General features: G+C 41.0%; 2 protein-coding genes and 1 long non-coding RNA gene across 3 annotated transcripts; 2 read left to right on the forward strand and 1 right to left on the reverse strand.

Annotated features, from left to right (window-relative positions):
- Positions 1-25,607: 25,607 nt before the first annotated feature.
- On the reverse strand, positions 25,608-45,668 carry LOC136991606 (uncharacterized). The gene is made up of 3 exons (XR_010883842.1): positions 45,603-45,668; positions 36,660-36,795; positions 25,608-25,754 (listed from the first exon to the last, which is right to left on the reverse strand). It is a non-coding gene; the product is annotated as an uncharacterized lncRNA (long non-coding RNA).
- C3H2orf50 (chromosome 3 C2orf50 homolog) lies at positions 30,397-33,534 on the forward strand. Its single transcript, XM_013955050.2, has 3 exons — positions 30,397-30,641; positions 32,535-32,574; positions 33,229-33,534. Exons 1-3 carry the CDS (start codon positions 30,397-30,399, stop codon positions 33,418-33,420), a joined length of 477 nt encoding a protein of 158 aa, XP_013810504.1. The 3' UTR covers positions 33,421-33,534.
- Positions 45,565-60,449, forward strand: SLC66A3 (solute carrier family 66 member 3). Its single transcript, XM_067294293.1, has 7 exons — positions 45,565-45,707; positions 48,307-48,389; positions 48,907-48,976; positions 49,565-49,622; positions 50,897-51,017; positions 53,954-53,995; positions 56,031-60,449. Exons 1-7 carry the CDS (start codon positions 45,565-45,567, stop codon positions 56,117-56,119), a joined length of 606 nt encoding a protein of 201 aa, XP_067150394.1. The 3' UTR covers positions 56,120-60,449.
- The last annotated feature ends 499 nt before the right edge of the window (positions 60,450-60,948 follow it).

Raw genomic sequence — 60,948 nt, forward strand, 5'->3', positions numbered from 1 at the left:
AACACGTGCAAGGATGGGCCATTTTCACAGCCTGTTTCTTTCAGAACAATTCCAATTTTTTTGCATCTGAAGAACATGTTTCTCCCACCTAGGCTTGCTGGTGTTAAAACCCTTTCACCCCGGCACAGGGTTTACGGAGGGAACCGGACGCAACAGGGAGCAGCACTGTGGATGGCATCCGAGCCCGCGGAGCTGGAGCCGCTGCCACCGCTGCAGGGCGGCAGGGTCAAGCTGGCAGGGTCAGAATGACATCTTGGTGTTGTACGAGACATTTTTACATTTTGCAGTTGTTTGCGGAATGCTTCCAGGAAACAAACCTGGTTTGGGGGCTTGGGCAGGGGGGAGAGTAATGGGAGGGGTATTTTTAAGGAGATCCCACATACAGTCTGAGTGTGATAAAATTGCATTATTAATTCCTAAAGGGAATATTTTACTGAATATATAAAAAAAAGTTTCCCAGGACTACGTAAAAGGATTACTAATATCATACATCTGAATAAATACTAATTTCCGTGAAATGTTTTTGTTAGAGTGAGTATGTTGTTCTCCCTTCTGCAGGTTATAAAAGTAAATATCCCTGCCCACATGAACATTATTACTGTAGCTGAACAAATGACTGCAATGCATAATTTATGTTGTATATTTATTTATTTCCATTTGTGAATCATCCAGCTATAATTTTTGCTGTTTGCTATTTGCAATTGTTTTAGCATTTTTAAGTTATTACATTTCACCTTATGGATGAGTAATCAGCTGGTCCTAGTAAGACTGGAAAATTTAACTTTTAAAAGGCCCTGGATCCTGAATAAGTTGTGGTTTTGGTACTCTCAAGGTGGCTTAGTTTGAAACAACCATGTGTGACAGGTTTGGAATATTTTAAAATCTTTCTCTTTGCCATTTACTTGATGTATTTTTGAGCATGATACAGACAGCAGGCTGTGTGCCCTAAAGAGCTTGTAGCTAAACTGAAAAAACAACCAAATCCAGGAAGAGAGTCAGAGGCACAGTGGGATGAAGGGTTTTAGCCACAGACACATGATGAGCTCGTAGCAGAGGTAAATAGAGAATCCAGGTCTCCTGAGTCCTCATGGTCCCTTGTGGACCTTGCCATGCTGCCTCTAAGCAACTGTGAGCAGCCACTTGTGCCACAGCAAGTTCAGTTTTCAGCTGGAAAGAATTAAGTCTGGAATTATTGATACGGGCAGGAGAGAAATATAGGTCAGCACTGCCTCCATCTATAGAAATATGTACATCTCAGGAGAATCATCTCAGGATTATCACATCTATACCATTTCTGTATATACCTTCAAACACCTTTTATCAGTTCCTTTCTCACTGTCTCTGGCTGGTTTGGATGATGAAATAGACCCTGGATCATATCTGCTACTTGAGATAAACTTAACCAAAAGAAGCATTTGGGATGGCTGTCAAGACAGAGTTTCTTAAAAAACCCTGTCTAGAAATCCTGTCTTTTCTATTTCGTCTTTCCATGCACGTTGCCCACCGCTTGCGTGCACTAAGCCCACTCAGGGCAAGAGCAGGCCCATTTGCAGCCCTCTTCCCTCTGAAACAATTTCCCCTGACAAAAGCAGAAGGGAGCCCAGGTTTTAAACAATGCTTCCAAACCTCCAGCTAGCTGCAGACAGATCTAATGTTCCAGTGTTGCAACTGTTCACACGTGCCAGTGCCACGGGATAAGGTGTCGGAAGAGCTTTGCATTGCTGAGCGCCGAGCACTGGGAGACGTATAGGCCCAGAGGATGCGACTCCGCTTCTGCAAGGGATCTTACTGCAACAAACATCAGGGTTTTTTCCCCTTTGCTTTCCTCTTGCGATTTTTTTCTCAACCAGCGCTTGTTGCATGTCGTCAATCTTTTCTGGGGGTCAAAGACCACATGCTGAACAATTTGTCGATGTTCCCCTGAGACCCTCTCTCCATAATCTCCCTTAAGCTATTTCAAACACTGGGAACCATTCCAAACCAAAGCGACCATCAACCCAATACTGAGGATTCTCCCTCTAATCACATCTTCAGAAAACAAGCCCTTTCTAATACTCTCCTGCACAGAAATGATAAATTCTAGTAAATCCTTTGCCAGTCTTACAAACCCATCAGCAGTGCCCATACTGTTTTTCTCCAAACTCTGCTGAGTCTTTTCCTTCTGTACTCACCACTGCCTCGAGTGCTCTTCTTCCCTGAAGGCAAAGACTGTAACCCCAGGGCTCCTCGTCCCCAGGGGCAATGGCTGTATTTGAAGAAGGACTCTTCTGCCCAATCTCGCCATGACCCCAGTAAGGATGCCATGAGAAGGCTCTTTCAGCTCTGCTGCCCCTGGAAATGTTCAAAGAGAAATGGAAAGCCTGCCGCAACCTCCAGCCAGCAACCTCTACTGGTAGCTTATTGGGAACTTTACTGGGAGCTTAGAAACCTTAGTGTGTCTGTAGATGCTTGCATGGAAAGGCCAATATCAAAAGGAATCTCAGGCCTAATATCTATAACTTCATCTAAAGACACAACTGGCCTGCTCTGCCACCATGGCTGTTGACTGTACTGCATCCAGTAACATATGGGAAGCACGTGGAGACCCTCTGAAGGAAGGCAGAGTACCTCGGTCACCGTAACCTTACAGCAGCGGAAGCAGCAAGCAGCCACCGGCATTTTTCCATCCATGAAGACCATGCCAGGAGGGCAGTTATATGAAACACTGTGCATGCAGGAAGGTCTCTGGGATTCGAGGTCTTCCAGAGTATGTTGCAGGTTTAAAGCAATACCTTCAGATTTTAACAGCCTCCAGATTATTTGAAACATAATAAGTAATATTGCAACTGTTTGTTCTGTTCAGTAAATTATGATGGGCAATGCAAGGCAAGCCTGATTTCACAGGACCTTGGTGAACATACATTGGTGAAATCCCAAACTACTGTTAACTAGTTCAACCAGCCTGACTTTCTGCAGTCTCTCTATATCATGCCTCTTTAGGCTTTCGTACAGTAACATTGAATCTAAAAGACCAAGGAAAAGATCACCCGCTGTCCTGTGTTTAAACATAAACTTTCAGAAGATGCTGGCAAACAGTCTCGTACATATGAATTATTGTTTTTAAAAACATCTATTCAGCCTCAGCAGTCTTAGCAGAAGAACAGATGCTTATTACTAAGAAAATTAAACATGAATGTATTCTCTGGTGTTGATCATAATTGTACTAGTAGTAGGACTGGACTCCTATGAGTCTGTATTTGTCGCAAACTCTATTAATTATCACAGTGGAAGCAAGGAATGATTTTTCTTTGTCACAAAGGAAAGCCTCAATACTTGTTAACTCAGCAAAAGTACTGAGATGTGTTAATTTGTTAGATTGGAATGTATCTGGAAGGCCTGAAGGATGCTTTGATATTTAGGAAATGAGTAAGATTAGATATCTGTGAGATTAGATTGATTTGACACTGAGGACTTTTATATTATGAGTCACTGTAATGCTAATGAAAAGTATTAGAAACCATCCTGAATGATCTAGATCTTTAGAGAATCATTCATTATTGCTATTTGATTGTTATGGATACATAGAAACTTTTTAAAAGGCTTCTGCATTTCTTTAATATGTCACATTTAGATTTGGTCTTCTGTGGGGTCACAAAACAGAAAATAATGGGAGTCAGGAAGATTTTTGGGGCGTCTCTGAGTGGCCAAATTTGTTTCAGCATGTCCCTTGTAGGCTGTGAACTGTTCCCACCCCACCACCCGGGTCTAGGTAGTGTGATATAAGGCAGGTAGTGTCAAAATAGCAGGAGAAACACTTACAATCAGCCTGATCCTCCACTCAGATTGCTCTCTTGATTACAGTATTTAAGGACTTCCCTGGGCAGAAAATTGCAGACACTAAAGGCCTCATTAGTCTAGCAGGGAAAGACCTGAGTGAAAGCAAAGGCTAGAGGGTGAAGTTTAAAGGACACGGGTGTCCCAGGTTCGCCCTGCATGTGCAGGATGACTGCAACGAGCCCAGTGTTTCCAGGATCATCCCGGATGCAGCAGGTACTCGGTACAGGCATTCGTGCAAGAGCAGGCGCGTTACTAGAGGGGCTAACTTACAGTGCTGAGGCACCAGAGCCAGGTTGTTCCCGAGCTGTCCCTGTGAACAAGCCATCGGCCACAGACTGAGCACACCTCAGTAACCTGACTGACACCAACACCGGTCAGGACATAGCAAGTTTTGTTTGGAAACTACTCTTCCTCACTGAATTACCCACGAAAAATAAACCCAGGAAAAAAAAAGAAAATGGAAAAGCAAATTACCAGCTGACAGCAGAAATTAAAAATCTGAACAGAACCTTCCTTCTCTCCAACTATCCTTTCAAATTACTCTCGACACTGTAAAATAAACAAGCTAAGCAACAAAAACTGGATTGTACCTCTCTACCTGCTGAACTTAAGGAAGGAAGATCTCTGTCCATCCTGCTATGGGGTGATAGGATTTGCTCCTGTGATCTTCCTTTGGTTTTACATTTCCTCTGGTTTTATATTTTCTCATGATTGGCAAAAAAGTGAGGATTTAAAGGCTGAAATTTTATTTAACACTCCTTGGAAACTCAAGTGATCAAGGTGGTTTGGCAAGATCTCGAATCATCCAGGGCTGAATCAGGATGCACACAGGAGATAGCACTTGGGACTTTCATCTAACTGTTGCTGTTGTCAGTGGAAAAGCTCCCACTGTGAGTTGTCTGGTTAGGAGCCAATTGCTTTTAGCAAGCTTTCCTCTATTTCTGCAGATTTTGAGGGATTCCCATGAAGCAGAATTTACAATGAAGAGAGACTATTTCAGGAGATTTCGGTGCAGGACAGTGACTAACGGCATGAGTCTGGAAATGTCCAATCACCACAAAATGAGTCCATCTACCCTCTTCCCAATGTGTATAACACATTAGTAAAGATATTTTCTGGGTTTATGTATAGGGACTTAGTTAAAAACTAGCCTAATTCATCTATTGCTCAGCAAATTCCTTAAAAGTCTAGACAGGGAGACTGTCAGGGCTTGAAACTTATGTGGGAGAAACACCAAGGGCTGAAGCAGAGTAGAGATGAAAAACTTGGTGAAACACACTGTGTCCAAAATGAAAAATGTTACTTTGATATGATGCAAGCAGAATCACTATGCTACTAAAGGTAATCAAGCCACCCATGCAGCCAAAGAATTCACATTCATTTGATCTCTGTTTTCCTGTTAGTTCCAAAATGTGTTCAGAGCCCTGTTTTTTTCAATCAAGCACAACTAAATTTGCTTAACTCGCAATAGTTTTTGGAGAGGTAACTCAGTAAAATACACACAAGAGAAAATGTAAGTCATGTAAAATGGAGCTAGTCACTTTGCAGAATGGAAAGCTTGGATGTCCACTGGATATTAAGAATACAGCAAGCTGAATCAAAATTGTGTTGGTTTGTTAACTTTAACTGCACCTACATGCCTAATAATATTTTCCTGCTTCTTTAATTTGGAGAAATGCTCTGAGCTCTTCATCTCATTAATTTGTACTTACTATAAATTGCATGACTTACTTTCCATAATGAAATGACTGTTACAAGGTGGAAATCTGTAAATATTTGAACCCCCAGCATATAGTCTTTTAACTTGATATTGATATTCTGGGAAGCATAACTCATTCTTGTATAACTGATCCGGAGTGACGGAACTGGAAGAATTTCAAACATTCTTACACTAATGAGTCATCCCAGATGCTACAATAACATCTGAGATTGTTGCTAGAAAGGCTGGCAGCAGAGATGTGGCTGAACTGTCAGTGATATTCCTCAGAGAGTTTAATACAGGTACAATACAAAAAAGCCACGTTAAGATGTGCAGAGAATGAGAAAGAAGACCAGTTCATAAAAGACTGACACTAGAGATGATACAGTTTTACAGTAGTAGCACTTAGTTAGGAAGGAGCATTTGAGAGTAACCTCAGTACACCTTTCTAAAGCAGTAGGTAAATACCACCGGAGTCCAAGGCCAAGGCAGAAATTGCTGGACAGAACAGCATTCATCCTCAGTAATAGCCAGGCTCCGCTTCTGCTGTCGATAATAAATATGCCAATGAAATTCAAAGAATGGATGTAGAGACAGGGAATGCTGATAGATTTTAAAAAGTGTTCGTGGCTACTTTTGTTTGGGTGGCTGTGCATCTGCAACAACAAAAATCCTCAATCACTGGTGCTGTCGTGAGTTGGATGATAAAACACAGCTGAGCAATATAGCTGCGCAATGACTCGTTCTGCATCTCTGTGCAAGCCTGGCTCTCACACTAAGCCAGTGAGAGCTCACGAGAACAGCCCCTTTCCACTTTTGAAGGGTCTTTGTTTTACACAGAATCCAATTTATGGTGTTTTCTGCTTCTATAATGGCACAGTCTCTTGGTCACTGCTCAGCCACCCAGCCTGCCCTGCTGATAGGGAGAGCATGCTTGGGAAACCCCTCTGAGCAGTGAAAAGCAGGCCACAGAAGGCGTAGAAATGCATCCAAGGAAGGGCTCATTCCCAGATATGTCTATAAAACCAGGCAGAAGATCTTAAGATTGTTTTTTCAGTATTTCCTGGCTAATTTGAGCCAAAAATGCACAGGGTAGATGAACCCATCTTGCCAAATTTTAATAACCCTCAGAGATCAGGGTTCAAAAGTCAAAATTTGACTTGATACTCACTCAGCCACTATTTCACTTAGCAGAAAACACAGGAAAAGGAAGCAGAAAGAAAAGTACATTTCTAATATGAAAAACTGTATGCATATTGCATCCAGATTTAACCACTCATAACAGCTAAACACTCAAGTGTAACTTCTTTATTCAGTTATGAATTTTCTTTTGGATCAAGTGGAGGGAGACATGGGGGCAAACCACACCATTTTGGCTCATAACTGCCTTTAATCTCATTTTCTCTAGACAACAGCCAGATGATTATTCTTTAGTACCTCATTCAATTGTGGCCCACCAAAGGCACTTAAAAGGCTTAGTCAGCCCTCAGAGCAAGGCTTTTTAACCTGCCTTGAACAAATGATATTTGCCCTTTAAAAATCATCTGCAGTGGATGTAGAGAAGAGCTAAAATTCCTTCCCAGAAGGAATGATGGGTATGAGCACAGTTATTTTTTCTGTGTGTGTGTGTGTGCGTGTGCGCGCGCACATGCATCTGTCTGGTACCTGGACACCCTGAAACAGAGCTAGGTTTAAGGAGAAAGTAATTTAATAAAGAATGGCAGAAACTAAATATTGGTATCTTCCTTCTTCACCATTCAGCATATGCACTTTGCCTTTCCAGAATACATTTCCCCTGAACAAATCAAGAGTTAGAAATGTTTGCTTGCACCAAGAAAGCCTCTCCAGCAATGAACCCTCACTGACAGGGGCAATATGTGCAGCAATTTGGACTCCCAAAAGTGGGATAGCCAACCCTTTGGATCTGGCACTCAAGGCGTGATGCTGCTGGGCCGGGATCCAGTGGACGCTGCCCCAGGCTGCAGGCTCTCGCTGGCTCCTGGCAGCAGGCAGCGGGTGCACGGTAGCAGGCCGTAACAGTGCGTTCCCTCTTCGTCTTCCCTCCAGCTGCTGAGTAAATGAGTAGGCCTGCAAAGGAGTGTTTTACTCCTTATCTGAATCTGTGGCTACTTGGGGAGAGAAGTTCTGCCAACTGCCCCACGGGGCCAGAGGGGGAAAGGGGAACCACTGGGCAGTTGTCCCTGCTCTCCCTCCAGCTGAGATGATAATCGAGGTTTCAATTTACTCTCAATACTGATTTCACTGGTATTTTAAGACGAAGCACACTATATTCCCTCTGAAATATTCCCCCCCCCTCCAGAAAACCGCCTTTTCCATCTGCCTTCGAGGCACAGCCAATTTCTTGGAGGCCCATCAATCCTGCTGCCTACAACAGGGCAATATGTTTTTTAAAGCAGGTAATTGGGGTGTTTAGAAGAACAAGTATCCCATCAAATCTTAGAAAGAAAATGCAAGTCAGGAAATAATAATGATAATAATGAGAATAATAATACAAAACACAATGAGAACACAGCCTTGCTGAAGCTGAAGGGTAATTTAGTTCAGTTGACTGCTTGCTCCAGTGAAGCAAGTGCTACATTCTGGGTCTGAATGGAGGCTGCACATGAATGTTCTTGTGAAGCACTTTCATGCCATAAGATATGTGTATAGTAATTCACCTCTTGTTTGCATTTTACCTGTGAGGAAGTTTGTACAGAGAGGAAAGCTTCAAGGATGTGCTACAGAAGTTTGCTGGTATAGCAGGAATTTAGGCAACAAAAACATGGATGCAATCATATTAAAGTCAGAAGAAATGTTATACTTTCCCTTTGCTTGTTTTCTCCTTTATTTTCTCTTGTGTAGGTGCTAAGACCTGGTGCATCTGCAAACCTGAGGCGCGCTGGGTAACATTTTTCTGTTATTTGTAATATAGCAGTTCTAATCATACCTACACAAAAGCATCATGGTAACACTATACACAAGAGACAGAAAAGCCTTAATCAGACAAGGCAGAGAGAGGGAAGGGAAGATGATGTCAGAGACCCCATGACCTCCTGAGGTCCCTTGCAACCTGAATTATACTGTGATCCTATAAAGTCAAGCTACCTTCATTTTATAAAAGTTGAGCTGATGAAGAGAGAGCTGAAAAAACTTGCTGTCCTCAGGCATCGTGGCAGCACCAGGAACCAGCTTTCTGCTAGCACAGTCCTGTGTCACAAGCCCATTCGACTGGATCTGAAGAGCAGGGCTTGTGAGGACGACATGACATAGACACCCACATTTTTTGTTCCTGTCTTTCTCTTGTTCCACAGCCATTATTCACACTTCTCCCTCTTGCTTTTGATCTGTCTCCTTTAAGCCTTCTACTCTTAACCCCACTTTTCTATGATGTTCTCTGCATGCTCTTCTCCACCTTCAGCTGCTATCTGCTCCAAATACCTCCCCACCAATATTTCTAAGTATTACTCCCTTCTGCCACATCACCCCTCTCTGACCTCAGCAAGCACTTTTGTGCACGTGCCCATCCTCTGACGCTGCACGGATACCACGGAGCCTGCACCCTTTTTGTTCCTAATCAGTGCTCTTCCTTCCACCAGCCCCAGTTGTATTGCTGGAGCTGTTCTCCACTGCTGCCCTACTGCTTTCTGCTCGCGTTGGGAGAAGGAGAGTGCGTTGTGATCAAAGCAATGCCCTTCTACTGTCCCTTAAGTATAACGGGTGATTGCAGTTTCGTGCAAGTTAAATCTTCCAGCAAAACAATTCCAGAAACTTGCCCAGCTGAAGAGTAGTCATAAGAGCTGGGGACATAAACAGCCTGCTAAATGATCTTTTCCAGTCCATTTGTATCTGGCCATTTATGGCATGTGAATGAAAAGTGACACTTGGAATATTCCAGCAGAATAAAATTAGCAGGGATGTGATTATCAGATGTGCATCTTTTGCTCAAGATCTTGTCTGTAATGTCGGTCCATTAAGCTGCTGTTTTATTAAACACTCATCTAAAGGCTCAGAAACAGACTTCTTGCTAACTCAGATAACAACACTATAGCTGGCCCAAGTTTTCCTGCTTACTTCAACCTGGCAATGTCTGAAGCACTTTTCAGCTAATCCTAGGCTTCCAGCATCCAAAGGGAAACAGACATAAGCATGACTAAAGCGACAAATTAATAAGCATGCTTAAATGCAAACAGGGAGCATTTCCAAGTTGGGAAGCACCATAAGCTACTGATTTATCACAGGGCATCTTCCTACAAATTTCCCTTTCTCATTATTCTTTTCTTTCTTTTTACCATTGAGCACAGCCTACAGATGACTGCTAATCCTGCAGCCCCTTTCCATGAACACTGCCCCTTCTGAAGTCCTCAAATGAAAGGGGAAAGGGCTAAGAGAGACACCTCACGCCTGCAAGGAGCTCCGTGCACCTCCCCTCCCTGAGGAAGTCAAGCAGACTCTGCCAGAGCAAAGCACCTCCCAGCCTTCGTTTGCCCAGTACCTAAGCAAGAAACTGCGATCTTCTTTACATTCGCTGCCTTTCCAAGCACACCACTGACCTTCAACAAAGTCATGACATTTGTTGCTGCAAATACTTTTCCCAGTACTTTAAGACTATTTGCTGCTCCATTTTCATATCTCATTTATTTTCTTGGTTGTTCGGGGTTCTCAAAGTTGTGAACAACAGCAGAGCTATGTCCTTTGGCTTCATGTCATGTGTTTCCTAGCAGAAAATCTTTGGGGTATAAAATGTGTACTGTTCAGTATTTTGGGGAATTAGTGTATATTTATGGAGTTAATAAATAACTTTCAAATTTTCTAATTTGCTAGAAAGCCCACTTCCAACACCTCCACAAGACAGTATGAAACTAAAAATCAGAGCAGCTGGAAATGCTAAAGAAGACATTATTCTATAGCTTGTGCATTCCTGCACTAGGTTTCAACGGATGTGCAGCTTGAGGGCACCCTCTGCTGACTGGCAACTGAACACCAAAGAAAAGGGTGGCACAAACCTTAACCAGAGAGACTTTCCAAAAGGCCCATTATTTGTGAACTGAAAACTAATGAGGATCTAAACTGCTTTCATTAAAATACATAAAGGGATCCCAAGCACATCAATAGGAAGAAGTCTGGTGAGGAGAGGGCTGATTTTAAATATATTAGTAGTTAGCTTCAATGACAAACTCTCAAGTCTCTGGAAATTTTCAAAACACATTCAGATTTTTGAAAGTCTATGGGGAAAAGCTGCACACACAGATCAGAAGCTGGAGAAATGCCGACTTGCATCCACACGCACCACAGGAGGCTCTGCCTGCCCAAACTGGGTGGAAGCAATTCAAGCACCATTTGTTGCACCCAAGTGTATATTCACAAAAAGATGAGAATTTACACATATAGAACTGATTTTTCCATGCAGGTGATTATAAATTGCACAATTCTGTGCAAAGGGTAGAACCTCCTTCTCCTTCACATTTTTTGTTCGTTGGTTTGTTTTTTTCTACAGTGCATTGCAGTAGAAACTTGAAATTTGGCAGCAGGAATTGCCTTAGTGTCAGGGAACTGCGCTATACCACCAACTGGAAAGGATGTGGCTAAGTTAAAAAACTCAGAATCAAAAAATGACTATCCACCCATGAGGAAAAAGAGACTTCGGGACTTGGCAACAAACCCCTACAAAGAGCCTGTCTGTGCCGAGAACGCCCTGCTGTTTTTAGCTGGACTGTGCTGGTGAGACTGTACATCCGCCATCCTGTCAAAACACTGCCCAAAATGATCTAGCAAAACCTTTCTTACCAACGACAGCAACTCAACAGAACGGCTGCAAGAATAAATTACAGTGACCCTTCTATCCGGAGGAGCTCCATGTGTTTTAGCACATGTTCTTTATCCAAGAAGCCCAGGAATGTTCTCACATTGCGTACTGGAAACAGGGCAGCACGTTCAAAGCGTGATTATATCCTTAAGCGACAACTACAAATCAAGCACGCTTTCTTTTTGCATTACCTGGTTAGGGATTTGATTTTTTCTTGTATGCAGGGTATTTGTTTCTAAGTACAAGAGGTCTGGTTTGAATCAGTCCTGATACTATAAAATTAAAGAAGTCTCATTTACCTGGCTCAATGCCAAGAAAGGAAGCTGCTTACCATTATTCATATTATTACTATTATTCATATTAAATTATGTATATCCTGAATAAACGACTCTTAAAACTTTTAAACACCAGGGACAACTGTGTCTACCAGAGACACATAGATGTAGAATCTCTTATGCAAATATGTAAACTCAAAAAAATGCTTACACAAAATAAATCTAGCAAAGCATTTTCTTTTATGGGATTTTTTCTCAAAGGATGTGGAATTTTGTCACTAAAGACAAAAAGTGTTCTGCAAAGACATATAAAGTTGTGCCTTTTCAGCCTACAGCCCTGAGCTCAGAGTATGCCTACTCAGTGTGGCGCAGCACCTCCCAGGATACCTGCGCGGGAGCCGAAGAGCTGTCCCACGTCCTGGGAGCAGTGTATCCCAGCGCTACCCTCTGTCCGAGCTCATATAGTCTGCTCCTTCGCAGAGCTTCGTAGTCCAGCTAAAAAGCTTTTTAGCTTTTTAGAGTTTTTATAGCTATTCTAACAGCTCTTCTGCTTCTTGCGCCTGAACTGGCTTGTGGGGTCTGTCTGCAAGGTATTTCAGTGTTGCTAAATGTCCTCCTAATAGGAGCCCAAATCTGCAAACGCTCTCTACTACAGAAACTGGACATTGTCACAAAACTCAGGGCTTCATACCCCCAAAGGGAGATGGAAATAAGGGTTGTCTTGATTCTGGAATCACCTTCGCTTTTATAGTCAGAAACTGATTTGTTTCAACATTTTTGTGCAATACAGGAGGATTCATGCATAATGCGTATGTCCAGATGTAATCAGAGAGCATGTATGCGTTCAACTACATACAATGAGTAAATACGACGTTAAAAAAAAATCCTTAACATTTTGTCAAGCAAAGAGAGATTTATTGTACTGAAATTGGATGGATTTTAATTTCACCATTCATCTAAACACAAAATAGGGCCAGCATTACTTACAGATTGCCAAACAAAGTAAAAAAAACAAAAATGGTACAAAATGCTGGGGAGCAGGAGGAGGGGGGCTGTTTGAATAAAGTTTTCATTTGAAAAAGTCATGTTTATGTAAATTCATAACTAAGCTACAAATCAAGCATCAGCATAAAAGCACAAGGAAATGCAATGATAACTGACTAACAATTTACTTTTTGTGTTATTCCCACAATTATGATGCTGTTACCAATTACAGGCAAAATACACAACACTACCATTACAAACAGCACTGTTGATTGATAAGATGGTACATTTCAATCAAGAAATGCTTTGCATACCAAACATAAAAGAATAGAAAAATGGTATAGAAAATATTTTATATACCCTAATAACTGCCTTTAATGATTAATCTTACAATTTAACATCCAATTTCACCCACCACTGACCTCAGTTTCACGGCTGATGATTTGCTTGATACGTTACATTATGTGCAAGTCGGTTTGCAGGAAGTCTGTAATTCCATGCTCCTTGCATGCTCGGTGGAAGAGTAGGGACTGCCCTTTTAAGAGACTTAAAACAGCATGGGAAAAAGGGAGGCTGGGAACATTTGAAAATCATTTGCACCACCCTATGTGGCTCTCAGACCTAGCAGCCGGTGCTGAGATTTGAAAGCCACCTGGCTATTTTTAGGCTTTCCTTCAATTTTGGAAGACTTCTCAAGATGTTCTTTAAGATCCCATTAAATTTTATCCATTTTTACAGCAGGGAGATTGGCCAATGTTGGCTACCACATTTCCTCTGCTTATTATAAGATGACAAAATCAGAAATGTTTTTTGTTCTTCTAAAAACCTACTTAAAAAAGGTTCTGGTTTCATCAAATCTCCATCAGTAAAAGAGGCCCAAGAAACCTCTCCTGGAAGCAAACCTGGGTTATTCAGGTAACCGTTACCCAGATGACTATTTACCCAGCTCGGGGAGGACAGTTACTCTCACACTTTCAGAGGGCTGTCAGACATCATTTCCAAACACCAGAGTCACTTGACACCCCAACTGCTGCTCTGCACAGGGACATTTAAAAATAGGGCTGTAATACTTAACTTATAGCTTGTACACCCCCTCAGCTGGAAGGAGAATAATGGAAACGTTATTAAGAAAAACTCATTACAAGTTAGCTGCAGGCTGCCAATCAGGCAGCGGTTGTTATCATTTCTTCTTCATGTATTATTAAACCTACTGGGAAAATTCTTTCAAAAAATGAGGGAAAAAAACCCTGCATTTTTCATTAGCTTTATAAAAGGGTAGACAAACACATGCACTCAAACCCAACTTTCATATTTCTGTTTGCGTTGTTGCTTCCCAGTTTTCACCAGAGGCTGCTAAGCACTGGGACTTGCTTTGAACTCACTACCCTGAATAAATTTCAATTGCCGTTTTCTCTTGCAGTTCCCAACCAAGCTGAGGGTATGCTAAGGTTTCCAAAGCCATCTGTAGGCCAGTTCTCATTACCCATGAGATCTGCCTTCACAGTGACAGCCTCCCGGGACAGCTACAGCCTGGCAAACGCCCCGGCTTGTCATTTAAGAGGAACAGGGCAAGCAGAGACAGCAAGGGGGACGCCAGGAAACAACCCGCGCCTTGCATGCTGTAAAAGATCAAAAAACTGCTCTAATCCCACAGCTAAAGCCAAAACCTGATATTTTGCTCAGGTTTCCCCTACAAAATAAATGCCTTCTCTGTGGCCTTCCTATGCTTTTATTTTTACAGTAATAATAAAATGCAGAAAGAAGCCTGTTTTCTCTGTGCTTACAGCTTGGGGGAGGTTCTCAGGTGTGAGGCCGCAGGTCACCGATACAAGCGGTCACAGAAATAGCATGAGACAGATTTGCAGCCCCTCTAGGTTTATTTTAGTCACTGCTCCCCATTTACCTGCACCAAGTTCTCTGGATGAAAGCAAACGATTGCACTGATCAGGGAGGTACAGCTGCCTCAGGCCTACAGCACCACTTCTCAAAGCACAGATATAAACAACAAAAATTGTACAAAAATTGAAACTCCAGGATCTGCCAGATGGACAATCTCCATGCGGTCCCATCACCCTGCTCCTCTGCAGAGCCCTGAAGACCCCACACCCTATGGGACTCGGGAGGAGGGAGCTTTTTTTCCCCTCATTTCTATCTGCATAAATAAGACTTTTAAAGTAAAGAAAGAGCAAATAATTCATACCTGATTGATTTTATTTAATGTGCTTATTTAATGAGCTCCCCCTCCCATGGTTTTAGGTCTAGATTCCCACACTGGTGAACCACCTGATTTTGACAGTGGTATGTGCGACATCAGTTCAGTGAAGAGCAAATAATTATAACATCTGATGCTGTTTGTGAGAGTTTAAGAAGATCAGTAAGGACAGGAGCACTCTGACTTTTCTCTGTATGGTTTCTCTGGCAATCAGAGCAAATAATAAAATATAGTCTTCCTAAAATATAGTCCCATCACGCTCCATGTGCTGACAGTACATAATATATAATTGCATGCTTCCCACCAGAAAGCTTACTTAGTATAATCCTATACAATCTTTCCTCTCACACTGTTTTAGGTGTTTCATCATTTCCACAGCTTGCAAAGCCCTGAAAAATTAAAAAAAAAATAAAACTCCTTGAGTTGGTTTTGCTACTGCCTGGCTTTGAGAGCATACGACAGGACTAATTTAGTTTGTCTGGCAGCAATAATCCCAGATTATTCAAAACTAAGAAAAAGTGGGTGTGTAAATCATGCAGTGTTTCTAGAGAGATTTCATTTTGTCATTTGCCAGAATCCTCATCCTACTAGAGGATGACTGAACTTCAGTATTTCTAGAGCATCTTTCACTTTACTTCCTAAGCACCAGACACAGACCACTTTGAGTGAATTCAAGGAAAAGGTGGTGGGCCAGCACCTTTTTCTTAGCTTTGCACTGTGAATAGCCTGTGTATGGCAACTTGACAATCCCATGCGTGTGGATGTTTGCTTCTCTGTGCTTTGAGTTGTACTGGTCACACAATTCAAGAAAAAAAGGCTTGCAGAAAACATTCAATAGTACCTTGGGAAGCGCAGGCCTTTTGCTGTGACATTTCTTTCCCTGAACACAGTGCCCATCTTCCTGACAGTTCCTCCGGGCTTCCCAGCTTCCCTAAAGGCAGGCTGCCTCACGAGGGACTCAGAGGGACTACTGTCAAAAGAACAGAGTCTGCCCTTTAAAAACAGCTTAGTTTTCTTTCGCTACACTGTTTGTTGCCTTTAAAAAAGCATAGCAGTATCTCCTTCTGGAAACTGCAGTGTCTGAGAGCCCAGCCAAGCGCCAGCCAAAATCGGGAAGCGAGAGCTTTCCCCTCCTGGCAGCGCTGCAGTTGCTTGGGATCAGATGTAACCACATTCACGCAGGGCACTTCACCTAAGCCTTAATGCTAGGTGTCCTGCCCTGTCTCCTGCAGCTTGAAGGGTCACCGAGCCATTTCTGTCAAGGCAGATGAGTGAGGTCCTCAGTGACACTTGTCAGAGCACAGGAGTGAACGAACAGCATGACTAATTTAAGACCAAGCTGAGCATGCCTTCAGGAGTAGGCAGCTTTGGATGAAGCCCATCTACCCAACTCCCAGAGGATAAAAGAATGATCCAGTCTCACCTCTTGCATGAATTCTCTACCAAACACACAGATAGGGTTACACTCATCCTTTGCAATGCCTGCCCCTGTATATTAACCTGACTGCTCTTGTCCATCAAACCAGATCAGACCATGCAAAGGGACGTTTACCATTGATGGAAGTGATGCAAGTTAAATTGAAGAAAAGAACATGTCATTCTGGGAATGAAACAATTAGAAGGAACCCTCCTGTGATGAGAAACCCTCCTGTGATGAGGAGAATACCAATCCCCATATGAAAAAAATACTTGGTACTTTTGCTTACTGTTTTTGCTTCTGTTCACAGCAAGAGATAGTGAATTACCACAAGGGAAATCCCTGCCTGGAGCAACGTCACTCTGTAGGGTTTCTGCTAAGGGCAGCAGAGACCTTTGGCATTCATAACTTGCAGCATTATAGGTCAGGGTTCAAAAATCTGGGCCCTAATTTCCACTACTACCTCACCACCAGCACCACCTCCACAGTAGATAACAAGACACAATCCCTGCTTTGCCTCAGCATCATTCAGTACGTTTCCAGTAGGACAACTGGGTTCCTCAGGGAGAACTTATTTAGAACCCCAAATCAGTTCAGCTCCTAAACCTATAAAAAGTATCTGCTCAAAGAAGTAGCATAATTTTTTTTAAGTTCTTTTACAGGATTCTGTGTGAGTCAAAGAATACATCAAACTTATGAAACTGCTATTGCTTGGGGCTATAAAAGTCAATCGCAAAATCTTGCTGTGTCTAATGGCACTTTAGCTACCTATCTCAGAATACTAGTTTAGGATGTCTGAAGCAGAAAGGAGTAGATAACAGCAAAATGAAGATTAAGTGGAAAATTATCTGTATAGAAGGTAAAAATCCTTCTGGAAGTGAGCATGTCTCTGTGGAATGGGAAATGATGGGAAGAGCAGCAATTAACAGCTTGGACTACTGCAACTGACTTGTCAAAAACTTCAGGGCTTTTTCCAGTCCAGTGCCAAAACCAGTTCAACCCATGACCGAACACTGGGAGTCACAGGAATTGTGCGACTGCTTTGCAACATGCTTTTCTCAGTATTTCTGTGGAGGAAGCTGGCAGTTTTCTTCTGCAGGGACTCTGCAGCCCAGCAGCAGCAGGGGATTGATGGGGTTAATATATCCCACTAGGTCACAGCCTTGCTAAGCTAAGCAGGTGGGACCTGCTGTGACTGGCTGTAAAATACCTTGCCAACACTGCCTGCTTACAGCTTCCCTGCCCATACTCTGAAAACCTATTTGCATGAGTTACAAACAGTTCAGCAGTTGAAAGAACAACTTATAGAAAAAAGATTCGGCCCCGACTTTGCTTCACCTGCTCTGCAGGACGGGAGGATGAACACAAATAGGCTGCAGTACTGGTGGTGGAAGCAACCAACCATTTTTATTCCCTGTCCTTGCTGCCAGTTGTCATCCCCATCTCCTCTGCAGAGAGGCCCTGTCCAAATTGCCTGGACATCTATTTTCAATGAGGAAATGTTCGACACACACAGCACAACTGTGTCTTGGACAAGCTAATTCTAGCCATTGAAGAGCTGCAGGAAAGAGGGTCTTATTTTGTACTACATCTTTCATAAACTTTTTGTTCTCATCAGAGTATTCAATTGCAAATGAATATGAATCAGTTCCTCAAGTAAATATTTCTGAGATACTGTGCTAGATGTAATATCCAGAATTCAGATTTTAATAAAGTAGCTCCCTTTTTCTTTGTCTAGAAATCTTGTAATCACTAAAGAAGAAATTGGCTATTGGTTTCGTATACTTTATGAATCAAACCTGCTTTTTACTTTTGGCAGAGAGCACTTCAAATGTCTTCAGGGTGTTCTATTTGTTTTTTGTTTTTTTTCTTTCTTCTGTTTGTTTTCTAGTGACAGAAATTAGAATTATAAGCATTAGCAGGATTCCTCTGTTGATTCTGAGGATTGAAATTAGATTGCTTTTCTCTATGCATAGCTGACAGCTGCATTCTCCTATGACTTCGGAAATATTCAGAGTTACAGTGGTTTTACAGTCATCTTATCTTAACACGATCAGGCATGGCTTAGTAGACGTGATGTTTTTCATATATCTCCTTTAATGCTGGCTTTTTTTCCTGTTGGTGAGAAACAGAGATGGCTGATAGTGACTTTCTGGGGAAAGTTACAGCTATAACTTAGACTAGCAGGGGCCTAATGTGGTCTGCAAGTCATAACAGACTCAAATAGTGGGCAAATCTGTATACTACAATGCAATGGATTTCTTTTTTAGTGTAAACAACTCTTTGCTGAGCCTGAGGCTTTGTGCATCTTTATTTCTGATGTTAAAAAATTTTATGTAGTAAAAGCGAAAGATGCAGGACTGTTTGGAACAAAGGTAGCTTTGGGCCTAAAATAACGAAGACTAACTGAAAGCTTGGTTACAGCAACTTCTAGCACGGAGCTGCTGTGGCTGCGCCTTGGTAACAGGGCACGTTGTTGCAGAGTTAGCAGTTTCTATAGCAGCAACCACTATAAAAAAGCATGACTTTTCCCTCACCTCGGTGATCTTTACATGATGTAAGGAAGCTGGGAGAGAAGAGGCACAACTCTGGATGCGTGTGTGCTGTAGACAGGCTTTCAGCAAGCATTACACCAGAGGCTCTGTATGAACCAGACACCCCTAGATTTCAAGACTCATTTTTGCGGGAGATCAGCAATATCCTACATTTGGTGGCCCCTGCCCAGCACGGGGCTCCCCCAGCCACTGCCGCAGCCCTATCCCAGGACAGAAGAGCTAAAATAATATTCTCCAATGTACATTTCAGCTGACTCATTTCAGGACCAGAGATGTCACATTTGTTACTTTGCTGTTATTTTTAAAATCCAAGTATGTAATGCCACATCGCTACATTTAGCACATTGCTTAAGAATACTGAACAGCATTGAAAAATAACTTCTTGTGCTAAAACAATCATTTTTTGAATAGCGAACCCAGCTCACAATCAAGAGGGCCTGGTGGCAGCGGAATTACGCACACTTCATTTGTCCAGTGACATAATTAGAAGCTATGACACAAGCCAGCCAGATACCACGCATGTATTTAAATGAAAACATTAATTATCCCACAGTATACACAAACATGAGCAGAAACAAAATCAGAAGTACATCATGATATACCTAACACTGTGCTGTCTTCTAATCAGCTTCTCCAGCCATTCGCTATGCCAAAAACACTGAGGCCCTCATCAGATATAAAATCTTTCAAAATGGTGACTCTATCTCAGACTTATTTCTTCCCTTCCACTGACCGTATTTTATGCACCACTGGCCCAGTATAAAGAAAAGCCAGCTGAAGGACCAACACGTATGAGTCAAACCTCCAAGGAGTGATTCCTTTTAGGAATAAAAAGCTTTCCCATTTGCATATTAAAAAAAACAAAAACACTGTTAGCAACAGTGTCTTAGCATCCATTTCAGAAAAGAAAAAAAGGCCCTTTTCTGGCATATCCTTTAAAGGCATAAAATCCCTTTGCAGCTAGGATTTTCAGAGGCACATAACTTATTCCACTAGTTTTTCTCAAGCAAAATTTCCTGCTCAGTCAATAGGAGTTTTTCCAGAGTCAGAGCTACATTTTAGACCAAAAGGTGAGGAAATTATAAACCACTAGGCTAGAGTTTTCAAAATACACACAGAGTTGCTCCCATTAAGCAAATGGAGTTTTAATATTGATTTTAATGGGAGAACTCATATTCCGCTGAGTACTTATATAAATCTCTCCCTCAGAACTGTCTTGCACTTTCTAGAGTGATAAATAAGACAAAGAATATTCTCTCCCCACTAAGTGGCTGTCACATATTATTTACTGACAGCTTTTAAAAAAATAAAATGATTCATCATTTAAATATTGAGACTAAATTTGTCTTCAGCTTATCTGTATTAATCCTTTTGTTATTAAACCAATCAGTGTACTGGTTTAGCAAATTCCTCAAAACATAAATTTCTATGACACAGACATTTATCTGAACTGTAAACAGAAGCTGAGGGTTGCTATGGTGTGATCTTTTGCTCAAGGTCTATTTACTTCTCCGAGCTAACAACAGTACCAATAGCGGAGTCCATAAAACAGAAAGTATAAAGTAAAGCAGCTGTTACACACCATGGCGCTGAGAAGTCCTTATTCTAAGAAAGTGAATTTGAACACTCACAATAAACAAAGGTATGTAAAGCAAGCTAAACTGTTCCTTTTTTCGGTTAAAAAAGTATTTTAATCTGATTTTTGGGAGAAAAGCTTTAAAATGAAGCAGCAGTTTGCAAAGTCTGTTTTGATTGTTGCTGTTTTCTACTATTCTCAAGCAAAATTATAGGCTTCTGTAAGTCAAAATATGCATCCTAGGCGAATATTCACAATCCATGAAATTAATGAGACCCTGGAGAAATGGGAACGGGCAAAGAGCAAAGATACATTACAGCGTTAGCAATTGGCACCTGTCTCCACACTTTAACATGGCTCTTGGTACCTGATGCTAATTGCCTCTATTAAGCTTGTGATTACACCTTAGTTCAAGTTAACCAGAATTTGCAATCACAACCCGGGAATACTTCAGCTCAGAGCAACCCAAGGAAGGCTGAGGAACGGAGCACCTAGCAGAGCCACTCCTGGTGTATGTTTCCAGATTGCCTTTTGCAAGAGTACTGTATCATTTTAACTATACAGGCAGTACGGGCTATTTCCAAAATGGGCATTCTCATTAACCAGCAAAAACTTTGATATCAAGTGAACTGTTGTCTTACTGTAACTACAAGAAAATTTCTGCTTCTTATTTTATGCTAATGACTTGAAAAAGGTGTTTCTTATAATCAGGGTTGCAAAAATGCAGTCCAAACCCATCCTTAATCCTCCAATAATCAGATTCAAGTATACAAACAAAACTCTGTCGTGAAAGAAACATGGCAGGAATTAGTAAAAGCCATATCAAACAGAGAAAAAAACTCACCTATTTCCTTTCAACAAAAGATCGGAAATTTAAATCATTCCTTCCAGAAGTCCGCTTCCCTTTATTCATGGATAAGTCCCCTTTTAAACAGCAAATTAATAATAGAAAATAATATGCAACAGAAGGTAATCATTTGATAGTAAACTTCTTCCACTAAGGTGGGGAATGCTTCTGATTCCCAGCTAGAGAGCAAGCCCTGTCACGACTTTCCTAGTGTAGCTGTAGCCATACCATTCCCTCACATTAGGAAACCTAAAGTTCAGTAATGTGCATGTAGGGCTCCATAAAGGTACAGCATATCTCCACTGCTTTTACAGGTAATGGTGAACATGAGCTGTGTACACACTCCATTAGCAGATAGCGTGGATCTGTGGAGTGAAACATTCGCTGTCAAGGACCCACATTTCCATTTTATCCATCCAAGATATCGATTCGATATCCATCAAATACTGATACACCCACAGTCATTTGAATTTTTCAAATGACCTAAAGCTATATGCCTCATGGTGATGGACTGGCTCAGTATATGGTGACTAGCTCATGGACAGAGGTCTATTTCCAAGGCAAACGGGCTTGACTCAGTTGCCCACACAATAATCATCTTGTGCTATCTGAGACCGAGTGTTCCCACCTGTCCCTCTGGCTCCTGTTGCAGAATAACGCAGGTTTCTTGCATATTTGCAATGTAGCTATTGGCCCTGCACGGATTTCTCAAGTATCTGATGTTCTAAATGGCACTAGATGCCTCTGTGTGTGAGTAATGCAACTGTGCCCACTAATTTTGGACAGATTAGTCCTACCCATAATCTTAAACAATTTCCAATACATTTAAAACATCTTTAGTCTGCAGAGCAAACAAGAACCAAGGTGAGTTGCAGAACACTGTTTTCATGGTTTTACTACGAATGACCTGGACTGCTGCATCAGATCGACAGGACAAAGGAAAAAGAATGTCTGAATATCCATATTTTGATTGATATCTTCTCCTCAATTAAAAAAAAAAAAAAAAAGAAGAAGTCTTCAGTAATCTGCCATGAAACTAAGGATGCTGATAGCCTGACGCCCCAGGACTTTGAGATTACTACTGTTCAGTAGCAGGAAACCAGGATGCTTTAGGACACTTCGCCTAGTACATGGTTCCCAGGGCTTTCACACTGCTGGATTTACACTGCTGTCTGTCCTGGAGCTTGGCATTCTGGAATTATTTTGGAAACCCTGCTCTTCATTCATCAAAGATTCACTGCGCTCATTACATTTCAGAGGAAATATTTCAAATTGTTGAACTAGTCAACAATTTTCAACGAATCTGTGTTTTGCTGGAAAGTTTCTTATCTACCTAGAAAAGGTTGACGGGTGCATTTACTTCATTACTGCAATCAAAGCTGGATTTTTAGAGAGGCATATAATCCTTATAATGTACTTATGTAGATTATATGGGTAATTCACACAAGAAGTACAGGATAAGGTCTTGCTCTCTTCCCATTCAGTGGTAAATTGTAAGAAAGCAGGATTTTATCCTAATTCTGCAACTGTATTTTTAATTGTATAACTGTCTACTGCTTTGGAAGCTTTTCTAAACTTAAGCATTCAAAAGGACAGCTCATTCATATCTCATTTTAGCAACCTATGGAAGAGGATTCCTAAAAACAGGGACCTGTTCTGGAACCTGGAATCCAGCCCACTCTTACAGCCAGGCTCCCAGTCTCTTCAATAAAACCATAAAAGGATCTTTAAGGAAGCATCTGTTACAATAAAAGTCCAGTTTGGAAGCTGTTCCAATTCTACTTGGCTGCTCTGGCCACAAGGTCTCAGGACGCAGCTGTTTTCCTTTCATTTTTGCCTTACTGTTTGTGCATTGGCATGTGAACTGCTGAACTAAAAATACAAAGTTCCACGCACATTCAGGAAGATTTCACATTGTTTTGGCTGTCCATTTCTCTAGGGAACAAAAGTTTCCAATTCCATAGCAAAACAAAGAAACTCTACAGCCCTAGAAGGAATGAGGCTGAACTGAACTATGAAACAGTACAGGTGATCTAAGAAAAAAAATGGCAGAACCGTACTTTCCCAGTACACTCTGTTACTTTCCATTTTGGGTCCCATGGACTTACCTTTCTTGTGTGTATGTTGTGGAATCACACAGGGACAGAAAATGGACTGAGTTAGGCAAAGATCTGACGGATCTGTGTAACACAGGGAATGCAATGGGTCACAAAATCTTGTTCAGACTGGGGAAGAGAAGGTCCCCTGGAAAAGAGGGGACCCACAGCAGTCTCCAAGTACCTGCCAGGAGGTTACTGAGAAGACAGAGCTAGGCTGTTCACAGCAGTACATGGTGGAAGGATGACGGACAACAGGCACATAAGTTCAGACTAGATAGAAGGAAAAACTTTTTCATGGTGAGGACATCCAAGCAGTGAAATAGGCTGTCCAGAGAGACTGTGCAGTTTCCATCCTTGAAGGTTTTCAAGACTGGACTGGATAAAGCCCTGAGCAACCTGGTCTAATCTCAGAGCTGATCCTGCTTTGAGCAGCAAGTTGACTAGAGACCTCCTGAGGTCCCTTCCAACCTGAATTATGCTACGATCCTGTGATCTCATAAAACTTGTCAGCAGGTATTAGGGAATCAAACAAAAGGCTATATACAAAAAACCTACAGACAATTATGGGATTATCCTGCCTTTAGGAAGAATTTCTTCCTAACTCCTAGTAGTTAAGAGTTGGCCAAATATCAACCTAAAGCGTGATTCGACATTAGCTTCTACATTTAAGAAGGAAACTTACATTAATAGAAGCCTGCAATGAGGATGGTAAAAACTTTGCTGCAAAACAGATAGAGCTTGTGATTGACATATTCAGACAAGGCTTCCCAATTTTAGACTCTGACATTCATCTCTAAAAAGCTAAAAGGAAGTAGCTCTATTTTCAGTAAATGGAACTCGCAAATGTTGATAGCATTTGAAAAATCAGGTCTCTTTCATCTAAGTACCCAGATATGCAATTTAAAACAAATTTTAGGCCCCCAGATTTGAAAACCCTGACTTTGCCTAACTCATTGTTACATGCAGCAGAGAATATCTAGTAACTGACATCAAAACAACAAAGTTAATATCCCTTTCTGAATACGGTGAGCAGATATTAATTGAAACATTTAATGTAATGAAGTGTAGATCAACAAATACACTCTTAGCCACTGTAGGATGTGACCAAGGAATAGAGAAAATCCAGAAAAGAACTGAAAAGCATCTTGAACCTCAAAATATGTTGTGATATACATCTGGAATATAGTGATTTCCAGCACAAAATAATCATGCCAATACTACAGTGCATCAGGTAACAGTGAGAGAAAACTGATTCTCTTTAGTATTTGTGAAGCAGCTTCTCCTCAGCTGCTATAAACTGACCTGTAAGCTCATATTAATTGTTAATGGCTGTATACCATATAATCATAGGAAAGAAGGGCTATGCCAGACTTCAGAGGTCAAGACCACTGCCTTAGTTACTAAACCAATATGAAGCACAGCTTTTTCAGAAGTACATAACCACTTTAATTCTACACGCTGCAATTCTCTTGGAACCATTAGTGAACTGTGCAAGGAAAGGGAGAATAACCAGAATAAAGCAAAGTTCCATTTCGCAATTACAAGAGCTCCCTGCCGTGGGGAGGATGTGACTTAAACAGTTCTGACTGTCCTTGCAATACCGCACTTCTTCATAGGACCTAGCCTTCCAGACTGATATCAGCTGAAATACCAGCTGAAAACACTTCTAAGACTCAGACAGTGATGAACACAACCCTCCCTGTTGCTAAGGCTTGCAGCCCCAAGAGTTCATGAAGCTCATATCTCCTTCCTGTTATCTCCCAAATATCCGTCAGCATTTCACAAATACCACACAAGCACATGGACAAAATGGTCAAAAACACGCCTGCATGCTGTGCTGGCACATCAAGAAGTTAACTGGCATTAACGAGGGCAAACGGAGTAGGACAGCCACACCACACATTCATGATTCTTTCTCCTGAAACCAGGCTAAATGTTCCTACTCATATACCAGTCGTGCAGAGCTCCCTTCCAGAAAACCTGTCACTTAGCCCACATGGCAGGTTTAAGCAGAAGAAATCAACTTTCGATGTCCCAGCTGGATACCTTCCAACCTTTTATCACTGAATATCAATCCAGTTGGCAGAGCATTAGTGAAAATCTATCCAACAGTGGGCTTTCCATACTGTCAGCTATACTTCTACCATAATTTTAACTATTGTTGACATTTGACATATCTAATACAGAAAGTAATGGAACTGCACATTGTGTAGGAACAGCCACCAGACAATATTAATCTTTTTTCAAATAAAGCAAACGGCATATAAGTAGCTAACAGATTTTGTAACATTAGAATTTATATTAAAAGAAGGGGGAAAAGAAACACAACAGATTTCTTACAGTCTGCATTACAGCTTCCATTTTATTTTGATGTGCTAGATTCTACGTCACTGGAAGCAGCCATTCCCTCTTTGGTATTTGTATGTTGCTGATGCAACAGCCGCTAAACTTGCCAGGGTCTCTCAGCAAAACTACAATAAGACAAGAAAGAAGAAAAGCTTGTATTTTTGTATCAAAGCTACAATAAAATTTAGCAATGAATGAGGCCTTTAACCAGGTGGCTGCATACTCTTAAATTAAAAGGGATTTTATTACAAACTGGCAGTTTGCAGCATTTAGTTTTCATTTTGGCCATATACACCAACCCATTTGGCTCCTGCCACATCAAGTCATAGGCATACATAGGCTCTCTCATCTCTGGGCTTTCCAGTGCCCTCGCTGGTTAATTCCCAGGGCTGGTGAGAAAGACGCACAGTAATGCTCCGCCATCCATCACTCCTCTCTTTGGTGCTCAGTGTTTTGTCACTGACCATTTAACACCCTGCTCTGCTACCCATTGCCATTACCCCTTTTTTCCATCTTCTATTCTTCACTGACTTGAAGGATCTTCATTCATTTGAGGAAGATGATGACAATGAAAATATAATTATTCAGAAACAAGAGCAGCAACTCTGCTCATACTACAAAACCTATATGGGGGTTTCAGTCTCATCAGTGAAGTGGTGGAGATCTTTCAGAGTGGTGATCTGCTCTGAAAAGCCAGCTTCTGGAAAGCCACTGTCTCCTCCAGCTCATGATTTTGTTCCTGCCTCTCAATCATACATGCCATACATCCTCTCCCTGTGCTTTTGAATTTGTGTTTCTTAAGTCTCCACAAACAACCCTTAACACAACCCTTCTTACAGGAAAAATGCTTTGCTGTCCATCAAATTGCTATCAATCACACCTCTCAGAAATTCATCTTGCATAGCTAATATGATATGGCTTTTGCAGGTGGGTTTTGCTGAGAGACAGACAGCGTAACTTCTCTTAAATTCAGCAACAGATGCAGGAATAGGAGAATCCAGAAATCCTTCCAAGTTCCTCTTTCATGCTCTAAACTGTACCAAACATGGCACAAACATCTGATAATACTGTCCTGAAAGTTTAGGAGAAGAAACAACTTTTGTAGGAAAATATCCTAACACAGTACTAACTTGGGAAAAAAGTGTAAATATAACAACACTGGATGTATATTCTAGAAGATCTGGACATAAAGGAAAAATCTGGGAAACACAAATGAGCTTAAAAAGATTTCAGACCTTATTCCTGCAACTAGAACCACATGCGAAAATCAGATCAGAGTCTCACTGACATTGATAAGGCCCATCCTGTACCAACATGCACCTCAAAGCAAAACAGCAACAAAGTGATCTGCTGTTTATTACTTCCCCTCTGTAACAGATGTATTCTTGCATTTAACCAAGCATTTTCCAATAAGTTTTTCAGTGTTTTGGAATAAGCCTCTGAAGCACCTGTCTTCCAGTGAAATTAATGAAGATCTATTCCTGGGCTTCAAGATGCTTACCATAAAAACTCAATCCTTAGGAAATGCACCTCAAAAAATGCCTCTGGATTAGGACATCAAATATTGGCACATATAACCTGATGTTCTTAAGCACTGCATAATTTAAATGGTCAGTTTTGAGAGAGGTGTATTTTAAAAATAAGGTAGCACATATTAACATCAAACATTAGCTCATGCCTTGCATAATTTATGCTGCAATACCCTCTTGTGGTCAAATAAAAATGATTTATCTAAACACTTGAACATTTTTCCTCCATAAAAAGCCCCTTTAAACATTATTTCCTGCGGGGGGGGGGGGGGAACTCGCATATAATTTTTCACAGATGACTTCGTAGTTCATATCATCACTTGTCTGGTAGTAACAAAAGAATAACCTCCGTTAAGTTCTTCCTCACAATGAGAGGCACTGACACTGCTAGTCAGATAAACTAATCCTTAGACAAATTCCTAAGCAAAAGCACTGTCTCCTGCAGTGATGCTCAGAAAAAAGTTTCATGTCTCCAGACAGAAAAAAGAAAGACACAGTTTACATAGATATCTACAGCATCATGTCACAATAAACACCAACCTATTCTGATAAAGGATAGAAAGAAGTACCTAGTGAATGAGCCACATCAATTCAAATGAGCGCTCTGCTTAAGTGTGCCAAGTTATTCTAATGACCAATAAAATCCTAAACTGGCAGATGATAATATGAAGGGAAACAGCATAGTATCTGCAGAAGTTCTGCTGAGCCATTAATCTATTAAATAGCCTAAATGAGCTACAGGTACATCCAGTAAGGAATCTAGAGCAATGGCCAGAAACCTCACCCTTTCACTCACCTTGACATGCTCTAATGGTGCATAACCACTCCCTTAACAACTTCTTGTCCCAATAGAAAATGGGATTTTTTTTTTAAATATTGTCTCTTCACAGTCTGTTTTTGGAACAGCAGATATGCTTTAAAGTCACATTATTATTAAATTTAAAAAAAACTCCTTTATTTAAGCAGTCATGAACCCATTCCTACGTATTATTTCCAGAGGAACAGCTGGAACACTGTGAAGCATCCAATCCCTGCACATAGACTCATAGTTTACATTTGTTTAAAGCTCAAAGTCCTAACTGGCAAAGATTTCCCTCTTTTCTGAAGTTGTCAGGTCTCAGTCCACAGACCCGGCTTTAACCTATGAGTTGTCTTTCAGTAAGATGATCTGGAGGCACTTTGTAGCCCTACAGCCGCATCAAAGATGGGGGAGATACGACTCCTGCATCTGTGCAGATGCCCAGTTACAGGAGTACACTTTGAGCACCTGCCTGTCACCTTTCCATACAGTCTATTCAGTGACTACGGGTAGTATTTGGAAGCTATGCACCCAGCTGGACAACTAAAAACCATTTTTAGTTTATTATTATTTTTATTTGCAGGAATGGACTTGAAGGAAGTATCAGAATAAAAATAACACAGAAACTTAGTAAACCAGAATTAAAAAAAAAAAAAAAAAGTTCCATGCACAGGAACAGACTTTATACTGCTGTTTCAAGCAGCTGCATTAATAGCAGCTGGCAAATGCTGACTTCTAAACAGCAGCTGGTACATCAAATGCGCCCCGCTTCCTATTGGGATCCATTGCTGATCAGATCAGGAGCCTAAAATCCTACATGCATTGATTAATGCACTGGATTTCCCAAAAGTGCCTCAGCTTCCTTGTAAAGCTGTCAGATGCCAATATAACCCATTCTGCAACCAGCTACGCGTGCTCCAACTTGGAGAGGACCCTGGAACCAGTGCAGAAGGATAAGCAAGTTGCATGGGAGGACTAGAGTCAACTATCAGGCCTGGCTGGCAAACAGCTCATTTCATCAGTCTATTACAGTGATGTATGAATACATGAGTTTCTTTTTTGCTTTTTGGCTGAAGGGATGGAAAACACTGTTTAAGTTTCAATTATCTCAGAAAAACAAGCAAACAAAGAAAAGGCGAACTGAAATTTCATTCAACCCAAAACCAAACATTTTGTTTCAATTTGGGATTTTTTTTTACTTCTTAAGTTGGATGCATTTCCAGTTTGCAAAGTCAAAATTATTTTTCAAAACAAAATATAGAAAAATTTCATGTTCAAAAATGTCTACATGAAGTGCTTCACTTATCTTATAGTTATAATTATTTGATGAGAAATTACTTGCCAAATTCAGCATGCATTTCTAAATACCCCAAACAAGTTTGCCAAAAGAGCCTTCAAAACTAGACTAGAGTTCACAAGCATTTACCAGGAAGATGAGGCAAGAGACTAGAATTCATCTGGAGCTAATCCACACTACTCAAAAACAAGTCAGTTAAGAATTTAAGAGGAAATTTATACTTAAAATACTCCGATTTCCTGAGAGATCAGAAATACTGAAGAAGGAAGTGACTTCATACCACAAAAGCCAGGCAGCCCGACGATAAAGACAAACACTGACATTTTGGCCACTGTTTTGAAAATTCTCACTTTGTATCCTAATAACCCTTTGAAGTTACTGAACAGCTACTTCTCCTGGTTGCTTAATGTCCTTTCCAGATATCTGTAAGTGCTTAAAAAGGGCTTTTGATGATCTCTGGCTGCTCCTTTCTATAAAATCTGAAATTAAGGAGCTTTCAAAGCACAGATGAATTAAAATACCTTATTTTAAACAAACAAGCTCTGCCCCAAACACAGTTCAGGGTTGCAGCAGCTGTCCACACTGGGTTTCTGCTCCCTTTCTGGGCAATATTCACGGGCCAGACTTGTTTCCATTGGAGACAGTAAACACACAGGGAAAAGCAGCAGCTTTCAGGGGATTTTGCTTGTGCTGCCGAAACATAATAAAAGCCTCCTGGCAAGGGCGGCAGCGCTCACGGACAGGCTTTGCTACACTACCAGGCTCTGCTGTTCTGAGCATTTTGCGCATAGGGTGGCCCCAGCTGCAGTCTCACAAGCAGAGGGTTTGCTGGTTACTGCTGGAGCCTGATGGCTTTCAGTAATGATCGCTCCTTACGAAATTGTTACCGTGCAGATTCCTTCAGCGCTCACCCAACGGAGCAGCATAAACCAGTAGAAAATGCTTGTTAAACAAAAGAGAAGCAAGAGTGCCGAGCATTGCCTGCCACCGCAGGCGTCTCTACTTTCTCAAAGTGCTTCAAATCAGCAGCCAAAAGAAAATTTTAGGAGAAAAAAAGCTTTGAAAACATAAGCAATAACAGGTTTAATTTTCCCAACAGTCCCAATATATCCAGCAATTCTGGGGGTATATTGGGTCTCAACATGGACACGGTGGGAACCAGTTCTGGACTAAGGAGAGCTACTTTGGCCAGGTCCCGGCTGCCAGGAGCGCCGCGTCGCGGGGAGCCAGCATGCCCCAGCCGAGCTGCTGCTGCCCCACTGGGCTGTGTGCAGCCCCCAGCTCGGCCCCACATGGACGGGCAGGCCACCCTGCAGCAGAACCTGGTCCAAGGGGATAAGATCTGGAGAGAGGTGGTAGAGGCTGAGCAGCGAGGCAGAAAAAGCTGGTAAGTAACTCGCCGCAATTCACATCTCTTCTGCTCATCTTGGCAAGGGTACCGGTGTCTCTTGATAGTCCTAGGGCCTGATCCAAAGCCTGCACTGGCAGGGGAAAGTTTCCTCCTGCTTGGGCCTTGGGTGAGCTCCTAACACCTTTCTTGCTAATGTTATATTGTCTCTGTCTTCCTTTCCTTGACAACTTCTATACTAAACAATATCTCCTGGCACACTGGGCTTAAGCTAAAATAGAGATGTGAAGAACTGAATGCTCAGTATCTTATAGCTTTATAGAGATATCCACAACAAGGATATAAATGTGCCAACCTCTATAATTTATTGCAGACACACTGATATTATCGCCTCTTTTCTCATTCTTGGAAATGGCTGAGATGGAAGTTGAACAGAGTGTTCTGCCAAAAAATTATTTTGTATTTCCAATCTGCAAATCTTGTGAGCATGCCCCACAAGCGATATGCAGACAGGAAAATCCCATTGTTACTAGTGTATCAACAGACTGAACTGCATACGTACAAGCTAAGCTTTGACTGTGTATGCAGCAGTGAGCTGAAGGAACCAGAAGTTAAGATCTTCTCTTCCTTTGTCGCATAAACTTGGAAAAGTGTTTATGTTCATACTTCAGTACCCAGCATGAACGTGCCTATTAGAAGAATAGCCCTGCTAAAAGTAAGACCAGCTCCAGTTGTGACAACACATCAGCCAAGCAGACAAAAGGAAAGGGAGGAGAAAAAAACAGTTCCCTCTCAGGACTGTTTAGGAAGAAGGAAAAAGACACCTCCTGGAAACCCCTTGTCCTCCGCCTTCTGGAGAAGGTACAAATCAGGACTCTGACTCACATAAAGCCAGGGCTGTGGTGGCATTTAGGGATGTGACTGTCTCCCACTTGTGCACCCAGACCCTCTGCCAGCAGGCCTGGCTCATCCATAGCAAAGGCTTGCCCACTGGGTCTCATAGTCCTGGGTATTAGTGCAAACCCACTTCCATGGGTAGTTAAGCTAACACACCATACAGCTGATGCTCATTCTGCTCGCCCTTCTCAGCTATGAAGACAGGAAACTCTTGTAAAAGGGTCGGACAGACATGTGAGGGACTGACGTCGCAAGCCATTGTAGCAGGATTCATCAGATTCATATGCTACAGTCTGATGAGAACTGCCCTTCAGCTCCACATCCCTGGCCCAGAGATGATGATGGGGAAAGGCTGCTATGTGTTGCCAGGCTGACAATAAAAAGTGGGTATAGATGAAAGGCAGAAACCCAAATATTTCTCAATAATTAGCATCATGTAGTAACACCCAAATCTGATATGTTCATTTAGTGCCTGGCACAGTGAGACAAACCAATTTGGGACCGCTATGTGTGCAGATATACCAAGACATAATAAAAAACACAACAATAATAAATTAGCTTTTATTTGCACTTAGGGTATATCTGCACTGGACAAGGGAGCGCAGCACAAATCCAGTGGCCACCATGTCCACATGGTACAGTGCAGTGCTGTGTAGACTGACTAGCTCAGCTTTCAACTTTAGCATTAAGTCTATAAGCTTAGCTGCAGCACTGCATAAACACAGCTAATCAGCTCAGAGCGTCAACCCTAGGTGTCCCCTGATCTTTGGTGCAAATACAGCTTTTTTCTCTACTGGCCTTCACCTGCTTAGTTGCAAAACACTCCTAATTTAGTATGAGTTCAATATGGGAATAAAGAAAACCCTGGGCTTCACCACAGAAAGGACAGGTGTCACTACCAAGAGTTTGCAGGTGTAAGAGGCAGGCTGTAAGTATGAAATGGAACATTTAAATAGACTTTCAAATGTGAGCAACATTAGCTACTTTATTTAATGACAGGAAATATAAAGTTGCATTTTTTACTTCTATTCCAAGGTACCAGAACTGGAGTTTCCTAAAGGACTATGACCAAATGGTAAGTTCCAAACAAACATCTAACTATAATCCAGGCTTTTTCTGGTTTGTAACAGTTTAAAGTAGGCTGATATTTTAAATTGAAGCGTACTTAGGCATAATTTGTCAAATGCTTTAAGATAACATCTTTAGGAAAATAAAAGAGAACAGAAGTGACATTCATCTGCTACCTACACCACAGAATACACATGCATGTGTTCAATCTGTTTTAGTAATTAGCAATTCCATAGAAAGAGACGTGCTAGAAGAACCAACTTCCTAGGAAGAATTTTATAAGATAATGTCATCATGCTAAAATCCAAGTCACTTACTAAAAATGAAGCAAACTAAAACCTCTCACATCATGACCATTCTAGAGCAGCTAAATTCTGTCTCAGTTGCCATTCTATGCAATATAGTTGAAAATGATTCCTTTGTCTGCGTTACCCTACTCCCACGAAAGACCATGGGGAAAAATCATCTTACTGTATTTCTGCACCATTGTCATGTACGTTCAGTAAGCAATGTATTCAATTTTTAAGGACATCTAAAATCTCAATCTCTCATCAAAAGCAATAGAGTTGATATTATTAATAATCTCAATAACTTGTATTTTTTAACATGTGGTCAATGTAATTCTGAAAACTTTAGCATTAACAGTGTTTGTTTTATCAAGGGTAAGAAAAAGGAGCAGAAGCCACTGCCAGACTATGTGCCTGTGTTTTCGGACAAAGTTCCCAACTCCACCAACCAGATTATTGGCAGTCGAATGAATACTGAACTTGGCAAGACTCTGGTAAACATGGATTACTTCTTCAGCAGCGGAAGACGAAAGAAGAAACTTGAGGATGAGCTCCTGCCTTCCTAGTGCTTAAGTAAAAATATCAGTAACAGCAAGTTCTAGCTAACAGACTTCTTTCAGACTCCACAGCATTGAAGTTAGCAGGTAAAAAAATTCCTCAATCTTTTACATGGAGACTAATACTACTGCTGAGCATGGAATTTTTTCATGAGCAAAGATGGATGTTCTCCAACAATGCCTTGTGAGACGATCCTCTATATATTTGACGCAGTCAGGCCATATACACAGTTATGATCACAGATCTCATAAACTTCTACTGTAAGTCTACAGTAACTTTGCCACTAACATCAGAAAGAACAAGATTACAGCCAAACCACAACTTCTTCCTGAATTTTTATCTGCTGAAAAGAAGCAATTAATGGAGACCAGCTCAGATGAGTCACAACATAAACAACGTACTTCGAATTCTGAAAGTCTGCGCACAGAATTGTTTGCAGGTTGTTGCATTTCACGTAGCTAGCCAAGGATTCCTCACAGCATCTGTCATCTGCATGCTTAAGCTTGCTCTAAAGAGTAAAAGTTAAGGCACATAAGACATGTTGTGTGCTTTTTTACCGCTTCCTGCTGAGGGAGGGAGACCACATTTTTTTCCACATTATTTTTCATTTTCTCGTTTTTAAATTTCCTATTTCTGCTCTACACTCTGAAATTCCCTTCCTCCTACTCATCTTTTCTGGTTTAGCTGATGGACGCGCAATGATAAGGAAGCAGGCTTTTACATTTTAATAGGTTCATCATTCCTAAAACCTGTGGTTGCTCAGGGAAATCATCATCATGCTAAATTGGATACAATACCTACAGCACGTTCACTACTACATCTTCATGACACAGATGCAGACTTTGCTTATGACCTGACATTTTGTAGGGAAAAACAGTAATCAACAGAACATGGAGTATATAAATACAACGTCTGTCATTTGAACCATATTAAGCTTTTTTAAGATTATGTTCAGTCCTGTGTGAAGATCAGCATAGAAGATGATTAGCATTGCCCTGATACAGCAGGCTGCAACCTCTTGTCAGACTGAGGTGGAGAGATATTTATCTATGCTTTTGTAGCTGAGGCTATCTATTTCTGAGGTTACACTTCAGCAGCACAAGGCAGTGCAAAAGCATAGAAGGTGATATAGAACAGTGGGATCACTATCAGGATCCAGGTGGTCTCTGGAAAAAGCAAAAAAAAAGTTGTTTTGTTGAAGTGATGGCACCAAACAGTCCTCCTCACGGCCTCCCCAAGGTGGGGAGAACTGGAGGACAAAGGCTTTTGAGATGACAGCTAAGCTGAGGAAGATCACGTCAAGCAAGCAGCCCAGGGGTGCACTGACTCTGTGCTCCCCTGTGCAGATGCGCATATCCAATTGTAGTAGATAGAACTGTGTTCAGATGCACAAAACAGGAACATACACTTTCAAAAAGGCCTCTTTTTTCAGCTAAAACACTTCCTGCTCTCTCCTGAGAGCAGAAACTGCACCAGGAATTGCTTTATCTTCAAACATCTGAACAAGGGAGACAAGAGAACAGAGTAAGCCTTTCCTTGTCCCTGTGTTGCCCAGAGCTTTTTCCAAAAACTGCACAGGCCTTTGAGAGGCTACTTATTTACTGGTGGTTGCATAATATTGAAAGTTACTATACTTATGTGCCTTATTCTGAGATAATACTAAGCAGCCTCAACTCTTGCTAAGGGGTCACAAACTCTATGGCAGATGCACAATTATCTGTCGGGCTCAAGCGCCTATTCATGATAAATGAGAATATCTCATTTATAAAGCATGAGGGTTTTGTTGTTCAGCATGAAAGCATGCAAAGTGCCTTGTTTCCTAACCTCCAGATGGCACTCACTCCACACCAAGTAATCTGCCGGAAAGGACACTAAGTTACAGCAAGACAGTGTTACACAATTCCTTCCTAATGTTAAGTGACATTAAATAGTTCCAGATTCTCAATTCTTGTCTGCTCTGTGTGAATCTGGAGTAACTCTCCCGGAGAATCACTCCCAAATGGAGTGTACAGAAAGGAAGACAGTCTAAGTAGTGCATGATTTAATCGTCGATTAAATCCATGTTACTGAGCACTGGCACTGTTTCAGCTGAAGTACTTTTCCCAGTTCTGGGCAGGACACAGAAGGTCTTGGCCTGAAGATGTGTGCCAACTAAGTAGAGCCTAGAGGATCAATCATGGTAACTGGAAAATATGGCTTATGAGGAAAGATCAAAGTGGTATAGTTTAACTTGAAGAAGAAAAAGCAGACTGGGAACAGGGTAGCAGTCTTCAGATACATAAATAGCTTTGGAATGAAAAAAGGAATAGATTGTGCTTCATGTGCATGGCAGACAATAGTAAAAATAACAGGATCTAAATTACAGCAAAGAAGCAGCATGTTAGCTATTAGGGAAGCTAGTGGTAAGGATAACACAGCACTGGAATAGATTCCCTGAGGAATCTCCATCGTTGAGGGTTAAATGAACATATCCATTAGGAATTACATATTTAATGGGACTTGTCTTTTAGTGTATAAACGGGATGACTGTCTGAAGTACTTTACACCAATTCTCTGATTTATACTAGTCACTGAGATCAGAACATGCTTTGAAAACATTTTTTAAAAATATGTTCAAAAATAATTGCAAGAAAAAACATAGTTCCACTAGACCAGGTTTAAATCAATCATACCTCTAAAATAAAGATTAATCACCTAATTTTTTGTAGAAATCATACTTCTAATTCTTCCAACTACTTGTAAAGAAAATGCTTTCCAGAAAGTGCAGCTGTGCCTCTTTTATTCACATAGTCCCACTGAAATCCAGCAATTATCTGAGAAGCTTGGCCAGCGCCCTCCCGGCAGCCACATAAGAACACTTTCGAAAGAGCACATTTATGCCTTTATGCCACATATATGGATGGTGGTAACTAATTTTCTTTCATCAACTTCAGGATGCCCTTACTAATACAGTGTAGTCCTCACTCTGCTGTCTTTTCTCAGATAAAGCACCTGTTGAAATGCCAAGCAGTTCTTGTAGAGGGTGCTTGTAATGACTACAACATTTATACAGCACAGTCAGACCCAAATCCTTCAAATCCTCCTGCACTCCTACTCAGCTTTACTAACACAGGTCATTTCAGTCAAACAGATCACAACAGAAAAGTTCAGCATATACAGAAATTTGGACTAGTGTGTAAAGCTGTGAAGGTGAATCTGGGTGCACATGTCAGAATCACCTTCCAGTGCCTCTGTGAGCACAACTCACCTTTCCCGGCAGGAGGCTGAGAAGGTGCCTGCAGAAGGACAGGCTCAGAGGACAACATAAGCGCTGATAATACACAGGAGGAGAGAAGATGTGGGTCTCCAGGGCTGTAAAGAGCATCAGGTGGAATGGGAGATATCTAAAGGAAAAAGTGCTGTCATTAGTGGTCTAACACACAAAAAACAGAGGTAAAAGCCATGTCAGTTTTGCATAAATCCGTGACCAAGCACTTCACAAGCCGGTAGGTATACCTGGACTAGAGCCAAATCACAAAAGGATTTTCAGCTTAATCATGGAAGTGGGCAACCTTGGAAAAAGTAGATCTGTGCATTGTTGCAAGATCACAGCAACCCAGAACTCTGCTGCCAATTCTGATGTGAAATTAAGCTAATACCTTGACCTTCTGATTAAGCTAATCGAAATGGCTTAAAAATGCTGGTGGGCAGCAACTGGATATTACTGGTTCTTTTCACCCCAAGTCGCAAAACTCCTGTTCATTTATGTTTCCTGCTGAAATCATTAACAACTCTAAGCATTGACATCTTATCAATTATCTTTGAGGATAGTGACTGTCTAGAGAATGAAAGTATCCCAAAGAGAAGAGGCTTGATAATCCTCATGAGATGGGAACACTGTACAGAGCTGGACACAGTAATTTATTCAATTATTATGCCTTCCTTGGAATGGTCAATTATTTAACGCTGCTGCAGTTACACCTCCTCTGTCACCCAGCCTGGTGTTTTTGAAGGTAGTTTTGGCTCTTTCTACCCTGTACAGCAATCTTCAGAACAGATATTTGGGGAGTATCTGAGGTCCTACCCAAAACTGCCTCAGAAGCTGAGCGTAGAAGGCACACAGGCATTTTCCATACTACATTTTCTCCCCAAGTCTAACATTTATCTTTTACCATAATTAGCTTTGCCAACTAATCCTGGCTTACATGATCACAGTCCAATAGAAAGACCAGATGAAATAACAGCTTTGAAATCTGTAAATAACCAGTGGAAATTCCATTTATTAAAGAGACTGTGTAGATGTTAGCTGTACTGTAAGCTTCTTGTAAAGAGTTCTTATGATGTGTCACTTATGCTTCACAGTTTTATAAGATTTTTTTTCCATTTGCTGCCAGATCACAAACAACATGTTTAGACAATTCATTCTTAATATTTCTTCCAGTTAAAGAGCAGAAGTGGGTAAGAATATTAATCTAATTCTTCAGTTAGATACACTAGTGGATTTTTAAGTATTATTAATTCTAACTGGGTCCAAAGACGTTCCTAGTGTAGTGCCTCCAAATTTTGTGCGTTCTCATTTCAAGCTCTGCTCATAAAAAAAAAAATAAATAAATAAATTGTGTGAAAGGACACTGCACTTCCGTAACAAAACATAGTCTAAGTTCATACAAATCTATATTTCTTATATTTTTAGAATAGTCTTTGCATGTAGTTCCCAGCAGGCATCTTAACGATTAAGTTTTGTTTTATGAAACTGGTGATGATTGTACATCCAATTGTGTGTCTTGGAAACTGTACTTAAAATAGTTTCTGGGCCTTTAAATTATGATACAGTAAACAAAACAATTGAATGGATTTTTCTGCAGAAAAGGGCTCATCATGCTCTGAAATTTTTTGCATAAACAGTAAGATTGCTGCAATAGAGAAGGGAGAAGATAGTTATGTATCGAGTTAGATGGACAATACAGGCCAGCTCCAGGTTTCATGTTTGTATGTATTATACCCACACACGTTTGCTTTCTGTAAAGAACACTATGTAGAACAAAAAGCTCTGAACTGAAGTTCATCTTAAAGCAGACAATTAGTCTTCTGGTTCACAAGAAGAGGGTTTTTTTGTTCTGTTGATTAAAAGAAAAAAAAAAACCCAGTAATTTGTCTGGGCCTCAAGCTGCTAAGTCCTGCCCAGACAGAAATGAGTAAAACTTCCCTAAAATAGGATGTCTGCCTTAAAAACTCTACTTGCTATTCTGAATCCATGTCAGCTATGCTTTTCCCTCTTCAGAAACCTTCATGTTTGGCTGGATGAATTCCTTGAAACCCAGATGCTTCTCTAAGAAACTCAGGGGATCTGCCAAATGCTGAAGGGGCGCTTGCATAGTTCTGTAAATTGCAGCCCTCAGTCAGGAACGCACAGATGCCATAGACTGACTTCATCTTGTAACCTTCTCAAAGCCTCCCACAGAAGTTATGTGTATCCACAAAACCACTAGTACTTAGAAATGGGATTTCCAAGTATCTGGGGTTAAAGCCTCACCTCAGTATAACACCTTTATGGCAACCTGACAGAGCAAAACTGCTGCAAATGTCTCTTCTAGGAATGTCTCTTCCCCTGGCTTCCAGGGCAAAGCCAAGAGGAAACTCTCGGTTAGCATAAACTGCTTGATATATTGCATTAAAAAGTATTGTGCAAATGTATAGGCACAATTGCTATGAAAGACTGCTCTACTCATCAGTAAAGAACAAAGTGAGGAGACCTGGGTTTACTCCATGACTTAGGCCTGATCACTTCAAACTCTTCTTGTTTCTGCTTTCCTTATTTACTAATCCCAAATTATCCTCATTGAATTTACTTTTTAAAATCCATGAAGTAACAAATGCATACACGCAATAATTTATTTTAATTAACGATATTGCTGCAAATGAGAAACAAACTAAATTCACAATATATTGTATAACCATCTGCAACTATCACCATGTTTACTAATAGTTACGATTATCTCTCTTAAAAGCCAAATGCACTGAAAATACAGAAAATGTTTATATAAACTCTCACACAGCAAAACTTAACAGCATGCTGACATGTTGCTAGCTCTGTCATGGCTCTAATAAGCCTCACTGTCCCTGCCCAGGGCCCAGGACCCCTTTTCAGCTCAGCCCAGGGCCAAATTTGCTGGTGATCCTGACTCTTGGTTGAACTTGGCCACAATCCCTGGGTCTGTCCCGCTCACCTTGCTTGGGTGCTGTGGAACAAGGCCCTGTTCAGCAAGGCCCCTGCCCTGTCAGCTGTGTTATCATGCTCAGCTCCCAGCTCCCCGTCCCTTAGGAAGGATTGGCCCTTGCTGCTCCCTGACACACTCTATCAGTTCCCATAGGATCACTCAATTGCTTTACACTGAAAAATATGAAGGCCATGGGGGGAAACCAGTGCATTGTGTTGTTTTGTAGCTGCTCCTCAGTGCTGGCAGATCTACTTCCACGCTCTGGGAGAATCAGGAGGCATCACATACTAGGAGTTTAATAAACTCTGCCAAATTTACTCACTGTCTCCATTCTTACTGGAGACTATCCGAGTAGCTCTGAAGTAAACATGGATCTAGAAGCCAGTTCAGATCCAAATGCTACAGCTCAACCTGTCTCCTGGTTTCTCAAAGTACAGTTTCTACATAAAAGGGACAATTCCAAGTTTAACAAGGAAATCAATTTAAGAAGGTTCAGTACAAGTTAGTGAATGTATTTTCTTTATCTTTTTTCCTCCCTTTTTTTTGGGGGGGGGGGCTTTTTTTAGGTTTTGGGTTAGGTTTTTAATTGTTTTTTTTCTTGGTGTTCTAGGTTCTTTCAATGCTACTTTTTAGCTAACCATATTATTTTAGATAACATGCCAATACCCAGAATGGCCTCAGTTAAATTCCTCTTCTGAAACTGAATAAGCTATTTCACAGAGCAAATACTGAGTCAACAATTTGTATTTCTGCTTACAGTACTTTCATTCAATTTGAGATGCTTCTGTTCAGCCTAACATCCAGTAAGCCTTATATAAACAGCCAAGTTCTCAGTTTGCCACAAACATATATAATATTTTGCACACAAAACCAATATCTACATCCAGCCTCCAATGTTTCTTTTACATTCCCATCACACACACTTGTACAACATAACCTCAAACACGTAACACAAACAGGAATCACAGAGTAGTGGCAGCCAGAAGAGACCTCTGAATGCCTCTAGTCCACCCCCCTGCTCAAAGCAGGGCCAATGCTGACATTAGATCAGATTGCTCAGGGCCTCATCCCGCTCAGTTCTGAAACCTTCCAAAAATGGAGATTCCACAACCTCTCTGGGCCCCAGTTCCAGTCCTCCAAACGTGGTCTCCAATGTGCCAAAAAGAATGGAAGGATGACTTTCATATGACTTGCTAATACTGCCCAGGATGTAACTGTCCTTCTTTGCCAGAAGACCACAATGCCTTCTACTTACTTTTATTAAACTTCACGAGGTTTCTGTTAGCCCATTTTTCCAGCTTGCCAAGATCCCTCTGAGTGGCAGTGCTACTGTCCAGTGTGTTGACAGCTACCTGCAATTTGGTATTGTCTGCAAATTTGCTGAGAGTGCACTCTACCCCTTCGGCCAGCTTGTTAATGAAAAACATGAAACAGTACTGACTCTTGTAGCAGCCCCTGAGAAACACCGCTCATCACTTGGCCACCCATTGGATGTTGGCCTGCTAACCACTATTTTCTGAACCCGGCTGTTGTCCACTGACAGTTGTTGTAACTCTCCCATTCTGTCCATTTCTCCTCAGTTCCACTGCAGGGATGCTATGTGAGAGTATGTCAAAGGCTCTGCTAAAGTCAAGGTAAATGGCATCCACTGTTCTCTCCTCATCCATCAGGTCAGCCATCTCATTACAGATGGCAATCAGGTTGATCAGGCACAATTTGCCTTTGTTAAATCCAAGCTAGCTGGCTGTTCCCAATCGCCTTCTTGTTCCATAATTTTCCTGAGAACTAAGGCTAGGCTGACCAGCCTGTAGCTCTCTGGATCCTCCTTCTTGCCAACAGGCATGATATTTGCCTTTTTCCAATCATCAGAAAATCTTCTCTGATTACCACAACCTTCAAAGGTGATAAACAGTGAGTGACCTTGCAATGATGTTGACCAGCTCCTTTAACACCTTCAGATGCTTCCCACCCAGTCTCATGGACCAGCGTATGTCCAGTTCGCTTCCACATTCCCTAACTTTGTCTTCCTCTATCGTCGGTAATATTTCACTCCCTCAGATTCTGCCACTAGGACCCAAGAGGTCTGCGAGCAGGCCTTGCTGGTAAAGACTGGGACAAAAAAGGCATTACCTTGGCTTTTTCCATGTCCTTTGTAACTAGGTCCTCTAACCTGTTGAGCAGTGTGCCCACATCTTCCATAATCTTCCTCTTCTTGCTGAAGTATTTACAGAAGCTCTTCTTGTTGCCCTTCACATCCTTTGCCAATTTCAACTCCCGCTGAGCTTTGGCTTTCCTAACTCCATCCCTGCATGCCTGGGCAATGTTTTTGTATATACCTCCTGGGTAGGTCATCCCTGCTTCCACCTTCCAAACCCTCCTTTCCTGCATTAAGTCCAGGAAGGTGGTCCCCATTCAGCCAAGCTGGTCCTCTGCCATGCCCGCTCAATTTCCAGCTGCCTGGACAGACTGTTCTTCTGCTATGAACATGTCATCTTTGACTATCAATCTACTCTCCTGGCCTCCTCTGCCCACCACCACAATTTCCCATGGAACCTTGCCTAGGAGTTTCCTAAACAAGCCAAAGTCTGTTCTCCTGAAGTCCAGGATCTTTTTTTCTATTTGCCTTCCTCACTTCCCTCAGGATCTTAACTCCATAGTCTTGGAGTCACTTGTACCATGGCTGTTTGCCCTTGGTCTCCATACTACCAACTCGCTCATTTCTGAGTAGCGAATCCAGCACCTCGGTCAAAAACCTCTTCTTGACGCACTGCAGGAATTTCCTGGATTGCTTTTAGCCTGCCAGATTACCCTTCCAGATGCCAGAATGATCTTGAGTCCCTAAGAGAGCCTGGGACTGCAATTGTGAGGCTTCTTCCAGTTGTTTAAAGGCTTCATCTGCTTCCTCTTCCTGATCAGGCAATCTGTAGCAGACGCCCACCACAATGCCCACCTTGCTGGTCTCCCCACTGATCCCAGCCCATCAGATCTCAACTGGCTTGTCGTTCATTCCAAAGCAGGGCACAGCTCTGTGCAAACTGGACGCTTGTTTGCATAGAGAACAACTTCTCGTTTTCTCTGCCTGTTTCTCCTGAACAGCTTGTATCCTTCTATCACAGCACTCATCATGTGAGCTATCCCACCACGCCTCTGTGAACCCAATGAGGTTGCAGCTCTGCAACGGTGCACAGATTTCTAATTCCTCCTGTTTGTTTCCCATGCTGTGTCTTCACATAGAGTCACAACACCTTCTCGAGGCAACTGGGCAAGTCTCCTGCAGCTTGATGTCCCCTGGCCAATTCTCCCGACTCCTGGTCTTCCTCCACTTCTCTTGGAGGTCGTTTCCACCTCCACAGTTTTCCCAGTTGTGGGACTTCCTTTATTTTAACCCAGAGCCTAAAGCACAGGTTATTTTAAAAAGGAACTGTTCCCTGTCAGTGTAGTAGGGTGGGGACATAACCAACAAGTGCATGCTCCTTGCATTCCTTGGAAAAAATGCAAAATTCATAGCATTATTTGCCTAAAAGCTCAGTTATGATAAACTGATCATTACTGATAAAAAATGTTGTTTTGGCTTTTTTACGTTAGTTATTGCAGAAAGCTTATTTTCTTTTTCTGTTTTTTTAAATAGGAATAAACATTTGCATTCCTATTTGAAGTGCAGCAGCGTTAAACCACTGCCCATCTGCTACAAAACAGGCAACCTGAATTTAGGATTAGAAGAATGTAATGAATTTGTTCACCGAACTGTAAATTAAAGGGGAAGCATTTTGCTTCAACTTAAAGAGTCTGAAATTTGATATAAAACTAAATAATTTAAACAGAATAGCAAGAATTTCCGATTAATAGGCATAAATCAAAATGCTTTTCATATATTATTTTTTAATGTCATATCCCCAAACAGGGCTGGCTGTCCAGCACTGTGATGCCTGTTCTTTTCCTAAGCTGCTCTTTAAGTAAAAGTGACCAGTAAGCAGGCATAGACCAATATCATTATACACAGATGACAAGAAAGAACAGTAAATCACATTGCTTAACTGATTGCTTGAAATGCAAAGCAGGATACATTTTTTAAAAGCTCCAGTGCTGATCAAAGGTAAATATTTCATGTTGTAATTTTTAATATAAAAATGGCTGAATAAAAATAAGCTCATGGAGGCATGTAATAGCTTTAGCTCAATTCAGGCTCTCGATCATTTCAAACCCAACTACAAAATAGTGCATATTATTGACATTTTTAGAACATTTTGTTTGATCTGCATCCACACAGCAATGCAGATAATATCAACTCTACCTTCGCTATTTCTTTATTATTCTCAGATTACCTGAAATGCCAAACACCTCTATACCACAGGCCTGATTTTAAATGATAACTTCTTCTCGTGTGATGGGTTATTCAGCTGTTTTTCAAGTACATAATACTTCTGCAAGGCTGAGAAACTCAGTTCATCAAGAAAATCCTGAAATACTATTTTGAGGTAATTTCAAGTTTTCCTTTCTTCTTTTAGAGTTGTTCTTGAGAAGCTTAATATATTTTAATATTAACAGATTTACAGTTTTAAAATTAGAATTATGTATTTTTTTCATATTTTTCAATCAGAGTTTTGAGATTTTATGTACTATCAGGTACCAGCTTCTTTTCTCATGATTGAATTACATAGAGGGCAACATGATTTACAAATTAAGCATTAGTAATGTTATTGTTTTAAAATACCACTAAAGGTAACTGGAATGAATGCAATAAACCAGTTTGTCCAAACATATTATGAAAACAATAGGAAGCAACTTGCAACAGATGAAACTATAGTGAGTAAGAATTATTATAAGTCAAACATACCTTTTGCAAGAATGAATTAAGAAGAAATTTTATGCTTGTAAATAACCCCTAATGTCAAAGAAATATGGTCTAGGTAAAAATCTGAATTAATGAAATGGATTTAACGCCCCGAGTACTCAATACACAGGCATGGAAGAGCTAAGATTCTGCATCTAACTGTGTGATCAGTACAAATGCATATTCCCTGGAGAACTGCTCTTACTTAGTTCTGACAAGCTGGTAAGTACAAAAGCTTTAAAAACTGAGCTTTACTATTTTTGTATATAATTGTGTATGGTGGGTAGGTGTATGTTCCCAGGAAGCTGCTCCATCTCTGACAATCTGACAAGTACAATGTTCAGAAACTTTTAATTTTTTTGAACTTTCTTTCTATGCAACCAAAAGTGACACTGTCAAAACTATGTCTTCCCTCCAAAGGGATTAACACCGCAGTGATTCAGACAGCGTGAGCTAGAAAGCACTGGAGCTGAAGCACTGGAAGCTTCACTTTAGGGTGCAAAACCGAAGTCTTCCCTATGCATCCAGACCAGGAGTTTACCTACACTACACCAAGTTGAACACAACCTGTGGCTAATCTTTTACACTAACACAGTATCTGGGGAATTCCTGTTTTTATAAGATAATGAAGAGGAGCAACTTTGGGGCCAAAGCCCTCAGCTTTTGAGTCTAACGTTGCTTGTCCCTGACCCCGAGGCGCCTCAGGAGAGCTCTGGGTAGGCCAGACCAGCCGCACAGAGAGCGACAACCCGGCAGACCCAGGGAAGAGTCTCTCCACCCTTCTCTCTCCCACGCTCAAACACACGTTCCCGGGCGGCCGACAGCGGACAGGCAGGCACGGGGGCAAGCCCGGCAGCGGCCTGCGCCGGCGCCCAGCAGCGCGGAGGGCCGCGAGCTCCGCCGCGGCCGACAGCTCCGCGCCGGCGGCACCCGGCCTCCCCTGCCCGGGCCTCAGGCGCCCGGAGCGCTCCGCCACGGCCCCCCCGGGCCAGCAGGGCCGCGCCGGGCCAGGCCAGGCCGCGCCGGGCCGGCTCCTCGCCCCTCCCCGCGCCGGGGCGCGGTCCCGCCGCGCCGCGCCGCGGGTTCCCCATTCCGGGTTGGCCGCGGCCGCGCAGCACGGCGGGATGGCGCCGGCGCTGCTGGACCTGGCCAACTGGAGCACCTGGGCGGTGTGCGCGGTGATCAAGCTGCCGCAGGTGGCGGCCGTGCTGGCGGCCAGGTCGGCGCGGGGCGTCAGCGTGGGGAGCCTCGTGCTGGAGCTGACCGGGTAAGGCGACGGCCACGGGGGGAGGGGAGCGGAGCGGAGCGGAGCGGAGGCGCCTCCCGCCTCCCCACCCGCCGCGGGCGCTCGGCATGGCCGCGCGCGCAGCCCGGGCGCGCGGCGGGAGGCGCCGTTGGGGTGTGGCCGCGAGGGGCGGGAGGAGCCGTTAGGGTGGTGCCGCGGTGGCGGGGGGCGCCGCGTCCCCTCAGCGCTTGCTCGAGCTATATGCTCAGATCGGTCCCTTCGCGTCTGTGGTCACTCGTAAAACCGCGTGCTCAGCTGAGTGGCTGTTTAAAGGGGTAGGCAGTCACCAGCTGAGCAGTACTTGTTCTGTGAGATTTTTGAACTGCTCCTTTTTATAACTCGTGGTTAGTCCGTGTAACCACGTGTTTGTACTGCTGTCACCCTCTTCTGAGCTGGCTGACCGCTTCATACCTCTGTCATATGCAGGTGCTGCATCGTCTCTTCATTTGGCATATCAAGTCTTTGGAGCAGAAACTTCTCATTTTAAAGTGGGTCTGCACTGCCAGTTAAAGCAAAACTTTTTAAACTTCCTGGATGCCAATCCGTGCCACCCATGTAGCCTGAGAGAACACCTATTGTTGGATTTAAGCCATATGCTTAGGTGATTAAATGATCTGTGCTGTGTTGCACAGCTAATTGTACCAGTTAGACAGGCTGCTCTCACCCTGATGAGTAAAATTTAGTCATTCTGTAAGAAAACTACAAACCATAGTTCTCACAAGATCTCATAATCTCACAAGATTTTTCATTCAAACTGTAATAAACTTATATTGGCTAGAGTTACTAAATCTTGCTTAGATAGGATTGCGTGGAATGGAAAATAAGCTGAGAAACTGAACTGTGTGGGTGTATATGCAAATAGGAGCATGTGAGGAAAAATACCTTGAAAAGCATTGTGTTTGCTGAACCAAATCATGGAGCTTGCTAGATGATCCAACTGGATAATTATCAGTTCTCTGAACTGATCTAAAAATGCACTTCTTTTATTCAGAAAAATCACCTTACAAAGATGGCTTGTTGTTTCTGAATGTGTCTGTTCCTTGTTTTTCGTTAGGGGCACAATTGTTGACTGAGACTGCAGAGCCTTAGGTACTTACCTACCTGGCTGTACGTAATTGCACAGAATCCCTATTGATTTCCCATTGTAACTGTTCGCATACATGCATGCATATATTTCTCTACAGCATTGAATCCTTTACCGTTAAGAGTAAATGCTGCTACTCATTACTGTTGTTTACTCCTTACACTTAATACGCCTAAGAGCAAGTGCACCGAATTTGGGCTAAAGCAGAGAATTTTGACAAAGGGGATAACTTACCCTGCAGTACCAGACAAAAAGCAGTAGTAGCATTTTAAAATTATTCATGTGTGTTGGTGTGTATGAAAAAGGCTTTATGAGTGCTTCAGACGAGCATAAATACTGCCTCACCATCTGCCTGATAACCACAGCATTGTGGGTTCTGCACCTGCTCTGTGTTTGAGACAAAGCTGTTTTGATATAGTTTCAAAGAGGCTTTTTTGAAACATTTACTGGGACTCTTATTTTTGTTTATTTAGTGGGACTATTTCTCCTGCAACCTCTAAAGACATGTGGCTGTAGATAAAAGATATGTTGGGTCCAGCTGCAGAGATTTTTTGATCTAATGGTACAAATTAGGATGGTTCTGCTGTCAGAATTCAGCAACTTGATGGGCAAGTGACACAGAGGAGTGGTGCTGATGGCAAGGAGTGTAATTTGACCCTGCTGCAAGAAATAAGATTTCTAGGACGTTCTGGAGAGAATTCAGATATTTAAATTCTGAACGCTTTAAAAGCCAGTTTCCCACAAGGCAGGCAGTTCCTTATGCCATCCTTCCACAGGGAAAATCAGCAGTTCTTCCTCACCTAGAACTATGTCCTATGAGTACTTTTTGTTTTCTCTGCAAACCCTGCAGCTTTGGAGTTTCTGTCTATCTCCATGGACTTGTATGAAAGTTTAGGCTCAGACAGGTAAAGAATACGTGATAAAAGTTTGATTTCTTTTGAATGTTATTATAGCAGAAAAAAAGAATTGCCATTGTTTGGTACAGTTAAAAACACTCTCAGTCAGCTTGGTATAGCTACACTGGGCAATGTTAGAGCAGTGTAGTCTGGATGGCTTGGAAGATGTTTTCTGCTCCTGTAAAAACTTACTTAATTTATAGATAGAATTGCATACATAAACAGAGAGATCAGAGCTATTCCAGAGGTACCAAAGAAGACTGCAAAGAGAAGGTAGCTCCTAGATCTGGAAGCCTTTACTTCTTTCTCGTCAGTTATAATTGATAAAATGGTGCCTTTAAGAATGTGCCACAAAGACCTTGACAAGAAGTGTGGGCAGCTCCCAACATTTTATTCAAATTGGGTGTAACAGAAATAGACTGCAGAATCATCAGGGCTGGCACTTTGTATTCATATTTCTTTGATCAGTTTGACAGCAGGACCTGTACCTGCCTGGAGCCTTTTGGCACAACTAAAAGATATTTTAAAAGGAGAAAAAGAAGTTTTCAAGAGCTGTCCTGTCCCTTTGTGCAGTGACACTGTTTTGTGTCTTTCTGTTCAGCTTCCTTGTGTTTCTGAAGTACCAGATTTATTATGGTTACCCTCTGCAGACTTACCTGGAATATCCTATCATCATTGCACAAGGTAATATTTTTAAGCCAGTTTTGGAAATAAAACAGGGCTCATTCAACACTCCAAGGCTCTGTGTGTGTGTACCGTACTCCACTATAGTAATGTGAATCCACTGACCAGTCCTAACTGGGGTTGGGGTGGGTGGAGGGGAAATGAACATCTGAAATATAATTGAATTCCTCCTATACGTTTTATGAAAATAGATGGTCAGGTGGAGGAGAAAGGTCTAATAAATCCCTCCCCTGCTCCCCCCACCTACAGTGGGGCTGCAGTGTAAACTCATTCTTTATCCATGAATTCTTTATCCAGTGATTACATGTGGGAGAGAAACCTTATAAATGCTCCAAACTGGGAAAAGCCTCATTTTGGTGCTTGCAGTGTATTGGACATCAGTCAAATTTGAAAGACAAACCTGTAAGAAACCAGCTTCCCTAGGCATGGTGCTCAGCGGAGCTACTTCCTTCTGTCTAGAATTGTATTTGGGCCCTTTATCTCCCTTCCGTAACAAGCGATCTTTTATTTATTTCAGATGTCATTCTCTTTTTGTTTATTCTGCATTTCAGTGGAAACATGAAACAAGCTTTGCTCTACACAGTCACGTATCCTTTCAGATCTGGCAATATCTGTTTATGTAGCTTGTTTGGTAGTTCTTTGTATAGTTATGTCATTATTTGCTTTGTAGTACCATTGTAAATTATATTCAGCCATCCCTCAACATTCATTCTGCATTCACATGCTGATTCCTTTTATCATAGTATGTAACTATGTTCTGGGAGACCAACAACAGATGAGGAGTAAGACCAACTCTTAATTTACATCCTTGCTAGAAATGCAGTTTGGAAATGATGAAGCATCTTTCTTTGACTCCTACCCATGCAGATTATACTTGCTATGATGAACACAGTAGCTGTTTTTTAAAACAATAGAATTTGGGCTTAAATCTCAAGCCTTGTGCTTTGGAGCAGGTCTTAAGAAACTCCACATGCCGTTCAGCCAAAGACAGTGTGTGGAATAGGAGCATTTACTGTTTCAGCCAGTGCTTAATTTGTTTTATCCAGATTGTATGGTCTGTGTATAAAGTTTCAATAAGATTATTTCCAGATGTTAGAAAAAACTAATTCCCAGCCAGTTTTGAGAGCTTGGGTACCCTACAATTTTCAGTGCTGTGAAACTTAACATTACTTAAGATTTGTGGGGGGGTGGTACATGCTGACCCTGCAGAAGTGGGTAATAGACCTGGCCATGGTAAGTGTTACTTGATTACTTGAAATTATGTCCATGTATGAAATCATTCTTTCTGAAAGTCTTTATTAGTGAACAACTTCCCTTATATTTGTCCTTGAAAGAATTCATCATTTAGGTTAGCTTTCAGAACAACCAACCAGTTTTCAAATATAGCTGTTTCTCTCACTTCTGTGTGAAGCTTGAAAACATAGCACTTGCAACACAGACTCTGTGCAAAAAACCCTGAGGTATAATTGTGTTAATTGTAGCAAGTTGAGAGTGTTATAATTGTTGGCATGACCTTGTCACTGTCTAGTGTTAAAACTAGCAGAGGTTTAAGATGTTGAAAAAAGAGATGCTAGTCTCTTTAGGTCTAATTCCATAATCCCCATTAATAAATCTTTAACATGAGAGGAAAAGAAGAGAGTATCAGTCAAAGTATTTGAAATGGAGAGTGTTAAATATTTCACAAGACCTTTTTTCCTTTAAGTTGTAGAATTTTGCGAGAAAATTATCGTCTGATAATGTCCTATGTAGTATTAAAGATGGTCTTCGCCCTTTTTATGAGAAGAGAGAAAGTTAATTGAGATGAACTGCAGTTTCTACTGGAAAAGATAATACAAATGGGGATAAAAGTTTCTAAGCCTAATACTGATCCTTACTTGCAGGGGAAATCCAGGCACGGCGCAAAGTCCCATGTGGAGATCCTCTCCACTTTCTACCCACTGCCTTTGCAAAATCTCCCTTAAAAGGATGACAGGTCAAATAGTCCTTTTCCCTTCATTTTTTCCCCACCAATTGGACTCATTTTACACACATTCTTGTCGGTTTTCTCATTCTTTTATTGTTTTGTTTGCCAGACAGAATGGTAACAGATGGTATGAATCAACCTTTCTGTTTAGACTAGATCAGTCTCATTTCAGCTAACTTTTGTAAACAGTTTTATGTAGCAGGTTGGGGGGGAGTTATTACTTTGCATCTCATATTGTAGTTGCTTCTATCAAGCCTTTGCCAACAGTAGTAATTGTTGTGCTCTTTGAACTTCTTTCTGAGCAGTACCTCAGAACTCAGTCACTGGTTTCTGGCAACTTAAATTTTTTGCCTCACAGTTCCTTAATAGGGAGCTGTAATGCTTGGGTTACAAAAAATTGAAAAAGTGTTTTTTCTATTTTAAATGAAAAAGCTATTCCTAATTTTTAGTAAAGTGCATCCTAACAGTTAACCATAAGCTAAACACTCAGATAATACAATGGTGGAGACAGAGGTTTTTTTCTCTCTTTTTATATGCTTTGCAGAATTTGTGCACGCTAATCAGTGCAGCAAGTAAGCTTGCTCAGCTGCAGTGTCTCTGGCAGACAAAAGATTCTGGACAAGTGAGCGCCTTGACCTGGAGTATGTCTGCATATACCTGTGCAAGTAAGCTATGGGCAATTTGGTGCAAAGCATTGAGTTTTCATTTTATAAAACCATTTCTGCTCCAAATGCCTGTGTCAATAGGTCTTTGCTAAGCCACAGATAAAAATCTTGCCTAATGTAGTTTTCCATACTGACTACTGAGCCCACTGCTAAATGGGGCAGCGGCCCTAGTGGCAAAGGACACACAAAAGGCAGAGGTACTCAATGCCTTCTTCTCCTCAGCCTTTGCCGGTAAGACCAGCCCTCAGGAATCTCAAGACCCTAAGACCTAAGGGGAAGCCTGGAGCAATGAAGACTTACCTTCCATGGCGGAAGATCAGGTTACGGAACACTTAAACAAACTGGGCATACACAAGTCTATAGGCCCTGACAGGATTCATCCGTGAATGCTGAGGGAGCTGGCTAATGTCATTGCAGGGCCACTCTCAATCATCTTTGAAAGGTCTTGGTGATCCGGTGAGGTTCCTGAGAACTGGAAGAGAGCAAATGTCACTTCTCTCCTCAAGAAGGGCAATAAGGAAGATCCAGGAAACTACAGGCTGGACATCTTCACCTCGATCCCTGGGAAGGTGGTGGAGTAAATAACCCTGGATACTATTTCCAGAAAAGTGAAGGACAGGAAGGCGATCAGGAGTAATCAGCATGCATTTGCAAAGGGGAAATTGTGCTTAACCAACCTGATAGCCTCCTACAATGAGACGACTGGCTTGGTGGAAGAGGGGAGAGCAGTGGATGTTGTTTATCTTGATTTTAGTAAGGTTCTCGACACTGTCCCTCCCATAACATCCTCATAGACAAGCTGGTGAACTACAGGCTAGATAAGTAGACAGTGAGGTAGATTGAAAACTGGCTGAACTGCCAGGCCCAAAGGGTTGTAATCAGTGGCACAAAGTCCAGGGGGAGGCCAGTCACTAGTGGTGTTCCCTGGGGTCAATACTGGGTTCAATACTGTTTAATATCTTTATTAATGACCTGGATGATGGGAGCAAATACACCCTTAGCAAGTTTGCAGATGATACAAAACTGGGAGGAGTAGCTGATACACCAGAGCGCTGTGCTGCCATTCAGTGGGACCTCAACAGACTGGAGAAATGCGCAGAGAGGAACATCATAAAGTTCAACAAAGGGAAGTGCTGAGTCTTGCACCTGGGGAGGAATAACCTCATGCCCCAGTACAGCCTGGGGGCTGACCTGCTGGAAAGCAGTATTGTACAGAAGACCTGGGGGTTCTGGTGAACTCCAAGTTGAGCCAGCAATATGCCTTTGTGGCAAAGGTGACCAATGGTATCCCAGGCTGCATTAGGCAGAGCATTGCCAGCAGGTTGAGGGAGGTGATCCATCCCCTCTACTCAGCCCTGGTGGAGTGCTGTGTCCAGTGCTGGGCTCCCCAGTACAAGGAAGACATGGATATACTGGAGCAAGTCCAACAAAGGGCCACAAAGATGACGAAGGGACTGGAGCATCTGTCATATGAGGAGAGGCTGAGAGACCTGGAATTGTTCAGCCTTGAATAAACAAGACTCAGGGGGGATCTTATCAATGTGTATAAATACCTGATAGGACAGAGTAAAGAAGATGGAGCCAGACTCTTCGCAGTGGTGCTCAGTGACAGGATGAGAGGCAATGGGCACAAATTGAAATACAGGAAATTCCATCTGAACATAAGACAAGAGTTCTTCACTGTGAGGGTGACTGACTACTGGAACAGGCTGCCCGGAGAGGTTGTGGAGTCTCCTTCCTTGGAGATATTCAAAACCTGATGGGACACAGTCCTGGGCAACCTGTTCTAGCCAACCCTGCTTGAACAGGGGGTTGGACCAGCTGATCTCCAGAGGTTGCTTCCAACCTCAACTATTCTGTGGTTCTGTGAGACTAAGACACCACCTAGTCTCTTGAAATCAAGTTTTATCTTTGCCATCAGCTCAATATTTGACTTAGGTTCCTTTGACCATTATTGCATGTTGTCCAATAAAGATGAAAAAATTGAGAGTGCCTTTATGAAGAAAAGATCTCAAAATTCTAGGATTTAATAAAATTATCAATGATCCAGCATGAAAAGGTACTAAATTTTTTAGTTATGTAGACAATGCTGATTCTGAAAAGCAGCTACTAACAAATACATGCTTAATGCTAAATACCTCTAACTTTACGACTGTGTGCAAATACTTTGCTCAGCAGGGTGAATTTAAGAATGTATTGAGAGCAGTAATTAGTGCAGCTGATGTATGTGTTTGGTTAATTACCTGGTGGTCAGCATGAACACTTCTACAGCTCTCCAGCAGAAGTGCCCTTGTTGTATTCACAATACTTGTTTAAAACATTCTTAAATAAAGTGTATTGCTGTTGGATCTATTCCTTTGTGAAACAAATGGTTTTAAGTCAACAATTAGAAGTTGTGCTATGTCAGCTGAACAATAGTAATAATCTTTGTAAATGATTTTAGCCTGCCACAGATATGAAAACATAACATTTAGATATCATTTGCTGTGTGTAGGGAAGCTGATTTCCTCATATTTGCAGAAGCCTAACAGCATGCATGTGAACATTTACATTTACGATGCTAAGTCATGGCAACTTGATTGTGGGTGTAGCCTAGTACTAACTGCTGAAGGAAGGATTGAACAGAAAGAGAGCAGTAAACACTCACCACATCCCACCTAGTGAAATACATAAAATATATAATATATATAAAAATTCTAACTCTATCAGTGATTTTTTTGCAATTAAAAAAATACCCTTAATACAGCGTCACTCAGGTTTGAGAGCTTGGACTCAGGCTAAAATACTGAAGAGTAGACATACTAAAAATGGGTATGTTTATATAAGGTATATTTTCATGCAAGATTATCCTCCATCGCAAAATAGATACTTCATCATTTTTTTAAATATAAACATGTCATATCTAGTCCACTAATCACAATTCCTTCAATTTACAGCAAGAATAATTACAACTTTAATGACTACGAATGATCTTATAGGTGAGTAAAGTATGAAATTGTCTGCCTTTCCAAGATAACAGCTGCCAAGGTAGTAACTGTTTCATAAAGCAGTTTCTGTTCTCAGAAGAACAAATTATGAAACAAGGTTTAATACGGTGAGGAAAGGGGTTACTGCTAAAAAGTAGCACAGGATTACAAATGAGTAAGACATCTGAGGAAAACAAAAGAAGAAAATCTGCTTAAACTTGTCATACGTTGATACAGTGGTTCAGAAGCCATAATTTCTTTTAAAAAGGAAGAAGCACTACAAGATTTACTTAATTAGGAAAATACCAGAATAAAGTGTTAAAAAATCTTTTACATTTAAATACACTAATCCATTTAGAAAATTAAAATACAATAATCTTAATACATCTATAATAAGTGAGTAGTAGCTTTTCCAAATAATAAGTGGTTCCTTTTTTCATTCTAGGGTTTGTGCATTAAAAAAAATCTTCTATAAAACTGTTTAAAAGTCAGCTAGTATAAATAGTTTTAGACAGGGCATTTAGAAAGAAGTTTATAGTGGGGTGAAAGTGATAGAGCAAGCTAGTAGAAAACTCACCCCAAACTGACCTAAAACATATAATTAGCAGATAATTTCATTATAAAGCAAAGCTATTTAACAGCTTCTTACCATCCTATGAAAAAGAGTGATCCTGACAAAACTGATGGAGCTAAGGAGTTCAGCAGATTTTTCAGTATATGGTTCAAAATCATGATTTAGTGGATGTAAGGACAGTAACAAAATCACATCGTACTTTATCTGGTGGATCTTTGTTCTAGTTCAAAGCTGGTATTTCAGCAGAAGCATCATTTGAATGGAATTTTTTTTTAAAGCAGCCCTCTGCAGCACAATAAGGGTCTAGTTTTATAAGCATTTAAGATGGCTCTTTCACTGGAAAAGGAAGTCCCTTTTTCAATTGCTCATTTCCATTCCCGTGCTTGCTGCTTTCTCTGCACCAGAATACGAGCTTGTATTCAGTTAACTGGAACACCAAAAAAATGGCAAAGCATACACAGAAATTTAATCTAGGTCAGTTTTTGAGTCCAGTTCACACACAGCTGCATGCTTGTGCTGATAACCAGGAGGAGAGGTATATTGAGGGGACAAAAGGGAGAAAAACGCTGTCTAAAAGTGCCAGGGAAACTGAAACCCTTGAAAGCAAAGCTGGCTCTGGTTAAAGCTATTCTTTGAAATATTATAGCACAGTATACTTTGGAACGTGAAAGAGATGGCAGCAAACACTGATAGAGCAGCATTAAAGGAAAATGATTCTAGTCAACTTCTAAAACTTAACACTTTTGTCATATTTATCTTGGTTGCTAAAACTGTCGAAGGTCACTTCTGAAAGGACATTTTGTGTACATTGTGAATGCTCTATTTGCCAAATGGATAGTAGATATATTTATGCTACAAATTGCAGTCTCACAGGTAGAGATACTATGCTTATTTTGGTTTTAAAAAATTCTGAAAGTTAATCAAGATAGCGAGCAAACAACACTTTTTACTGAGTTGTCAGATTTTCTCTCATTAAAATCTGACAATATAAAATATTTCCTGTATCCCTGAAGTCAGAGCTTAACAGATGGTATTACAGACTAATCTTTCTATTATGAATAACACATGCAAGTATAAAGGACATGAGTTGCAACTCTGAGTTTCATGTTGGGTGTAAATATAAATTTAAATGAGACTCCTCAAACTTGTGCTACTCTGCAGGTTTTGTACCAAAAGAATTAAAGATACTGTGGTGTATTATTTTCAGCTGTCACCCGACAAATGCTAAATGCTCTTTTCTGCTATGCACTTCTCCACTGTTTCTCCCTTCTTAAGAAAAATGTGCCCACTGAATTTACTCTGAGAATTTCTGGGTTCCTGAACATGGTAATTTAGATCAGTTAGTTGCAATGAGTTGCGGAATGGGAACCAGCCAATTTGTACACCGGCAAAAGTTTACAAAACAATTTGTCTTCTGAAAATGACAGCTTTTTTTTTTTTTTATGCTTACAAGGTGTTTTTTTTCCCTTTTAGTACTCATCCGTTTCATAACCATGCTCATTCTCAACATCTGGGTCACAGCCACAATCCTGCACTACAGGAAAACTAAAAAGATTGATTAGAAGACACCCATCAGCACACAACATAGTCACCATTAAAAAAACCTGGACCAATTAAGCTTAAACAACAAAACAGGGTTTGAGGAAGTTCTCTCTCTTGAGCTTGTCTAGTATTTATCCCTAAACATACTTAGTTCAGTCACGCTTATTTTCTGTTAGAAATAATTCTAATAAGATACTCCATTTAAGCAGCATTTTTTATTGGTCATTTAAGACAAGTTTCACTGATATCACATTTTCTCTGGAATTTTTTACTAAATGAACAAGATATTTTGTATTTAGATTTTTATATATTTTCATACCACTTCAGTACTTTCTGGTTACATATAAGCAGTTTTCTTCAATTATACAAGAGCAATTTTGCATCAACATATTAACTCATCTTTCTGCATCTGCTACAAGTTTCAAAAATAACAGTAGATGTTTGTCTTTTTCTTGCAAGCAACTCATTAATTAGACATTAACTATCAGTATTTGAAGATAAAGAAAATCTGAATCAAAGCTCAATTCAAAATAAGGTTCTAAATGTGTTCTTTAAGTCACAGATCCAGTTGGGATTGCAGCACTTACATGCAACACTTAAATACTATAATTTATACAGCTGATACAGGATACCCACAGTCACTTTTTTCAACATACTATTCTTTAATTTCTTCAATTAATTTCACTATTTTTTAATTTTTTCAATATTTTCAATTAGTATAAAAGCCAAAACTCAATTATGACTTCTTTTTCAACACTGCAGCTTGAACTCTCATACATGAACTCTCAGATGTACTGTCTTGGGAGTAGCAGAGACTAGAATGTGTAGAAATGGATGAGACTAACAGAGTTAGAAATTGTGTTCAAGCAGAAGTTCCTGAACTGATACCCAGAGTCTCCAAATGTAGCCTGTGCTGATGATGACCTGATAACACGTGCAGTTTGATGCACCAAAGCAACCTTGTCTCTCATGTGTTTTCTGATGACGTTATTCCATGCTTTGTTAGTTTTTAGCTTTTCTGTGCTGAGGAATGCAAAGACTGCACTTGAATTTTTGCTTAGGGCATTAATCAGTTTGCACTAGGTATATTAAAAAAGGGGAAAGGATATTCTTTAGTAACTATTAAAGGGGGATTTTGCTTTTGGAAGTAATACATTTCCAACCAGTACTTATAGGTGGTAATCATAGGGCTTGCCCTCATTTCTCATCACTACATTCTCCAAATGGAGAAAATATGCCTTTTCCAAAGAGTTTTTATAGTATGTTTGTTGATATGGCATGTTGAAACGAAGGCACCCTTGATCCTGGCACCCTTGAAAAGTATGGGAAGAGTCCCTTGACTGCATTTGAGGCAGGTTTTCTTTCTAACATGTTATAAATCATCAGACACTTGTGGAACAGTGGGATCTGAAAGAGCAGACCTTTCTGCCAGGGCACGCTCCCTGGGACAGTCTAGTCATGCAATCAGACTGAGACCTTCAGTATCAGAAAACATAGCTGCCTTGTAAACTTTGATTTTGGAGTAATGGGAAGAGGTGTCTGTGGACATGTGATTCCATGTATCTGAAATTATGCAGAGCAAGTTAAAAGATGGGGATTCATTTTTCCAGTGCTCCAGTAAAATGTGTAAATGCTCAGAAGTGTTTATGTTCATTGAGAAAGTATTTGTAAACATTCTGTTACTGATTTTATTATAACTGTGTAGAATATCTTAAGTGGTTTAAATACTTTGGTGGCATGTGATATATTTTTCAGGTCATATCAATAAAGGATATTCTTAATGACTGATTAATGTCATTCTTACAGTGAATTTTCATTCCATTTTTTTTTCCTATTCCCATATATGGAGAGAAAACTGAATATTCATTACCGGTCATTAATGGACAGCTTTAACCTTAATACTTCAGTATCATGTCATATATTAACCTGTACAATGCTAAAGAGCTCCAACATATCTTAAAGGAAAAAAAAAAGCACTTACTTCTCATCCATATTTTTCTTTGAATTAAAGCCTCTTCTTGATAGACATCATTATGCTAGAGAAACATTTGTTTAAAGTCAAAACCCTGTCCGTTATGGTTGTCTTTCACACTCCTGAGTGATGCTGTAGCAAAATCAAGACATTCCATCATTCTCGGTCTGAAGATCAGCACTTCAAGTTTTCTTCATCAAAAAATACTGAAAATCCATTTTAAAAAGTCCTTTACAGGTTACTTTTAACATATTTAGAATAAATCAGCTTAAAAACCTGTGGAAAAAAGAGACTGAGGAAAAGAAACAGAGCTGGATAATTCACAAGATTAAAGTAAAATCAGTTTGTGGATTTGGAAAACAGGACCATCAGTTCTCTCTCAAGCTTCATAAAAACAAATCAGAAGGTAGCAGTAGCTAAGTTTACATGCATTTGTTTTTCTAGAGAATAACTTATTTCACTTTTGTACAGCAGAAATATGGTCAAGTCCTGCACAAGCCTCATAAAGTGTGGACCCTGTGGTTTTCAAATATGTAGGCCATAATCTTCTCAGTAGCTGGATTAAGGACAACAGCTTTAGACAAGATAGATGGGGAGAGAAAATCCTGTTAAACTTGTCATTCAATAGTATCACACAGGACACAACCAAGTTGTTTGCTGCATAATGCACCAACTGACCAAAGTCATGCAAAGAAAGTGTCTTGGATTTGTTTCAGCATTTGTAAGCCAATAAGCAACTTTTATCTACAGAGTTTGAAGTAACGCATCTCCATTCTTATATCTTGTATAAGTGCTGAACTACATGTTCATTGTCTAATTGCAGCAGTTCTCAGCATGCTCATAGGGTGAAATAGCATTTCCTGACCTGAATTTAGAGTGGGGTCTACTGGGGTTTTCATAAAGTATGAGTTTGTTTTCTGTGAAAATACAAGATTTGAGTTCTAGTACGGTCCATTGAAATTTCAGTATAATCCCAAATCCAATTATGAGTATAACAAATTATGCCCGCATTTGGTAAGAGTAAGCAATAATCTGCATTTAATCATAAATCTCAGTTGAATAGTATGAAAGAAAATAAATTTTCATCAGATTTACTATCCCTCCAAAAAAAAGACTAGGACACGAATCTAGGGATACCAGATTGCCATTTTTAAAATGAGAATATAGTTAGTGGGGGATGTGTGGCTTACTTTTCTAAAAAATCTCTTTCTGAGCTGCTCTCAATGAACAGGAAAGTCATACACAAATGCAAAAACCAGCACTAATGAACATAAGCATCTCCCATACCTGACCTACAGGCTTCCATATGCTTAGCATTTTGCACTGAATCCCAGACTCCTTAGAGGCATAGCCAGATGCATTACTTTTCGTTACACTAATCCAAAGATTTTATTGCTCTGACCATGCAGAGCTCCCTGTCCCTACCTGATCCCTGAGCCTCTTCTGCTGGTTTACATTGTGCATGTAGCTGTTCCCTAACCTGGTTTTGCTAAAGTCATCTATTAAAACAGGAGAGAAAGGGGGGAGCATCACTTCCGGTGTTCAGAAGCAGGCTTTTAGAGCACCTCAACTCTGGAGAAACAGGTTCATCTGCAATTAGCTAAAAGGTCTTAAAATTGAACAGTCTGCAATTTGCAAAGGGCCTTCGTTCTATCTTCTATATGAGGTAAAATTACTCTTCCCCCACCACACAGTCATTATCCTTTCTAAGAGATGTAACTGAAAGAAGGAAGTAACACTTGGGAGGCCCACCCACAGGAGGAAGTGTTGTAGGTGAAAAGCTACATGGTGTGGAGATCAGCTCAAGTGAGGTAGTTTTCCAGCATGTATTTTCTGTGGTGATGTATATCAATTATTTTCCTGCTAATTTTTTAGGCTGATTTGTTCCATTCTCTTCAACATTCTTCAACTATGATAACTGAGATTTTTATTTATCTATGCAGGGGAAGATGAAATGTTGCTTTCATCACTAATAATGGTTTAAGAATGCCCCAGTTTGGAATGTGAGTAAGTTGAAAATGGCTGAAAAAACTTAAAACTGGAAGACATTAAATTCTTGGTGTGCAGAGAATTTAATTTGTTTGCTTTTAGCTAGAGTTCTCCAAGATAAGAGGTCTTGGAGAGTATGGCTGTGGATACCTAATAGGGGCCTAAAAGCCAAAATAAATGTATCCCAAAGATCCTGCCAGTTAATCACTTCTGTTGGATCAAATTGCAATACCTTGGTAGTGGTCCTGGCAGACCTCAGGTGTTTCCTGCCTGATGGCAACATAGACATAGGCATCTTCAAGTTCAAGATGTCAACTATTCCATCCCACCTAGGAAGTGGTTTGGGATGAGTACCATCCCTACCTGGGAGAAAATCCAATTTTGGATTAAGGGATAAGAGATTTTTCACACTGCAGACTATTTTTGATGAAATGTAATTGCAATTATCCTAAGGACAATTTAAACAAATTGCCACAATGTTGTTCATGCCCTCCCTCCCCCCCTTTTTTTTAAAGCTCATTGTTGCTGTCTTTTAAATTGTCTAGTCCAAACAAGCAACTTCTACCTATTATTTATTCACAGGAAAACAGTTTGTAACAAGATGACAGACATCTTGCTTTATCTGGCAAGTATTCTTGAAACTAATTCAAAGCAATGTGACACAAAAAGCAAGCTAAAAATGATTATGATTAAAATCTTCATAATTCTTTATTTGAGTAGTAACATGGCTCCAAGCTAAGGAATACCATTAACCACTGTACTGTAATTGCAAGTCTGTGCATATTACTACTCTGGGATGTACACATGCTTTACACCTTTGAACTTGGAGGCTGATCAGCAGTATCAAGATGCTGACCTGTCTCATGCTATGCAAAAAGCATAAATGGC

Source organism: Apteryx mantelli, chromosome 3 (assembly GCF_036417845.1).
Source record: "Apteryx mantelli isolate bAptMan1 chromosome 3, bAptMan1.hap1, whole genome shotgun sequence".
In the NCBI taxonomy this organism is placed as follows: domain Eukaryota; kingdom Metazoa; phylum Chordata; class Aves; order Apterygiformes; family Apterygidae; genus Apteryx; species Apteryx mantelli.

Excerpts from the sequence above, each read along its gene's own strand:
- C3H2orf50 (XM_013955050.2), top strand. The coding sequence starts at position 30,397 with ATGGACACGGTGGGAACCAGTTCTGGACTAAGGAGAGCTACTTTGGCC. Across the intron at positions 30,642-32,534 it reads CAGCGAGGCAGAAAAAGCTG|GTACCAGAACTGGAGTTTCC; the intron begins GTAAGTAACTCG and ends TTCTATTCCAAG. Across the intron at positions 32,575-33,228 it reads TAAAGGACTATGACCAAATG|GGTAAGAAAAAGGAGCAGAA; the intron begins GTAAGTTCCAAA and ends TGTTTTATCAAG.
- SLC66A3 (XM_067294293.1), top strand. The coding sequence starts at position 45,565 with ATGGCGCCGGCGCTGCTGGACCTGGCCAACTGGAGCACCTGGGCGGTG. Across the intron at positions 49,623-50,896 it reads GGGTAATAGACCTGGCCATG|AATTTGTGCACGCTAATCAG; the intron begins GTAAGTGTTACT and ends TATGCTTTGCAG. Across the intron at positions 53,996-56,030 it reads GACTACGAATGATCTTATAG|TACTCATCCGTTTCATAACC; the intron begins GTGAGTAAAGTA and ends TTTCCCTTTTAG.